Source organism: Myxocyprinus asiaticus, chromosome 36 (assembly GCF_019703515.2).
Source record: "Myxocyprinus asiaticus isolate MX2 ecotype Aquarium Trade chromosome 36, UBuf_Myxa_2, whole genome shotgun sequence".
NCBI classification, from domain to species: domain Eukaryota; kingdom Metazoa; phylum Chordata; class Actinopteri; order Cypriniformes; family Catostomidae; genus Myxocyprinus; species Myxocyprinus asiaticus.
Window position 1 is genome coordinate 15,505,544 of NC_059379.1, and position 71,836 is coordinate 15,577,379.

The following is a 71,836-nucleotide window of genomic DNA, read 5'->3' on the forward strand; positions in this document are numbered from 1 at the left end:
TATCACCAAGGGTCACTCTCTGCACCAACGTGGCTCTGGATTTAGCAAAATAAAAAAATGTATACAGAAAACTAGACTCACCAGGAAGGGGCAGTAAACTCTAAAAATCCACTGACTAAGATTATGTGACAGGGCTTGCAAACTTTCACTAATTCTGTATTACATGGATATTTTTGTACAGGACAGAAAAACCTGACAGACACATGTCAAAATGTTGAAGAAAAAAAAAACTTTTCAGACAATAGTACTTAACTGGTAAGTGAACAAGATGACAACAATGGCCCATAAACTATAAGGTGAAAAAGGTCCAATGGACAAATTATAGCTTTTCGATTCAGGTGGTCAATTCAAATAAAATCAAAGGATTTTCCTAAACAATTTTGTCCTGTCTCAAAAATCTGTATTTTAGATTTTATGAAAATTATTATTATTAAGTCAGTCTTGTGTATTGTATTTATTAAGTATTTATTTTGTCCAAATAATGTGAAAATTGGTGCATCAGAATTTCCCATGCATGGAAATCATAGTTACTGTACATGGCTTGCTGTCTCTTTAACAACATGCTACTTTCATGCATGCTTATAACAGTATTAATAATAAACATTATTTTTCAAACATTTGCAATATTCATCCAATGTACTGTATACCAGTACAAACTTCTTGTTGGTAAATTAATAATGCCTCTGTAATTTAGAACCTCACTGCAATAACAGGACAAAACAATATTTATACAGCTAATTCTGAGCACAAATTACAGTATATTTACCTGTAAGATGTGTGACATTCACAGTTAAAGGAAACAATTAACCACAGAAGTCAGGTGAATAATATGTTCCTGATAAAAAACTGGCAATTCGCTATGCAATATTAACAACAGAATATACACAACATATATACATGTGTTGACAGTGGTAAATTAATATAGCAGGCTATAACAACAGCAATTCAGACATCAACATAAAAATAAGCCATAAGGTCTTTAAAAAATGTCAATGTTTAATGTGTCATTGCAAGGATAAAATCAATGTTCTTAATGAACTGGCATTGGCAAAAACAGTCTGCTATCAAACATACTGTGGAGTTCTTAATGGCTCCTACTTTAACAAGGTCAAACAAAAACAGTTTTATAAACAACAAAAAATAAATACAACAATGTACAGCAGAATAAATAAAATATCATGCAAATAATACAGAATCATTCATAATCCCTGGGAGGATAATCCTGTACACCTCAAACAGATAAGTCACCAGGTGCAAAACATCTCCATTCCTGTTTGCCAGCTGACATTAAACTGCTAAATTTGCAAACATACAACGGGGTCCAAAAGTTGGGGACCACATTGGAAATTTGGCATTTTTATTTGTGCCTGGAAATAAACCGAAAGATGAAAAAAAAAAAAAAAAAAAAGAATCATGTAGAAAAATTAAGAAGGAAAATTTAAGATTCTGCACTATTTCTAAACCACATATTGCAAATATGTGGCTTTAAACTTTTTATTCCTTCGTACAAAAGGTCAGATTTCTTGATTCCACTGCAGCACACAAAAGCCTCTTTTGAACATTCTCAAAATATGCAGAGATAACATGGATCATTAGGTTTAGCAAGAACTTATGAAGAGAACTCCAGCTCGAGTGCATGCTGTCATTAAAGCATATTAAATTCTAAGAAATTCTGAAATTCTTGTAAATTTGTACAGTATATGCCCAAGAAACAGTGCAATCAGTTTACCATGTGCTCATTTAAATTCAAATACTATGATATGGACATTAGATACATATAAAATCTTTGGTACAGCCACTTATTATTACTGTACCAAGGAGCTTTTAAACATGCTCAAACTATTACAACTATTACATGTTCAACTTAAAAACAACTTTTTAATTTTAACTGTTTTATGAATTACTTACATGTGTGAATGGAGATGTATATATCCTTGAGACAATATAATCACACTAACATTCAGGCCAATTTCCATAAACTGTACTGCTCAGTCCAACTATTTAAATTTGAATTTGGATATGGATATCAAAAATTCACATCATATATTATATCATATTACAAATCATATCAATGATCAATTTAGAGCTAGACAGATTTTGTTATAATTTTGAGTGAATCTAAAGCTCCATCAAAAAACAAAGGCCACATATTTCTGGCACAGAGATGGAGATGCATCTTCAAGAACATAATATACACAATGTACAAATCTGCATAAATCTATACAGTCCAAACTCACTTAAATCCTGTGTACCATGAGGAACAAGTCTGACACATACATGGATGAAATTAATTGAACCGAAAAGCATGCTGACATGTATGGGTATATACCCTCAGGTAAAATGTAACACAAAAATGAACACACATATGTCGCTATAAACCTCTTTCTCTCTCTCTCTGTCTCCCTGTCTCTCTCTCTCTCTCTCTCTCTCTCACACACACACACACACACACACAAACACACACCTTAAGGAGTTATTTCTACTTGATCCCAGATGTGTATGACTTTTTTCTTCTGTGGAACACAAACAGAGATTTTTAGAATTTCAGCTTTGTAGGTCCATACAATACAATTGAATGGTGGCCAGAAATCTGAAGTGCCAAAAAGCACATAAAGGCAGCATAAAAGTAATCCACATGACTCCAGTGGTTCAATCCATGTCTTCAGAAGCAATTTGATAGAAACAGATCAATATTTATTTTATTTTTTTTCTTTTTACTATAAATCTACTTTCAAACAGCCCTCCTATGAACTTTGACCACCTATGAACTGTATCACCACCTAATGGGCTGTTGTACAAATATTATTTATTTAATCTTTTCCTTTACTTTATCCCTCCCTTTTTTCTTTCTCCTCCCTGCCCAGTAGTTTGCGATATGCATGAAGAATGCGAATCTCTAAAAGACAGAAGAAGAACTCGGACCTCTCTTGAACGCTCATAAAAGGGCTGGTGAAAGTGTAGATTTATAGTAAAAAAGGATATAATTCTTGATCTGTTTCTCACCCACACCTATCATATATTTTCTGAAGACATAGATTTAACCACTGGAGTCATATGAGTTACTTTTATGCTACCTTCATGTGCTTTTTTGGAGCTTCAAAGTTTTGGTCACCATTCATTTGCATTGTATGGACCCACAGAGCTGAGATATTCTTCTAAATATCTTAATTTGTGTTCTGCAGAAGAAAGAAAGTCATATAAACTCAGCAAAAAAAGAAACGTCCCTTTTTCAGGACACTTTTTAAAGATAATTTAGTAAAAATCCAAATAACTTTACAGATCTTTATTGTAAAGGGTTTAAACAATGTTTTCAATGCTTGTTCAATGAACCATAAACAATTAATGAACATGCACCTGTGGAACAGTCGTTAAGACACTAACAACTAACAGACGGTAGGCAATTAAGGTCACAGTTATAAAAACTTAGGACACTAAAGAGACCTTTCTACTGACTCTGAAAAACACCAAAAGAAAGATGCCCTGGGTCCCTGCTCATGTGCATGAAAGTGCCTTAGGCATGCTAAGATGTGGCCAGGGCAATAAATTGCAATGTCCTTACTGAGACGCCTAAGACAGCACTACAGGGAGACAGGAAGGACAGCTGATCGTCCTCGCATTGGCAGACCACGTGTAACAACACCTGCACAGGATCAGTACATCCGAATATCACATCTGCATCACAGGAACAGGAAGGCAACAACAACTGCCCGAGTTACACCAGGAACACACAATCCCTCCATAAGTGCTCAGACTGTCTGCAATAGGCTGAGAGGCTGGACTGAGGGCTTGTTGGCCTATTGTAAGGCAGGTCCTTACCAGACATCACCGGCAACAACGTCACCTATGGGCACAAACCTATCTTCGCTGGACCAGACAGGACTGGCTAAAAGTGCTCTTCAATGATGAGTCGCAGTTTTGTCTCACCAGGGGTGATGGTCGAACTCACGTTTATCGTCGAAGGAATGAGTGTTACACCGAGGACTGTACTCTGGAGGTGGAGGGTCTATCATGGTCTGGGGTGGTGTGTCACAGCATCATCGGGCTGAGCTTGTTGTCATTACAGGCAATCTTTTTTTGCTGAGTTTACATCTGGGATGGCATGAGGGTGATAAATGGTGAGAGAATTTTCATTTTTGAGTGAACTATTTATTTAAGTCAGGTTGATTCAGTCAGAATAAATAATATTTTTAACTTGAATAAAACCAGTTAATTTAGATGTTACCAAAAGAAGCAAAACAAGTCAATGACATTTGTAACCACAGCTCTTGAATTATAATTTATTCATGTTTATTGCCAATTATAACCTAATGTTGAACAGGGACACTTAAGGGAATCATGCAGGGCAGAATAAAAAAATTGCATTAAAATTCATTGCCTGACATACAGTACACTTGGTAAGCAGATTGAAAATCTGGCCAGGGCCATGACCACCACAGCCCAGTAGTGGCCCTCCTGACACATACACAGACAGCAGGAGCTCTAGAAGTACAGGTAGTAGGTCCAGTAGAGGAGGTTAATGAAGATGAAGGAGAGAGGAAAGGTCAGTCGTGAGTAGTTGTCGATGTAGTGTGGGTTCTCCACTTTACAGCAGTTCAGACAGCGCACAACTCGCCGTGCCACCACCATGGACTTGCCACAGTGGCTCTGCGGTTGTGACGAGCTGATCTCCTCATTACTGTCACCAGTGGTGGGGCTGTTGGTGCTGCCCATATGGGACAGCATCTCCTCCCGTTTACGGGCCCGCAAAGCGTGCGTGCCAATGGAGGTAACAATGCCATTCATTTCGTCCTCACGCTCCTGCATTTCCTGGCCATACTGATAATGACAATGAGACATAAATGTGTTTTATGTATAATTATGACCATGGCAAAGGTGAACATGATGACACAATAATGAAGGGGAATAAAAACAATATTCATAGCCATGATGTTGGTCATTATGGCATTGGAACTAGGCCACAGCCAAGTATAGTGACAATTGAACCTGATCCCATTATTATTCCTAGTTGGCTGTCACATACATACATTTTTACACATTTAGACAGACACTGAAATATACAATATCAATCTACTAGCATCTAAACTGTAAACTCATTACGAATCGTTGAGTTTTATAGGATCTATGTTGATTTTATTGTATTTATAATAAATGAGATTAAATATGTTTAATATAATTTACTGTAACATTTATTTAACACAGTTAACACATTTATCTAATTTGATTCAGTTCTGTGTGATTTCTAAAGACAGGTCGGAACCATTATGCCGTAACATGCATAAACACATATCAGTAAATGAGTAAAACACATTTAGTGTCCTCACCATATATGCATTAGCAGCGTTTGGCTGGTGTAATGTGCAGAAATGGGCGACTGCGTATTCAATCAGTGCGCCAAAGATGAAGCTGAAGCAGATGCCCAGATACACATCAATGGCTTTGATAAAGCAGTTGGCATTTGGTAGAGAGGTGCGGGCCCCCATCATCAGGGTGGTCATAGTCAAAACTGTGGTCACTCCTGTTAGCACAGACAGAATGTTTTCAGTCATCCAAAATTAGAACCCAAAATCCAATAAATTCCACTTACAGTGGCTATATTTTTCACATTTGTAGCATTTTTCACCTTAAGTCCACTTGTAATGTTACTCAAGGTTTATCATACCACATACAGTTTTAAATGACTATTTTCCACCCTTTCAGACACCCATTCAGCTCGTTGTTGGTCATAAAGTTGCTAAATACTGAAAAAGCATTAATATTTAAATGTGTGAGTGGATATGTCAATGTGCTAATGACTGACATCATAACCACAACCATTTCTGAATTACCCATTTTTACAGCTTAGTTTCCATGTTTTAAGTGGACTTGAAAGAGAGCATTCTGTAGTCAGTTATATGAGTTTTAAAAAATTGATATCCATCACTATAATATATACAGATGTGATAGTTCAGGCTGATAGTAATCAATACACGCATTATGATCATACCTATGCAGATGCGAGCTGGGACTGAAGACTGACTGATCCAGAATGAGACCCAGGACAGGACCACCAGAGCACTGGAAGGAACGTACGTCTCCAATATAAAATATAAGATGCTCCGCTTGAGTTTAAAGTGGAAGATCAATTTAGGGTAGTTACCTGTGGGATTATTAATGCATTAAAGAGACAGTAAAACTTCAATAAAATACAATACAGGCTCCTCTCTCTCTCTCTCTGTGTGTGTGTGTGTGTGTGTGTGTGTGTGTGTGTGTGTGTGTGTACATACCAGTCTCATAAACGGCCTCAGATTCTGAAGTGTAGTGATCCTCAAGGGTGTACTGAGCAAGTTGTAAATGATCAAGACCACTAACTGATTGGTTCCCCCGAGTCCAATGGAACACAACATCTTTCACGTTATATCCCCCTGTGGAGAACATAATATCAGTCTAAGAGCCAAATATCACTACAAAATAAGTCATTTCAGTTCTGAGAGCTGCTATATTTCTACCAAATTACACTTGTACAAAAGTATGAAAGCATTTAATTACCACTGTTTTTAAATGTAACGCAACTAGGGCACAGCTTTATGTTATTAACATAGCCATTTCCATGATACTCGCAATTCTCAATTTATGCAGCATGTTGTAGACGTCTGTAATATGAAATCTAAACCTCAAGATGGCACTGTGTCATAAAACTTAGAAATCCTAGGTAGAAAAGATGCACAGATTTAACATTTGTCTTTCATCTAGATAATATTAAATATAATATCAATATTTATTATGAAATATGTTGTCCCTGATTGTCCCCAGTGCAAAGCTTATTTTATGAAAAAGCATGCACTGATCTGTTCAGAATAAAAGAACTAGCTTTCACATTGTTTTTTTTTTTTGTTTGTTTGTTTTTTTAAAGATTGTGTTTTTGATTTGACTTTTTCTATATATGCAACCCTGCTGAAAAGACCCGTTTAGATTACTATAAATCCATGCTGGTCTAAGATGGTTCTGCCAGGGATTGAAACAGATGAACACAAACGCAGATGGTTATAAACACAAAATGGGTTTTATTATATAAAAATGAAAAAAAAAAAAAAAAAAAAAAAAAATATATATATATATATATATATATATATATCACACACATACACACATACACACATACACACACACACATACAACGGTCCAGGCAAAACAGGACACAGAACAAAACAACCCATGAAAGGGAACAAACTAAAATGCAAAAAACAGGCATAAAACAAAATACAAGGACCAAGAACAAACTAGACTGACAAGAAACCACGATCAGACTGAAACCACAAGGAATGATCCAACACAGGACAAAGAACATGAGGGAGAAATCAAGAGGTAAACGAGGAGGGCAGGTGAAGCAAGTTAACAAAAATATCAGGGAACGAGGGGTTGGGCCAGATAACAAGACAGAGAACAGAAACAGCCAGGGCAGAGAAACACATGAGAGACAAAACACAAAACAACCAGAGTGTCAGGATCCTGTCATAACAGTGAAAAACCAAGACTAGACAATGACAGGATCCTGACATTACCCCATCTTTAAGGGGGGACAGATGGCATAATCCAGGGCGGAACCGGCGGGACAGACCTGGGTGGAGCCGGTGGGACGGATGGCATAATCCAGGGTGGAACCGGCGGGACAGACCAGGGCGGAACCGGTGGGACAGATAACAGACCAGAGGGGCACAGGCAGTACCAGCCAAAGGGGGGAGGGTGGGGGAAACCATGGAGGTGCCTCCAAGTTAGGGGCGGGGACAGGCGGCCAAGGAGGAGGGTCCAGGAAGGGAGTGGGGTCCTGCAGCCTGGGAGAAGGCTTCAGCAACGAGGTGGGATTCCGCAGCCGGGAAGGAGGCTTCAGGAAGGGGGTGGGATCCGGCAGCGGGACAATGTCGGGCAGCCTATGAGACGGGATGAGGTCTGGCAGCTCCAAGACAGGGGAGAGGACATGGATGGTGGCGGCCACTGGGAAGGGGTCAAGCCGGGCGGTGGCTGCTAGCGAAGGGTCAGGCTGGGTGGCGGCCGCTGGGCAGGGGTCAGGTTGGACGGCGTCCTGGCGGTCAGCAGCAGGCTCGGACACCTCCAGGCGGTCAGCAGCCTCCTTGCGGTCAGCAGCAGGCTTGGCTGCCTCCTGGCAGTAAACGATGGGCTCGGCGGATGCCTCCAGGCAGTCAACGACGGGCTCGGCGGACACCTCCAGGGTTCCGGCAGCGGACAGGGCAGGTACCTCCAGGGGTCTGGCTGCAGCAAGGGCGGGCACCTCCAGGGGTCCAGCAATGGAGGAGGTCCGTTTCCTCTTTCTAGTCCTCCTATTTCCTCCAGATGGATGACTCTGTAGGGCAGGCATGTCCGAGGAAACAGCGATGGGGTTTTGTGTTGACTGGAAGGGAGACCGGGGCCGGGAGGTGGGATCGTTTCAAACATTTTCAACCACCTCCCAGTAAGTTCAGGAGTCCAAGTCCCCATACACCTCCCAGTCAAATGGCTCATACAATCCGGAAAGGAAAAGATGTATAAGACCGGTCTCGCCAATACCCAACCCCTGAACTGCATTGATGAGCGCCTCGGCATAAATCCCAAAAGGCCGATTGCCCTGGCGACAGTTACTCAACCTGCAGTCCAGGGGTAAGTTCTGGGAGAACGGTTCCTGCCAGAGTGGAGCGGGGGTCAGAAACAGCCCCATGAAAAGAAAAGAAAAAAACAAACAAAAAACATGTCTGCTGGGTTCAAAAGTTTGGTTGGATCATTCTGTCAGGGATTGAAACAGAAGAACCCAAACGCAGACAGTAATAAACACAAAAGGAGTTTTATTACATAAAAATGAAAAAATACAATGGTCCAGGCAAAACAGGACATGAAACAAAACATTCCATGATAGGGAAAACAAACAAAAATACAGGCATAAAACAAAATACAAGAACCAGGAACAAACCAGACTGACAAGAAACCACGGAATGATCCAACACAGGACAAACAACACAAGGGAAATATAAAGAGGGAGAAATCAAGAAGTAAACGAGGAGGGAAGGTGAAGCAAATTAACAAAAAGATCAGGGAATGAGGGGGCGGGGCAAGGTAACAAGACAGAGAACAGAAACAGCCGGGGCAGAGAAACACAAGAGAGACGAAATACAAAACAACCGGAGTGTCAGGATCCTGTCATAATAGTGAAAAACCAAGACTAGACAATGACAGGATCCTGACAGGTTTATGCTGGTTAGTTAGTTGGTGCTGGTCTAGCTGGTGGACCAGCATGATCTTTCTGGAAAAGTTAAAGAAAAAAAGAAAATAAACTATTGCGTAAGTTGGTTGAAAAAGGAAGTCTTGCTAGTTTAGTTAGTTAAAAAAAACCTTATGTTATATGTTATGTTATATATTATGTTATTTATTATATGTAAAAATTCTGCATCCAGATGAATTTTTTAGAACATGTGGGACATTTATGGAGCATATACCTGGAGCATATTTCATTAGTGAAATAAATATTTCACAGCTTTTTCACAAACTTAGAAAAAGACATGCATGTTTCTGAAAAAGGCTTAAATCCTCTTATGCCTGCCACACACCAGGTTGTCAACTCTTGTGCACCATACTGTATGTGTACTGAATCACACTTTGTTGGGAACACCACACTCTGTTCTGCTGATTCAGGAAAAGGGGATACACATGTTCAGACTAGAAGCACCTTTTGAGGTCAATTCAAAACACTACTAATTCAGTCACTGTTTTGTTAAAATCTGGATTGTACATTTTCTACAATCTGAGTATGTTTCATGAGAAATATTGTATTTTGTAAGCCTACAGCTTTCAAGTTGAAGGGTGCACGTCTGCCTGTCCATGGGGTATTTGGTCAGGTCCATACTGCAGGCCACTGTGGTGGTAATTCTAGACAAACAGAGAGTGAAAAAAGATGACAAATATGAGATAATGTTAATGCTTATATAACACTAAATCAGCTCACTGTCTGTGAATGCTACTTTACAGCTAAATTCTTGACATCAGCTGCCCATCTATACTCAATTTCTGTCTTCTTTTCTATTCTTTCTGTACTTTCTTAGTTACCATTGTGAACCAAGACTGAAGCAGGTGTACATTGAAGCATCCTTAGACAAGATTAATATATCTCTGACAGATTGACAAATTCAATTGCAAAGTGGATTGCTGTGGACTGTAGGCTAATGATAGGCTTATGTATAGTAATATGGAAATAAACAATATATTGGATTCTAAAGCCAATTTTTTATTGTCTTATCAATGCTTTACTTGTCTGCCACAATAATGTAATGCATTTTAATTATCTGAATTTAAATATAACTATTTACAAATATTGAATCATTCTATTTTGAATTATTGTTATTTAAGGTGTTTCACGGCAAATATTTATATATGAGATTAATCCAGCATACCATGTAATTAATTCACATAAAAAAATGTAATCGAATGACAGCCCTAAAATTACTTTTTAATCTATTATGGGTAATAGACAAACAACAGTACAAAAAGTTTACAAAACTAGTTGCTCATTTGAATCTATTACCACCCTGCCTATAAAGAAATCTCTTCGCCTGCTATATAACAAAGGGATGGAAGTTATGCTAGCACCATTCCAATCACAAAATAAAATGTGTGACAGCTCATGGAAAGTGTAAGCGGTGATTCTGTCAGAAAGACTCGGAATGGCTTACGTCATTTATTCAATTCAGGTATCTGATCCAATTATATTCCAACCACTGCTTTATATGCTCTGCATCTGTTGCTCATCACTCGTTACGCTGCCGTTTGTTTTCACCCCCCACCACCCCTTCACCACCAGTTTAGGTCCCGTCCTGCTGAGGGGTAAGCTCCTCTCTCCTGCCGTCATCGCCTTCCGGCAAGATCTGACGGGTCGATAAAGTATACGAGAGCTGAACTGTAGGACGGGGCTAACACCAAAGGAAACTATTTTATCTACACGTCAATTATTATTCACTGCAAGTTTTTCTGGCAGAATTAACATTTATCCACTTACATACAGCTGCAATTTAGTCTGTAAAAAATTGCATTCTCTGACATTTGAATTTGTGGCCTTTGTTACTCCATAGCAAATACAATAGCTGTGTACCACAGAGCTGTGATTTTCTATTAATAGTTTAATCTAATTGTATCATTTCTCTGTACATTTTAAGTTGCTAATTTATTTGATTCTCTTACCTTGACAGGAGCATTAATGGAATGTTCAATACATTCTTTAATTAATCTCAATCTACAGCATTTGTGGCATATCAGCGTAATCAAAAAAAAAAAAAAAAAAAGCCACTTGTCTCTCAATTATATATATATAAAAAAAAAAAAGAGGCACAAATTGCTGTTAGAGTTAAACACTTACAATGGAACTGAATAGGGCCAGTCCATAAACATAAATTTACTCACTGTTTCAAAAGTATAGCCACAAGAAGGAAACATCATACATGTTAACAGGACTATACTGTGATAAAATCACTTACCAGGATGACAGGGTTTACCGCCGTTATATAAGCATGACAACAAAGTTGTAATATTGGATGTAACTTTACACTGATAAGGTTAGTAAGCGATTTTATCACACTAAAATCATGTTAGCAAATATAATGTTTACATATTGTGGCTATACTTTCACTTCCATTGTAAGTGCTTTACTGCAGCCATGTTTTTTCTTATTTATTTATAAATTGTTTTTTTTACAAACAAGTGATCAGTGAAAATCATTTTTGGTGGTAATCAAAATTACACCACAAATGATGTCGATTGAGCTTAACTTGTATTGAACCTGGAACATTCCTTTAATAGCTGAATTAAAAATCTTATTCTCTGATTTGAATTATTTACACTTGTAGGTGTCTTTGCATTATGATATGGCACTAACTATCTATTTCTGGTTGACCTCCCTTGCCCTATTCCCTCCATCAAGCCTCCAGAAAGTCCTTCAAATAGATTCTTTAACAGTAAGCCATTTCCTCAGTTATTACCCTTCTTTCTATGCTTTCACAAGCCCCCAGTAGTTACGGATCCTGTGAATGACACTTCATTACCTCAGGGCATACAGCACAGTTCCGTTGGGGAATATCCGGATCAGTCTGTTTTCGACAGTGATGTCGTGCAGGAAGGATTTCTTGGAATCCACAATAAACGTGTCAGGGACCCATAGGAGTTCCACCAGTCTCCCATCCAGACTCAAGCTCTTATTGCCATCAAAACACAACCGTTCATCGGTCCAGCGCTGACGAAGAAAGATGGTGGCTGTGTAATCCTGGGAATGTGCAACAGAAATGCTTACTCTAGCTACCAATACCAAATGCTGAGATTACATTTATACACAATTATTTCCAAAGACGCCCTTTGAAAATTGCCTTTTCATTACATGGCTCAGTGGAATACTTGATTCTGGTTGGTCAATCGGAGTGTTCTGCAGTCAAATATTTTTGTATAATGAACAACAGTTTAATTGGCCGTTGTCCCTGGCAACCAGTCTCCTACACTGTGCAAGTTTTATAGCAATCCGTGGTCTCTTTCTTCTCACATAATAAAAAAATTAAAATCAAATCAATATTTAATGTCCATTTATTACATTTTTTGGCAAGTAGCCATGCAATAAGTGGGATAATGTAAAGTCAAATGGTCATTATTGCAAAATAAATCTCTTCAGGATGATACAAGAACTGCCCTGATCACCCTGTCAGAGGGTTTAATATTTTATTGACCAGCTTACTGTATATTATCCATTGCACATCAGTTGCATCTGCTGGTTGTCACAGAAAAAAAAAATCTTAAATATTTTGTTCTTTCAAAATAATTTAGAAATTATACTTTGATGCTTGTAAGCGTATCTTACCATGTTGATTTCTGATATAGTGTCTATGCTGGCGATATCCAAACTCATGCCAACAGTAACAGGTCCATCTGAAGAATAAAAACACACATCACATTCAGTAGAGAGCAAGCACAATGCTAACAGAGCAAAAACAGCAGAAAGGATCTTAATTTACATGCATTACGAGAGTGGACTTCATCAGTTCAAGCCTGCAGCGTTTCTGCTGAGTTTAATTGCAGTAGTTAATGATGATAGGACTAAGGGAAGATAAACTTAAAAAAATCCACTTATTCAAGATAATTGTGTAAACGTAAAAGCTCTGTTCTCCATACTGTCAAAGAACGGCCTCAGGTACTTGTTGTATCCCTTCATCAGTTTCTGAATTGTGGGAGGCAAGATCTCCTCCGTGCTGGCGACAGAGAATTCCATGATCCTACATAAGCAGCAAAACACAAAACATACACTCAAAACATAGTTCTTTGGCTGAATTTAATTAAGTTTGGAACAGTTGTCCTACACATTGGAAATGGGTTTCCTTAACATAAAATTTTTGAACTTGGATGAACTCTATTAAAATATCTTGTGTAACAGAAATCTTGAGTAAAATTAGACGTATGGGGATCTTTGTTGGCCTGTTGGCTATTCAGTGTTTATGTGTGTGCACCTTTAAGTTGTGACAAAATGTTCAAGAATTGCGTTGCATTAGTTTTTTTAGCAACGTTTTTTAAAATGTAAAATACTTATCTCCTATCCCAGCTTCAAGTAAGCCATTTGTTGGTTGATTTCCTTGAAAACAGTATCCACTGTGTCTCTGTGCCACTATAAAAATGTTGCCCTGTTCATCTGAGCGTTAGGAGTGGGTAAAAATATAGTCTTTCCGATGCATTGCGATCTTGATTTGAACGATCTCGATATCAATTCTTAAATCCCAAGATTGATCTTTCACTCAATGTGCAGGCCTCAACTACAATGAGAGAAATCTGCAACCAAATTTTGCGCTACGTGACTAAAGTGACTATATTTGGCAACTGGCTGGTAAATGTTTACATTTCACTCACCAGTAATTGTGTAGTTTAGTCGTGAAGTGTTCAGCAGCAAGATCCTTTCACAGCGTGTTGAGAGTAAAAGTTGTTCCGTGTAATGTGTGTCCAAGATGAGATCCATGCAACCCTTTTGTCATTGAATGCTGTCTCTTTTAATACCCTTTCTAATCTTTATATTCAGTTGTTGATAAAATAAATAAATAAAAAAAACATTTAATTCTAATCATGCATCGCACAGATGAGGTAAAGCCATTCGAGTCCTCTCTAGTTAACATGTACACATTTAAAGGTGCTGTTTACAGAAATAACGTTTTTTTTTTAAAGAGACGTACCGGTTTTAGCACGTGTTCAACAAATCAATGTAAATTCTTGTAAATAGTGCAAATTATGCAATTTAACAATAAATATGTAACAAAATAATATATTAAATTTATTTGTGATAAATTTAATATGTGACCAATGTGACCAAAATGATGAAAAAGTAATAAAATATAATTAGTAAAATTAATATTTTCCTGATGAATCAAGTTCCCCTGTATAATTAACAGCATTAGCTGAGAGAGAATTTATTTTATAAGTAAGCAAAAGGGACATTATAAATGAAATAAACCCATATGAATCGATATTGAATCGAATCTAATCGAAATCGAATCGAATCGAGAGCTTGTCAATCGGAATTAAATTGAATCGGGAAATCTGTATCAATACCCAGCCCTTCTGAGCGTCCTGACTTCCCAGCATAGCAACAATGAATGACTCAACCAATGGGGTGAGTTTGGGGCGGGACTAAGTGAGATCAATCAACAGCAGCAGCATACTCCCCATAATAAGCTATTTGAAAGATGTTTATTTTTGCAATTCTATTTAATGGCACTATAGTGGCGCAGATTTACTTCAGCTTTAAGTAAATTGAGCAAGCAGAAACAAATCCTTTTTTGAGTGTTCACACACATTCAGCACATTGCTATTCTACAAGGCAATGCAGAAAATGAAAAGAACATGTGGACTACTACTTCTGCTACTAAACCAAGGTATGTTTTGATCATGTGGACTTGCATATAATTGCTAGTAAGTTATGACCTAGTTTTGATAACACTGTGTATTTTGGGGTTTCATCTTTTCCTCTCATTTAATCACTGCTGCCTACTGCGGCTTGCACGATTTGAGTGTCGTCAGTGATGGTAGAAGCGGCTGTGTTCTCTCCCGCAGAGTAGAGTCTCCGTTTCTGCAGTGAAAAGGGCCCATGAGCTTCAGATACGATTCAGCTTCAGGGTAACAATTCCACAGAGCACAGCAGCACATGTAGGAAATACTTCAAGAGACGTTTGAAGAAGAAAACCTTCCTGGTTGACACTACATAATACCCTCATAAATATTCTAGAACAGATAGAAACAACAACTGTGGCCAAAATCAGCCGGGGGACTGAATGCTCTTCTACTATTAATACATAAAGTGTCTTAAATATACAGTTCACTATAAACCAGTGCTCTTCAACCATTTTCAGATCAAAGGCCACTTGGTCAACATGATCAACTGTGAATTCAGCATGATGTTTCCGATAGTTTCGGTACCCTAGGATCGGCGACTGTATGCCGACACACTGACATGCATGATGACGGGCATGATTCAGAGGTTTCACTTTTCCCTCTAACATTGCTTTTTTACTCCACTAATGGTTAAGGTAAGGTTTGGGTTTGGGCTGGGGGATAGAATCTATAAATATATGCTTTTCTCTTCATGTATAACATCCTGTAAAGCTGAAAACAACTTGCTTCACTACTAGCTTTTGGCGACCTTTCCTGGACATAAATGGAGCTCACACGTGCCCATATGCCCTACAACACTTACCACTTTGGCCACTGGGGGCAGTGTTTGAAATTTCAGTGAATGTATACCAATTTTGACGAAAGAAAAGTTGATCAACTCTTTCCGATTTCACTGTGAGATCAGGCTGGCTTGGTGGATAGAGAGAATAAAAAGGGACCTCCTGTTATGTTTTACATTTAACTGAGTGTTGTCTTTTAAGGTTGGCCTATAATAACATGCATATGGTACCATATTTAAAAATATATTGTTTGTTATGATGGTTACATTGCAAAGCCGTTAAAATAATAAATGAACATATTTACGTGCACAATCTTATACTGATTACGCTTAATAAGATGACAATGTGTAAGGTCATGTAGACACGCCTTAAAAAGTTTTCTTTTACAGAGTGACATTTTGCACTAGGTGTAAATAGCACCTGCCACACAGCGTGACTATTTGCACTCAAACAGTCTTGTAGAAACAAACTGCACCCCCAAGTGTCACTGCAAGTGTTTCAGGAGGACGACCTGTGTTCGACTGCCCTTTTTGTCCCACTTTTCCCTATCCTGTTTTTTGTCTCGAGTCTTAATATTTCCTTTATTAATACTTATAATAATAAATAAACATTAATATAAAGGTTTAATGCCTCGCAATGATTTGGTCACAGTGATGGTCGGGGAGGTGAGGGAAAGGTTTTATCCGAGTAAAATTATCCATGGTTTTAATATAGTAATATTGTTGTTACCATTTTTGGAGGAAGTCAAAGTTTTAATGCAATTAACCATGGTGTTACTACAGTGATATGGTGTTAATATACAGTAGTAACCATGTTAAATTTTGTGGTTATGTTGATTCTACTACAAAATACAATGGTCACACTATGGTTAGAGTAGTAAAACCATGTTTAATTTTTGTAAGGGAAGGTTAGGGATAGGTTTAGGGGAAGGGGTTGGTGTAGGGTGCCTATGGAACTCTAAATAAACACAATAAACACACTGCAGTAATGCCCCTGTACTGTATGTTAGTATTTAATTTGGGGTGCAAATAGTTTCTGCCACTATTTGCGACCAGGTAACTATTTGCAACCTGGTAAAGGGGTATCCATGTTGAGCTGAACTGAATTTAAAGTTATAAAAATTACAAGTTATATTGCTGTGCATGTAAACGCACTCATTTACAGTTTTTACAAAGTTAACTTTAGCTTTGGTTGATATTCACTTGTATGTTTGTTTAATGCAAATATTGTTTTGTTTTTTGTATTTTCCACAAAAATCGGTTCAAGATCAAACAATAATTGGTGAACCCCCTACAGTACTGCCACGGATGCCATAGGGGTCACAGAAACCCTGTTGAAGACCTCTGCTATAAACAGTGTCTCATTTCAAAATGAAGTCAGCTTCAAAAAGCAACACTGCTCTGAAACTCCTGTGTCCAGGTTTGAGCCACTTTTCCACTTTGATTTTCACCCATGTGAGGTGCAGAAATGTGCATGCTAAACTGTTCACACAAACTTGTTTGTGTGTATGCATGTATGAAAGAAAGAGAGAGAGAGACAGAGGGGGAGAGAGAGGAAGACAGGCCGAAAGCTTCAGGTCATTAACATAATGTCTCCATTATTACTCTGAATAAACTGTTACTTCAATCTACAAAAAGAAAAAAAAAAAAAAAAAAAAAGCAGGAATTGAACCATGCGGGCCACTCTCACTATATTACCCCCTATTAACATGGTAGCCCATTCAAAAATATCTTCACAACATAACGCTCCTAATGCAACTGATCACATGCTGCTTAACTGAACACTTGGTTGAAAAATGTCTACATGTTATGAAGCTAATCATATATACCCAGCATCACAGAACTTTAATTAAGTACATTTTCCCCATAATAATAGCTTTACCATCCCAGTGTGGTATCTTTATCCTTGGGGGCTCAATAATCATACCCAAAGAACAATTTAACACTCTATCATGCGAGGCAAACAAGTAATGCTACAGGTAATGCTACAACAACCACAAGTAAGCCATTTTCTCAATTTTCGCTTTTCCCAAATTAGCAGAGTGTATCAATGAAATCAAAGATTAGATGGCCAGAAATTTCCTTCTACTCAATTCCGACAAAACAGAGGTACTAATTATTGGACCAAAAACATCGAAAAATAAGATGCTAAAATATAATTTGACTCTTGATGGATGTACTGTTATGTCGTCTTCTACAGCGAAGAATTTAAGTGTTATATTTGATACCAATCTGTCCTTTGAAAATCACATTTCCAATGTTTGTAGAACAGCAATTTTCCACAGAAATATTGCTAATTTTCAACACATGCTCTCTGTTGCTGATGCCGAAAAACTAATTCATGCGTTCATGACCTCAAGACTAGATTATTGTAATGCATTACTGGGAGGATGTCCAGCAAGATCAATAAATAAATTTTGTTCAAAATGCAGCAGCCAGAGTGCTGACTACAACCAAGAAATATGATCATATTAGCCCCATTTCATCGTCGTTACATTGGCTACCTGTTAAATGTATTATTAATTTTAAAATTCTGTTAACTACATATAAAGCTTTGAATGGTCTAGCTCCACAGTACTTAAGTGGCCTTCTGACACACTATATTTCATCAAGTTCAATACGATCACAAAATTTTGGTTTGTTAATAATTCCAAGAATATCAAAATCCACAAAAGGAGATAGATATTTTTAATATTTGGCTCCTAAACTATGGAATAGTTCTGGATGCAGACACACTCACTCAGTTTAAGTCTAGACTAAAGACTCATCTATTTAGCCAGACATACACCTAATTTATCCATCAACTGCTTTAGTTAGGTCTGCCGGAACCAGAAACATCCATCATGATCTATAACTCTGCATAAAATGTAATGGCATCTACGCTAATATTATTCTATGTGTTTCCATGTCTCATCCTCGGGATTCATATCCTGAGGTTACCAGAGCTGGCCAGATCCAAGCGTTCCTGCTTGGTGTCGGACTCCACTGCTATGTGTCGCTGAGTGATGATGACAAACTACAGCCGGTGCCAGCCAAATATCACTTCAGTCTTTTGACTTCAGAGGATAAACTGATGCCAACTCCAACTGAAAGACATCGGATACTTCATATGCCACTGCCTGAACCTTGGACTTAGGATGGACCTCACCGAACCTCACCGAAATGACCTGCAGGTTGAACTGCAATGCACCTCATTGATCTCTGCCTGCATCACCTTTGTCTATTGATGGACTACACTCTTGAAATGGAATACATAGACTATCATTTAATTGCCAACAAAAGCCTTCATCAGCCAACTAACAAAGGACAATGCATCTATGTGAACTTCTGCAGTTAATCCAGGAAGGATTTCAAAGACATTAGTCATTAATCTTAAAGTTCATTAAAAAAAATTTTTTTTTTTTTTAAACATTGGACCTTAACGCTTACTTAATTTGCAAATTTTAAACCATGACTTGCACTGCACATAAATTACTAATATTGGCATTATATTCATGTTGTTTAGCCAGAGGGGAACTGGCCCCCACAGTGACCCTGGTTTCTCCCAAGGTTATTTTTCTCCATTAACCAACATTTTATGGAGTTTTGTGTTCCTTGCCACAGTCGCCTTCAGCTTGCTCACATGGGTTCTAAATACAATTATTATTTAATTATTTAATTATTTAATTGTTATACACAATTTACAATCATATTTAATCAAACTACACAATGATTACTCTAAGGCGTGTTGTTAATTTTTTGTTAATGCATGATTTCCTGTAAAGCTGCTTTGAAACTATGTGTGTTATGAAAAGCACTATACAAATAAAAATGATTTAACTTGACTTGACTTAAATAAGAAACAGACATTTTATCAAAATCTGAGTTTTTGTTTAGCCCTCAAATGCCATTTTTTTTTTTTTTTTTTTTTTTTTTTGCTTTCTCACTTTCAGAAGTAGCTCAACACATACAAAAATCTAGTGTGTATTTCAAATAGAAAATAAACAAATATATACAAAAATCTAAGTTTCTAAATTTAAAGAGTGAACATATGCCAGCCTTTTCAGAATGGACATATTCCTGAAAGTGTGCTTTGACCCTCTATAGCATTAAATGTGAGCCCTCTGCTTGCTGCCTCCTTCAGGCTAAAGTGTCCAGTCATGTGTAAGGTCTGTGAATGGTAAGTAGAAGCAGATTTCCCCTGCTAACTGTGGCAGTTGACAAGCATCCATCTTACTCTTGCATGCATCGTGCATCACAGATTGACACATTCTAACAAACACACACACACACACACACACACACACACACACACACACACACACACCCTTTTGACTCTTCTTTGTCATGCTGCTGTCAGGACTAATAGAAAATACTGTGCATTGGGGAATATGACAGACGTTTACAGTATCTACATTTTTCTTTAATGTCATTACACTGAATGTAACATTTCCTTAGCAGAAATCCCTGAATGATTTGGAGTGCTGAGATGAAGTACTACAGCATCCACAGGGGACTCTGTTAACCTAATGAGAGACTCATTCTTTACTTTTTTAAGTCAACCTTTACATTAACATTAATTAATTTAGCAGATAGTTTAATCCAAAGTGATTTACAAATGCACGTTGTCATGAACGGCAAAGGGCAAATGAGAAATGAAACATGAATATGAAATGACATTCGTAACCCACTTTACTTCCATAATGTGATGTATTCCTGGATGCAACAAGATATTGGTAAGATATTTGTGACAAACAGTGCAGGTTATTGTGTCACTCATTTTCAAGATCAGCCAGTCTCCATTTCTTGGTGAAACTACATGTGTCACAAAAACAATGATTTTGTTCCTCATTGCTGGCTTAATGCAGGGAGTATTCCACATAGCATTCTCATCACTTATCTTGGTCAATTTTCCCAGGTAAAAGTTGTGAGAAGACATGCCAGTCACGACGTGTTTCATTAGTAGATGGTTAGTGTGTCTTTGAATTTAATTATGCATGTCACTTACATTAGCAAAATAAGACTCTGTCGTTCTTACAGTTCATTTAAACTATATATTAGGTTGCATTACTACATAATAAATTTGCTTGGTGAACAAATTTGTACTTGCATTTGGTGCTTGTCATGTGTTACATTTTGACCCTGCATGTGGAACTTTTCTTTTAAATGTCCCCTGGTACCATATCGACAACAGCAGATGTGTAATTTAACAGACTGAGAATTAGTTATACCAAGTTTATTCATTCATTCTATATTTCCTTCTATAGTTCTGAACAAGCACTGAGACTAAATCCAGCCCACGTCTCTGGTGTTGCTGCTGACTGATGTGCTGTGCTGTGTGTAGAAGAACAGCAATCCTAGCAGGACTGTCTTCCCTGTTTCAGCTCTAGCCTACAGGGACTGTTCCTCAAACTTGTATCAACTCCATCTCCCTCTCTACACACACCAGTGGTCATATGAGATATGAGGACCCCAACACTGCAACTCTTTCACTGAGAGACCTTGTCCAGCATAGAAATACATGGAAACGGGCTCAATATCATGCAGCCACAGAACGTTTTTGCAGAAAATGTTTGTCAAATAAATTTAAAAAAACAAAAAAACAGATTGATTATGTTGATGAGTAATAAACCAATAAATAAATAAACAAATAAGCAAGCAAACAGGCACTGTGCCTGGCAATTGGTTTATCACAGTTGGTAAGTTCAGAGTGATGACCTAATTATTTTCAGAAATTTGTGTGTACATGATACCATCAGTATGATCTTCTCCTACCATTTGGATCAACTGTGATTTTCCCAAGAGTATGTGTCATAAGAAGGGTTGGGAGGGTTACTTTTGAAATGTATTCCACTACAGATTACAGAATATCAAAATTGCCCTAATATCAAAGGTCTTATTCGAAAAAAAAAGAAATTATGATCTAACGTGAATTTTCTTGATAAAAAAATATGATCGTGCCTGGTAACGTGCATGGAAAATGGCTAGAAATAGCATTTTAGCTTAGCGTAAAGCTAACAATTTACACAAGGTTTATTTCTATTTCTTCTGCTCCAAACTTCAAACTTACTTCTCTGTCTGCTCGTATGAATGTAATACATCATAAGAATGTAAGTAATTAATCTCTTCAGTAATCTAAATACTTTTTGAATGTAACTGTATTCTAAATACCAATGATTTAAACTGTAACTGTAGTGGAATACAGTTACTTATATTTTGTATTTTAAATACGAATGTGGCATGGGGGGCGTGGTCATTTGTGTCGGTCTGCGGGAGAAAGAGAGTGGTAAGACTCGTCACCTGGTTCATAATTATCTCTAACACCTGTCTCTCATTATAGTGATGGCGGAGGGAGACTTAAAAGGCACGCCAGAGCATCAGAGAGGAGAGAGTATGACCAGAAAGCACAACAGTCAGAGTGCCTGAGAGTGTGCTACATTTTTATTACCTTTATGTTTATAATGACGGTTACCGATGGTTTATTACGTTCGTGTGTGTGAAAAACTGAAAATTAAAGAGCTAACCTTGAACCTGCTTCGTTGTCTCCTGACTCCTCCATTGCCCCGAACTAAGGACATTTCCACAACGTATTCCCATTACTTGTATTTCGTTACACCCCAACCCTGGTCATAAATGAATTCTTACTGTACTGTGGTTCATGCAGTAAGCATGGCTTTCAAAATAGAGCATTCAGAAATGGATCTCATGTACAAAACAGTTCACCAGAGTATTTAATTTAGTTTTCTACATATGTATGCCATCTGACCTATAAACAATAACTTTGTAGAAGTGCTCATCAAGAAGACTTTTAAAAGGGTCATATCATACCCCTTTAATACCCCATATCATGCATTTTCCCACTAAAATTCTACTTGAAATGTTAGTATTTTTAGGTTTTCATATTATAGTTTTTCATGACCATGTTCTGCATGTCTCTGTGCCTAGCTGCATAAATCACCTTAAGTTTTTCCCTTAAAGGGTAATTCACCCAAAAATGAAAATTCTATCATCATTTACTCACCCTCATGCAATCCCAGATGTGTATGACAATTTGGTGAACTATTCCTTTAAGTATAACACTTAAAGCATGATTTCCCCTAACCTGAAGGAATGACTTGAGGATGTTGCATATAATCCTCTAATATAAGACATTTCTCATAGGTGAGGGAAACCGTTACGGGATTTACTACAGTGAGCCAGGTTTTAACATAATAAAATTCTACTGTTACCACAAACTTTCAGAAGATCGGAAACACGCAATTATAAAATTTTAACCAGCAACTGTGTTTTCAAATGAGCCCAATTTTGCATGAAACCCTTGCAATGCTGGTTAAAATTTTAGAATCGTTGGATACTTTATAAATGTTATTCATGTACAATGATTGCCAGATTGAATATCCGGCAACCGCATGGCACACCATTGTCTTAAAGGGATAGTTCACCCAAAGATGAAAATTCTCTCATCATTTTCTCACCCTCATGCCATCCCGGATGTGTATGAATTTATTTTCCAGAACACAAATTATGATTTTTAGAAGAACATTTCAGCTCTGTATGTCCATACAATGCAAGTGAATGGGTGCCAAAATGATGATGCTCCAAAAAGCACATAAAGGCATCATAAAAGTCATCCATATGATTCCAATGTTTTAATCCATATTTTCTGAAGTGATATGATAGGTGAAACAGATCAATATTTAAGTAATTTTTTGCTTGACATTCTTCTCCCTGCCCAGTAGGGGGCGATATGCAGGAAGAATGTGAATCACCAAAAACACAGGAAGAAAACTGTAAAAGTGATCTGTTTCTTACCCACAGTTATCATATTGCTTTTGAAGATATTGATTTAACCACTGGTGTCTTATGGATTACTTTTATGCTGATTTTTATGTGATTTGTGGAGCTTAAAAATGTTGGCACCCATTCACTTGCATTGTATGGACCAAACGAGCTTAGAAATTCTTCTAAAAATCTTAATTTGAGTTCAGCAGATGAAAGAAAGTCATACACATCTGGGATGGCATGTGTAAATTAGTAAATAATGAGAGAATTTACATTTTTGGGTGAACTATTCCTTTAACAATCAGCACGCTGTCAGCAGTGCACTAGCATCAATATAGCCAGCAACGTTTTATTCCACAAATATAACATTTGCCCGCATTATACATTATTTCCTGTGATTATTGCTGTTGTAAATACATTTAAAGATGGGGTAAAGACGGACGGCTCTCGCCAAGCATTTGGTGAGTCGCGTCCATATCAGAAACTTGCAGAATTAAGAACTGTTGAGAAATAGAAGTTATGAATGACAATAATATGAATAGGTAAAATATGATAAAGAATGAAATAGGGAAAAGGACTTGAAGTGGACCAGAGTCCAAACAAAGACAGAAAAATGACTCATGTTATAACTACTGTAAATGTTGTGTCTTATAGACACAACATTTACAGTATGGGAGACTAGTTCAGTGTGACATATATTGTAACATGATATAGACATATTAATATTTATCTCACTTTACAACAATAAAAGAGGGATGTCAGTGAATGGAAAATATGAGTAAGTGTATGGATGTGAACAAGAACGATTCATTTATTTAAAAGGTTATTGTTAGGTATTTTAGAGCTCCTTGGTTTCAGTCAATTTTGGATTGTAGAGAAAGTTTTGATTTCTGAAAGTTACAGTATGATTTCATAGTGTTTCAAGATCTTTCATCTCAAAAGATCAAAGACAATTTGATTCCCCATAATATGAACACCATTGGCTCTGTATAAACCTCAAACCAGGATATCCAAACCCTCCTCAGTAGTATTAGATTCAACAAACAAAGACATTGCAAGGCCCTTTGCAAGATTAATCCTTATCTTCATGCGCTATGCATATTGCTCTTTTTAGTGTGGTTTACTCAGTCATGTGACGGAAGCTGAATTACTGGCCATACTGTATGTACACCCACTAAAGTCTCCCAGCTTGCCAGCAAGAGAGACTGGTAATTGGAGGGGAAATAAGAACAGGAAGGGGTGGGGTAAAGCAGATGGTGAGGTGGATTGGTGCTGGCACACCTCCTTAGCATTCCCCTTTGATCTGTTCCAGAGTATACTAGCCATTCACTGAACACACAAAAATATACTGCACAGCCACCTCTGCTAAACCAACACAACTAATTTAGTCTTGACCAAGTCCTATATCTTCAAATCAAAGCCTCAAAGGTCATGATGGAACTGATGAGACATCTCATTACAGTGAATGGAATCTGCCTGAACTCTCGCTGAAGAGTGTTGAGCCATGGCAGTTCCAGTAACTCACTGTGTCATTTCTCCACACTGTCACCAGTAATCACGTTAGCACTGCATCTACTATACCGCTGCATGGATAGACAAGCCCAAACAGAGAAAAGGAGACACGATATGAGGGCTGTTATTTTCATCTGTGCCCGTACATCGACTGTGATGGTCTCATTCACTCTCATCCAAAAACTCTACTCGGATTAGTTATAATTCCATCCTTCCTTTCGCTACACCTTTCACCAAACCCACACAATTTTGTGTGAATGGATACTTAAGGCACATAGTCTTTAATTTGCTGCCAAAAGAGTAAACCTAAATGATATCCGGCTTGTCATTCTGGCAAAGACATCATTCAGAAGGCTTATCACCCAGGAGAACTTGTTGACATAAATGGGTTTTCCACCTCGTCTTTCCTGCTAGCATTGAGAAACATTGTGCTTATCAACTTTAAAAAGCTATTTCTAAAGTGAATGCACATCATACACTCTACATTAATTGTTTTAACATTAGGGGAAACAACATAAAATATCTAGACAGTGTAGGATGCAACAATCATGGTCAACTAGTCATGTGACAGTGATGAGCGCATGAATCTGAAGCCACCAGAAGTTTCTTACCTGCTGATGAAAAGGAGGAGCAAAGAGCCCACAAAGCTACACAAATTCATGGCTGCTGGAGTGTCAGGCCTCTGACTGTGACACAAGAGAAAATGAGCAAAGAGAGATTATGGAGAGATTTGTATGCAGAGATTAAGCATTGCTGGCAAATTTTACAGTTAGCACAAGCACTGAACATTTTAGTGTGATGAGCCCGTTGTTCTCTGAAAAATTAGGGCAGGTTTTTTCAATCCTCCTTAAGTGTGTCTTTACACAGGGACAGCTTAGTAACAAACATATTATCTTAATTAATGTTATGAATGAAGCTTTAGGGTATTTAGGTGATTTACTGAATGTAGTTTTAAATTCAGAATTCAAATAAAAAGGCTTAAAATGTCAAGTGATATTTAATTTTTTTTTATTTTTTTTTATTTATTTTGTTTTTTAATTTTTTTTTTTTTTTGAGAAAAAGAAAAATCCTTATAGGAATATTCTGGGTTCAGTACAAGTTAAGCTTAATCAGCAGAATTATGCATAATGTTGATTACCACGAAAAATAACTTTGATTCGCGTCTGCTTTTTTTTAACCCTTGCATGGTCTTAACAATCATGTTCCTACTTTGAACCTGCCGGGTCAAATTGAACAGTTTTTTATCTTTAATTTCAAAAGCTTGCAATAATGACTCTGTTTGCTCTTTCTCTCTACTTTTGTCTTAAATCGTTCCTCTGAGTGGCAGCAAACAATAGAAAACTGCACTATTTTTTTTCTCTATCATCTTCTAGCACAATTTACAGATCTGAAAGGCAGGGGGCGCCCCAGCGTTTTTTATTTTATTTATTTTTTTTTATAGACATTTTTGGGAAGCCCCACCCTTCCCCCATGTTTAGTGGAATATCTTGGCCTCTGAATGGACAAACATGACATACAAACTTGATCTTGGTGTAATTTGAAAGCTAAGAATTTCATTATCTATAGTCAGGAACGCATTCAAACAATGTTTTAATTGCTGAATTACATTTTTGCTGAACTGCATTTTTTGTCTGGACATTTGAGACTTAACAGTGGATTATTATACAGGCAAGCTAAGAGACAAGTAAAAATATAAAAAATTTTGTAGAAAACAATTTAAGATAAGAGCTGATATTGAGTTTTTGGCTATTTAGGGCATATAGAAGCAGTGATCGGAGCAGATATGAGACTTCTGTGATGTTTTTTATTCACTTTTTTAAATTCACAATTTCTCTTTGAAATTCTTTGAAATGTGTCTGTTGTGATTATTATTATTTGTATTTTTTTAAAACACGCATTATTTGAGCTGTAAAAAAAATTTAAATCACAGATTTTGCGGTATTACAGGGTTTACGGCGTTATGTCGTCATGTCAACGAAGTTGTAAAATTGGATATAACTTTACACAGAAAAGGTTACAAAGCAATTTTATCATACTAAAATCATGTTAACATGAATATTGTGTATGTCTTGTGGCTATACTTTTGAAATACTGAGTTTTTTACATTTACAGATTGGTCCCTTTCACTTCCATTGTAAGTGCCTTACTGTAACCCAGATTTTAGCTTCTTTTTTTTTTTTAAAGAAAAAGAGGGATAAATCGAAATTATTTTTTTGTGTTAATCAAAATTATTCTACAAATGCTGTCAGTTGAGCTTCACTTGTATTGATCCCAGAATATTGCTTTAATTGTGACCATACCTTTCAATTCAATTGTATATTGTAGCAGTTTTTACAATACATATTCCAGTTTTACAGAGAAAAAAAAAAAAGGTAAAAACTTTTAAAATGCTACGAATGCTAACCAAGCATAACTTGGCACTTCCCTGTTTTTTAAACCATTTTTATTTCCTTAAAGCAATTCATTGGCTTCTTCATCGCATTCTAAAGTAAATGGCTCTGGAAGTGACAACTACAGTATTTGTGAGGTAGTGGTTAACAGTCTGTGTTCATTATGAAGAGTTGTACATTTAAACCCACAAGTGATGGGATAGGATAGACCATGAGCTATAGGCAATTGACCTCAACATACTGTCTCTGTAATAAGTGTACTCTGTCAATACTTTGAATTACAGTGCCTGCTAAAAGACTAATGATATGCACTTTCTTGTAGATTACCTTTCTAAGAAAGTAAAGGTTAATGTGTTTTATTTAAGTAGCTCTTCTCTTAGACTCAAGGGCACTTTAAGAGAAAAGAATAAGCATACAAAACAAAACTATACATCAAAAATATAAGAAACGGATACATAAACATATCAAGCAACTCAAACTTAACATAAGGGTACAGTACAACACAAGTCTACAAAGCAAGTGTAGCTGATACTAGATTAAGTAGGAAAATGGTAGGTGAGCACAAAATGAGACCAATAATCCATGTCGGACTACATATATGGAAAAGAAATAGAGAACAGTAAAGATATTAAGTATAAATTGTAAACAATTTCAAATATTTAATATCAATTTCCAGTGGTTCTTTTAGTAATCTCTGAGTCTGTAAGATTTCTGAATCTGCTTGATACATGTTTTCCATTGAAATGATTAACCTCAGTCATATATAACTTTAAATCTTGAAGAGATTTTCTTCTGAGGCATAATCCCAGAGCACAGAGTGCAATAATCCGTCAAAAATAATGTTTTATGTTTGAATGCAGTTCATTCTCTGAACAGATTTATTCACAATGACATAAAACTTGACAGATACTGTATATATTCCCAGGGAGTAATGTAAAACCACTTTAGCTATGTGAAGTACACAAAGATGACAAAATAGAACAGTATAATTTAGGTTTTATACTCAATGCCCTCATTCTTGAATAATATCAATTTGGCTTTGAGCTTTCAGCATTGTAAATAACAGCTTTTATCTGGCCCTATATTTTAAAGCTCATGTTTATCTTCTTGATTTATAATTTGAGCCTTTGTGGAAAAAGAGTGAATGATTCTTTGCTCAGTCTTCCAGCACCATTGCAATGTGTGCAGCTGTTCAGATGAGTTTGAGACAACAGACCTGTGCCCTGCAGCACACACATATACAGGAACAGACAATTTATATATGGCTTGCATGGTTAGTGTTAAAAAGCATGTAAGCAGTCATGGCGCTGGCCAATTGCATCTTTACATGCAGGGTTGGGGAGTAACGGAATACATGAAACGGGATTACGTATTTAAAATACAAAATATAAGTAACTGTATTCCACTACAGTTACAATTTAAATCATTGGTAATTAGAATACAGTTACATTCAAAAAGTATTTTGATTACTGAAGAGATTACTTTGCATTTTATTGTCATTTGTTTCATTTAATATTTAGTCCTTTCAGATGGAAAACATTTATACACATAAATGATGCGATCCAAAGTGCATTTGAACAGCGGTGAAACACTTTCTTATGATGTGTTACATTCATACAAGCAGACAGAGAAGTAAGTTTGAAGTTTGGATCAGAAGAAGTAGAAATAAACCTTGTGTAAATTGTCAGCTTTACACTAAGCTAAAATGCTATTTCTACCCATTTTACATGCACATGTTACCAGACACAATCATATTTTATTTATCAAGAAAATTCATGTTGGATCATAATTTCTTTTTTCTAGTAAGACCTTTGATATTAGGGCAAAAATCGTATTCTTGATAATAATTTTGTTATTGTTTTCCTGTAAAAATATCTACAAAAATCCTTAAAACAAGATCAATTTGATTTATCTTGTTTTAGAAACAACACTGCATAAGATATTTAGGTTTTTCAGAGAATGTATTTTTAACATGTGCATTTTGTCTTAGTATACGTTACAGACCTTGACTAATCTAACGGAATATGTTACAAATTACATTTTACAGCATGTATTCTGTAATCTGTAGTGGAATACATTTCAAAAGTAACCCTCACAACCCTGTCACATGTTAACTTGGTTTTCAATGTCTCAGATCTGGAGTTGAGGACAACAAGACATGTACAGATCCATAGATTACTCAGGTTGGAATAACAATGGCAAGCCAAAAAAACAAAGCACTGTGAAATTGTTCACTTCGTATGGAAAAATCTGCTCCTGACCCAGATTAATATGTTAGGTTTTACACACAAACACACACAAATATAGAGGTTCCATGTAGAACTCTTCCATTCTGCCTGACAGTTCTGTCAAAACCAGAGAGCTCTACATGCATACAGCAACTGCCTCATCTCCAAGATCAGAACATTTCTTTAGCTTAATTCATTATGTATTATTATTACGCTCCCGGCTCTTTTCTCTTTATCAACTCTGTTCTTGATTTTGATGGAGACAGATAGCACATTATATAAGTACTGCTGTTAAAGGTGATGTGTGTGATTATTTTAATGTTAAAATACTTTCTCCTCTCCCATCTTAGAATGTAGTGACAACTACAAGTCATAAATTGATTTCCCCAAAAAATGTAAACACTGTGGCTCTGTGATGCTCAAAACATTGCCCAGTTTGTTTGAGCATACTGATTCCATTTGATGACACTAAAGCATATCATTATTCTTCCATTTTTAAAAATCAGCATTTACAGTAAGTTCATCCTAAATGAGTATGGGATAACTTTGATATAGCCATTCAGATCATATCAGGAAGTGTTCAAGTTTATTTGTGCCTGTATATATTGCTCAAACATGGAACGTGCAATCTTCCCACACCCATGTATTCCCTCTCCTCCCCCTTCCTGTTGTTTTCCTTTCCTTTTCCCTTTTGCTTTCGTGACTCATTGGCTGTTGGGAATATCCTCATCTTTAAAAATGTGATTTCATTCATTTAGAGTGACAGATGACATCTTCAATGTGGGTACAGGACCTTGACAGAGAGCACCTGGCCCCAGGGGAATGATATACTGGACTTGTTCAGCAACCTTACCAGGAAACCCAAAGGGCCTGAACTGGGCATGCTGTGGTCGTGGGTGTTGGAACTTTGGCTCCAGTGCTACAGATACACTGCTCTGCCCTCTTGGCTTTCTCCAGCCTTCAGATATTATTAGGATACCTGACAGCTGAGCTTCCATTTTTTAAGCCTAATCCATCCATAAACCAATGAGCTCAAGCTCTTTTCCTTTATTGCACACACACCTTCTTGCTATATTGACTTCAAACACCAGATTTCTCTTTGAGAATCTAGGTCAGCAAATGAGTGAAATCTGTACAATCTCACAACGGCTGGGTCTAATTACTGTTCTTTAACAAATACATCACCATACGAACACTATAAATTAATAATGAAAGCAAAAACAGAGCATTATTAGAACTGTTATATTCTATAAAACCTTTCCTAGCTTTATAAAATACAGAACAGACCTGATTAATTTTTGCTGAAATACATGATGTAGTAGTGAAAAAAGAAAATCTCATATTTCCTCTTAGAATTTTGTAAATAATAAAATATGGATGAGAAAGAGAGAGCTTGTTTATAGGGTGCAATAATGATCTTCTTGCCTTTGATAGAGATTATCTGTGTATCTGATGGCATCCAAGATAAGTGCAGCTTTTGACACTACTTCCATCTGAAAACCAATGGAAAGCTTAGCTTTAAGCCCTCAACCAGTTACAAGATGGAAATCTGCACATTTTCTCATAGTTTTCCAGGCCTGTAGTAGTGGCTATTGCAACAGATACTCTGTGAAAAGTGGTAACCTGTAGTTAACTAAAAGGAATATTCCAGGTTTAATACAAGTTAAGCTTAATCGACAGGATTTGTGGCATAATGTTGATTACCACAAAAATACATTTCTACTTAAAAAAGAAAAGAGCAAAAATTAAGATTACAGTGAGGCACTTACAATGGAAGAGAATGGGGCCAATATTTGGAGGGTTTAAAGGCAAAATTGTGAAGCTTGTACTTTTATAAAAGCACTTACATTAACTCTTCTGTATTATTTGAGCTGTAGCATTGTTTAAATCGTCGTTTTAGTGGGATTGCAGGGTTTACTGCGTTACGTGCAACAAAGTGGTAAATTTGGATGTAACTTTACATACAAAAGGATAGTAAGCGATGCTGTTTGTCACACTAAAACCATGATTAGCCTAGCCTATTGTTTACATCTTGTGGCTATACTTTTGAAACAGTGAGTGTTTAAACGTTTAAGGATTGGCCCCATTAACTTCCATTGTAAGTACCCTACTGTAACCCAGATTTTCGCTTTTTTTATTAAAAAAAAGAAAAAGAAAAGGAGAGACGAGTTTAAATTTATTTTTGTCGCAATTAAATAATCAGTTGTCACAATTCCTGTCAATTGAGCTTAACTTGTATTAAAACCGGACTTATTTCTACCTATAATCTAACACCTTTAAATGAGTTTTATGTGTGCAGATTTCAGTAGTCAATGCTGTCAAAAGCATTAAATTCACTTGAGAACTTCAAAACACTTTCAGCTCAAGCGGCCATAACAGAACTTAAAAGACTTCCTCTTTGCCTTTAAATATGACGATTACTGACAGTGAAAATATTCACATTGTAAATAGGCTACAAACGAAATCCAACCGACATGTACACATTCTAAATTATAAAACGCAATTTATAGCCTTCTGTAAGTTTAAAGGTTCTCCTAATGTGCTATAAAGTGTATTTTAAACAAACGTTAACATAATTCCAATAAAACAACAATTTTCAACATCAAGGAATTTACGCAGCAAACTATCATTTGAGTTGTCGTTTTGCAGAGTTGCTAATAACTGGCAAAAAACGATAAATATGGGATCAGTTTTGCATTCATGATATCTCATGTTCAAAAAGGTGCATCATATAGGCTACAGATTATCATGTATGAATGCATGTATGAATAATCGTTATACTTACATTTAAATCCGGGTAATCGTTTGCATTTCCAAACAGAACCCAAACGCGAAAAAGAACGAATCACTCATCTACATATGTTGAATCGGTTGTAACTCCGAGCCATTTAGTTGTGTGGAAAGAAAAATCGGACTTTCCCTGGTTTCCTAAGCGTTGGAATCCGTCAGCCTGTCAGTGATGCGCAACTACTTAACAGCACTCTAACTACTGTTGCATCTCTGACATGTTCTGCACTGTGTGTGCTGTGTATGGGATAAGAACCTATCAGTGATATCTGACTGATGATTCGAAGGTGATTGGGTGTAAAGGGTCTTGGAAAGTGGCATCTCAGATATTTGGAAAATTTACATTGAATCACAGTGGCTTGTAATTATCACCACACATACAACTTCTAATCTCCATGGGCTATTCATGCCACATGTGAGCAAAGCCATTGGCATTATCTGTCTGTCTTCTCTTACTTTATATATAATGTCACTTTGACCATGAGGTTATTTCAATTGGTACAAAATTGTTTTTTAACATGCTCGCCCCCTTACATCCAAGCAAATAAGAAATGTTTGACATTGCATAGTGCAATAGACTGGAATACTCTAGGGAATAGTGCTGTATCGAATGCAGAAATGCATCCTTTTTTGCTGGCGAGTTGTATAATTTCGGGGAAGCTTCAGCTCCAAGGCACCCACAGAACTGGCAGGTCTTTGTAATAAGCCCACTTACAGATGGGGCTCTCCAGCATTTACCTGTCAAGAGGCAAATAGATCTGATTGTCAGCGTATTTCTTTTGAAACCGATGGATGACTTCAAAACACAAATCACAGCGTATGTCAGAGCTGAAACTTTGTGCAGATCATTGTATGGTTGGCTGTAGGCTATCAAAGTTTAGAGAAGGTAACCTGCTAAAAAAAAATCCAGAACAAATTCATGAAGATCAAAAAATGATGCAAACATCACACAGAAAAATTTGCATACTAAAGTGTGTGTACACAAGCACTCGGATGTGCTGCATCTATCTTCATCACACGCCTGCAAGTCTGTTTTAGCAAAATGGACATCAGCATCAGCTGCCTGTCAGAGCAAATGTTACACAAGGTACATTCAAATATGATCATCCCACATTGCTGCAGAATAAAAATTGTTTCAGGGTTGCATGCCAAACGCTATGCTTTTTTCTGTCCAAAAGTTCTCGTCTTGCTCATACAAATAGATTCTCTGAATTCTTTCCGCAACTCTCCCACTCAAGGCATTTAAATATGTCCTTAAGCGTATCACTTCAAACTCTATGAGAGTGAAGCAGAGACTTCTGAACCACTCAGGGATTTAATTCATTATTCCATATAAAGCTTGACTTGAGAGACAAATATTAGACTATAGTAAAATAGACAAGACAGTAATTATGTAAATTTATTGGGTGGCAAATTCTAGGAGCAAGCCAATGAATTAACTCTTGTAAACATTGCTATTTTCACAATTAAAGACAATCATTTATGTTCTCATGACCATGACACAATACAGAATTCACAATATTAACTATAACAGATTTTATGCAAAGATGCAAAACAATTAGGTCACACACTGAATATAAAAAAAAAAATTTCCTCTTGTGATCCCATTAAAAACAGTGTAATAAGCTGTAGTGGAATGGATTAAAAAGGTCCGTAATATTAACAGAAAAAGAATGTAAAAATGCTACAGTAAAAAATCTTCAATTGGTTAACAGGTAGTTACCGTAACATATACGGTGAAAGAGTAGTATATTTTCTTCGATGAAAAAGCATGATTTTACTGTATAAATCCGTAACCATAAAAAGGTACATTGTTTTACAAGTGAATACATTTACTTTTACAGTAAACTATTGTTAAAATGACAGAAAACAATAGAAGTCCCTGTGTGATTCATCACATTTCATTATATTTTGTGGAATTAGCTGTTTCTTCTTCTTTTGTTATCAACTATGTACATTGGAGTGTTCAGTGGTATTATTATTATTATTATTATTATTATTATTTTAAGTTGCTGCTTATTGCATTACTTTAGTGTCACATGTGTTATCCTGATGGTGTTTTGTGTTTGTATGGGTAACACTGTGTCTCTAAATGTGTATTGGTCATTGCTCCTGGAAGGACCACTTTATGATGAACTTTAAAGGGATAGTTCACCCAAAAATGAAAATTCTCTCATCATTTACTTGCCCTCATGCCATCCCATATGTGTATGACTTTCTGTCTTCTTTTGAACACAAACTGAGATTTTTAGAAGAATATTAAATATCTGTAGGACCTCACAGTGCAAGTGAATGGGTACCAAAATTTAGAAGCTTCAAAATGCACATAAAGTCAGCATAAAAGTAATCCATAAGACTCCAGATTTTAAATCTATATCTTCAGAAGCGATATATTAGGTGTGTGTGAGAAACAGATAAATATTTAAGTCCTTTTTACTATAAATACCCAGTAGGTGGCGACTTGCAAGAAGAATGAAAATCGGCAAAATTAAAAGAAGAAGAACATGAAAGTAAAAGTAGAGATTTATAGTAAAAAAAAATTTTAATATTGACCTGTTTCTCACCCACACCTGTCAAATCACCTCTGAAGATATGGATTTAACCACAGGAGTCATATGGATTACTTTTATGCTGCCTTTAAGTGCTTTTGGAGCTTTACAATTTTGGTAAAAATTATCTTGCATTGTGAGGATCTACAGAGCTGAGATATTCTTTTAAAATATTAATTTGTGTTCAGCAGAAGAAAGAAAGCTATACACATCTGGTATGGCATGAGGGTGAGTAAATTATGAGAGAATTTTCATTTTTGGGTGAACTGTCCCTTTAAGTCAGCTTTCTGTTATCACTATGATGTTTAACAATATATTTTAAAATGAAAAGCAGATATTAGTGGTTCCAGAAGGTTCGTATATTAAATGTATATTATTTAATCATATAAACAGTTATAAACTGTAAAATATACAGGCACCGAAACTATATCCCGTAATGCCTGAAACATAGTCACTGTATTTTTATGGTGAATTTCTGGCAACCACAGCTGCCCATATATCACCATCATTTTTTATTACAGAAATCTGGCAAAGTGTTTGAAATGCCTATGTATGGAAAATTGAGACTGGACAGCAAATACCATACAAGGAAGGCATGTTTGTTCAATTCAATGACAACAGTCCAACAACCCCCCAAATATATACATATATAAAGAAAACAAAATAAAAATATAACTTTGTACTGTACTCTCCGGGAGTTGACAGACTGTCAAGGGGAGGCTTTTTGCGAGCTCCAAACTTATACATTTAAACTAAGAAGACATGTACAGTAAATGTTTTATTCAAATGCCTCTTCCCATTGCTTCCTGATGTCAGACTATGCACTTCTTTCTAAGTTGCCTGGAAGTAGTCCACTGGGACAGTTCCTCATTTTGTAAAATAAAACTTTAATTCTGTGAAGCCATGCCTTCTGTTAATTTGAACCTGGGCCTAATTATAGCTAATTATAGCAAGCATGAATAATTTAGTTGAAAATAAAGTAAGAGGGCCTGAAGTGCCTGTTTTAAATAGCCTAGAAATATAGTGAGTAATTAGTATAGCTACTGCAAGAGATTATGTTAAAACAATTGTTTATCTTTTCTTGTGAAGACTATAATTTCCAGTAGACTCTATCAACAGTACAAAAATATGAGGACCAATATAGGCATCTCATTTATGTGAAAAGAATGAGCCATATTAAAACAAGTGGTGAAACATATAATAACCCTAACCTAACCTAACTTAACCCTAATAAATAAATAAATAAATACTATTGTAACTAGAAAAAAGAAACTGAGGCAACAACAGTATGCATTTGAGACCTGTCAGTTAGAGAGTAAAAAAGAGGAGGTAGAGAAATAACATTTAAAACTTAGCCCAGGTAGGCAAACATGGCTCGATCAACACCTACAGCACTCTCCTACATTGCATCATATTGACAAGGCAAGAGAGCTTACTCACACTGTAAGCACACAGAAAGATAGAAAGTAATCTGTCAGGCACTTTGCAATGTAGAGCTGCCCACTCGCCCTGCCAGCTGCTTGGAAGGCCCAGAGTTCGTGCCATGCAGTCGATGTTGTACCGTTCTCTTGACAAAATGTCAACACCATCCTTGTTGCTGTCTGTCTGCTCACACCACACAGGCCAGTTTCCTTCATTGTGGGGGACAGGAGTTCCTATGCAGGCTGAAGTATTGGAGTTCGAAACCGAGTGGATAGATCATGGAGAAAGAGAGAAAGCACCATATGGTAAACCTAAAACCCTCTTCTTACATGTATAGAGCAAAAAAAAAACAAAAAAACGGGAAAAAAAAATAAAAATACTTATATACTTATATAAGGATGTGACAGAGCGACAGACCCTCTCTTGGTCCTCTGAGTAATGAGAATCAATAAAGGGCACATGGTTCAGGATAGTCTGGTGTAGGCATCGCTAAGGACTGGCAGAAGTACCCTGAGTTCTATACTCTGAAAGTTTAGCTGAGTGCCACCCATCACCACTGCAGAGCCTGATGTTGACAACATGCATGAGCCCTGCCTCATTCTGTGTAACACGGTCAGCTCCCGACAGGGAAGAGCTTAAGAAGTGATTTATACAACACTACACCAGTTCCAAAAACACAACGTCAAACTCACGGCAAAGGAAAACTGACACGATATCTTGTCAGGATAGATGCTAAGAAAGGTTTCTCCTCATTCTGTCATTAAATTAGGAGGGAAAATGTCTCAAACACAAGTGGGAAAGTGTATAGCCCTGCACCAAAGCTGCCCACAGTAAAACACGCAGAACAGTGTGACAGCAGTTACTACCAAAAAGATACACAATGGGATCCTCCCCCACACTCGTTTAGAAACAAGGTGGTTTTAGGTTGATAAATATCCTAATTTCTAATCAGCTGCTAATGATTTTTTCTGCTTCAGTAAACATAAAGAGAGGTGAAACATTATTTAACTATTTCTTTAATTATCTATCTCTCTCACCCATCACTATGCTGGAGCCAGAGACTATTTAGCAGAGACTGCCCACTTAATTAATGGGATAAATTGGAATGCCTAGCAGTCAGCGGATACAGAAAAGAAATTCCCGGCTTAAAGGTAAAAGAGCCAATCACATTTTAGATACAGATATTGCCTGCCAATCAACTCAAGAACATGCATGTGCATTAGCTAGACAAGCCAGGAAAGTAGTGTTTTTAGCGTAATCTGAGGTAAAGAAACACAATTAATGATAACACTGTTGTCAGATTTTACTGCTGATTTGAAAAATGTTCTTTGATCGTAATCTTGACCAACCTTTTTGGAGATTTTGGTCTTTCCCCATACAAGTAGATAAGAGCTGCACTTGTATGCCACTTGTTTACATAGAAAAATAGATGCCCAGCCTGCCTGAGAGCATTCCAAAGATGGCCGCCGAGAGGACTGACTTCTTAAAAAGACTTTGCTGCAGCCCAGTCCTCGCAGAGCTGAAGACAGGTGATCTATTGTGGGGGGAAAAGAAGCTAAATCTTTTTGGTAAAATGTAAGTTTTTTTAACATTTATATATATATAGGTGCTGTAAGCAGTGGTGAAACTTGTGTTTTCTATATGTGGGTGCATGTGAAATCAAATGGCTATATATATATACACTATATTGCCAAAAGTATTTGCTCATCTGCCTTTAGACGCATATGAACTTAAGTGACATCCCATTCTTAATCCATAGGGTTTAATATGACATCGGCCCACCCTTTGCAGCTATAACAGCTTCAACTCTTCTGGGAAGGCTTTCCACAAGGTTTAGGAGTGTGTTTATGGGAATTTTTGACCATTCTTCCAGAAGCGCATTTGTGAGGTCAGACACTGATGTTGGACAAGAAGGCCTGGCTCGCAGTCTTCGCTCTAATTCATCCCAAAGGTGCTCTATCGGGTTGAGGTCAGGACTCTGTACAGGCCAGTCAAGTTCTTCCACACCAAACTCGCTCATCCATGTCTTTATGGACCTTGCTTTGTGCACTGGTGCGCAGTCATGTTGGAACAGGAAGGGGCCATCCCCAAACTGTTCCCACAAAGTTGGGAGCATGGAATTGTCCAAAATCTCTTGGTATGCTGAAGCATTCAGAGTTCCTTTCACTGGAACTAAGGGGCCAAGCCCAGCTCCTGAAAAACAACCCCACACCATAATCCCCCCTCCACCAAACTTCACAGTTGGCACAATGCAGTCAGACAAGTACTGTTCTCCTGGCAACCGCCAAACCCAGACTCGTCCATCAGATTGCCAGATGGAGAAGCGTGATTCGTCACTCCAGAGAACGCGTCTCCACTGCTCTAGAGTCCAGTGGTGGCGTGCTTTACACCACTGCATCCGACGCTTGGATGCAGCTGCTCGGCCATGGAAATGCACTATGCGCCTTAGCATCCGCTGACCCCGCTCTGTCATTTTACGTGGCCTACCACTTCGTGGCTGAGTTGCTGTCATTCCCAATCGCTTCCACTTTGTTATAATACCACTGACAGTTGACTGTGGAATATTTAGTAGCGAGGAAATTTCACGACTGGACTTGTTGCACAGGTGGCATCCTATCACAGTACCACGCTGGAATTCACTGAGCTCCTGAGAGCGGCCCATTCTTTCACAAATGTTTGTAGAAGCAGTCTGCATGCCTAGGTGCTTCATTTTATACACCTGTGGCCATGGAAGTGATTGGAACACCTGAATTCAATTATTTGGATGGGTGAGCGAATATTTTTGGCAATAAAGTGTGTATATATATATATATATATATATATATATATATATATATATATATATATATATATATATATATACATCAGTGGTGATTTCTCAGGGCCAGCAAAGCCTTCTCTGCTGGCCTAACATGTAACAAATAAATAAATTTTTCATCCTTTCATTCTCAATCACCTTTTTGCCAATGTATTTTTAATCGCTTTTCACTTTTAATTAATCTACAAACAAATAGAGAAAAACAAAAAGTTTATCCAGTCAGAATTTATTCCTTGATTCTTACATGCAAAGTGTAACAACTGTTTCACAAATCACATGCCCGAAGATGAGCTCTAAGCAGCGCGTGAGTTTGAGCTCCACCCCCTCAGGCCTTCAAAATTTCCACAGAATCCCTCAACAGTGCAAATGAATGGGCAACTAAAGTAAGATTGTCAGATTCATCAGCCAATCAGATTGATTTATTTGTCCTTGGTGGGTGTGATCTTTAGGATATGTCCCAGTTGAGGCCTTCTAGCTGGCCTTGAGTGACACAATCATGTTTTATGTGATGTACGTAATTCAAGAGCGAAAAGCACGAGATCTGTCTGACAGTCGGCTGTCACTGCCACATCACCACTGAGAAAGAGATCCTTATGGATTTAAAAACACGAGATGTTCTGCATGACCGTGTGATTGCTTAATTTATTAAACAGGAAAGGAGGGCTGATTTTCACTTCAAGTAAATTGGTAAGTGCTTTTTGAATTTTTATAGCAACATCAGTTTTCGAGGTGTAAATTAGATTGCTTGAGCATTCAGTGTCGGATCAAGTTTTGAAAAGTAGTGCTGCGTTCCATTCAACTCGGAAAGTCGGATTTTACAACTTCCTACTTGGAAAAGTGCACTGGAATGCATCTTGATGTCAGAATTACAACTTGTAAGCTCGTGCAGAAATTCTCAACTCCGATTTCGCCAAGATGCAGGGGCATGATGTCACACAAAAAAGTCGACACTCAGGGAGATATCAGATACAAAGTAAGTGATAAACATTCACTTTATTAAGTAATATCGATAAATGAGTTAGTTTCCACATTACATGATATTAAAGCTTGTTTAACAAACTCCTGCAGATACAGGTGTATAAAACATTATAATCTCTTTTGATAATCGTACACCTGAAGCAAAAATGCTAGCACTGCAGCATTGTTTATCAGTTGGGTTGCTAGGAGACAACTCTAATGAGAGTCAAACCCCTGTTAAGCTAACGGGAGCGTTGCAGTTTTGTTTTCTTAAACTTCATCTTCTGAATATCGGGGAATGGAATGCATTTATGGTCAAAGATATCAAGTAGGAATATCCCTCATCCAACTTGAATGGAACGCAGCATAACCGTATACCCTGATGAAACAAAATTTATTGCAAGCAACATTTCAATCGCAAATATTATTAGATAGATTTTTCCAGGTATTATAGACCTCCTTGGTAGATTCATATGAAAAATTATGATTTTTGAATGTCTGTTCAGGAGACGTTCATTTCACAAAGCAGTCATGCTGCAGTTAAAATTAGGCTTGCTTGAGCATTAAGTGTCATTTCAAGTTCTGGCTTTCGTGCGTGGATGTGTTTTTAAAATGTCAATTGGTATTAATAGTTAGCTGTGACATAATGTATGATGCCCAAAGGCATAGGGTGTCTTATTCATTGTGCAACTATGTTTTCTTAATGGCATGAATCACACTGAAGGCCTAGCCTTTAAATGCATGGCCTGCCACTGATAAATATATATAATATATATATACAGATAGATAGATATAGATATACACAGTATAATCATTCCCTTTAGCATAAAAATCAGGTTATCGCTGAGGAAGTGTGCAAGAACGAATGCTGACTCAACAGGTTAGTCAGCCAGTTAAGTTAAGAGAAAACTGCTGAACCAAATGTGATAAATTTAGCTTACTAATTTAAAGCCCAGGCACAGGCAAAACTCAATCCAGGACTTAATCATCATATTAAGGGGGCAGGCTTAAGATAAATCTAATGGCCTCATCTTCATTTTCTTGAGTTGTGCATCTATTAAAGGTGCTGTAAGCAATCTTAGCCGGTTTGTGAACTTCTGCCATTTAAATAGACCACCCTTATCCCTTCAACCACATGCCCTCTCTCCAAAACCCCAACCTCCACAGATATGTCAGCTAACCCAATGGTAGTAAACCTGACATGCAGAATGCTTGACAGGCAGTGAGCATCTCTGATTGGCTATAAAGTGTGGGCCACTCCCTTGACTCTTTTTTTTTTTTTTTTTGCCTAAGGTTGTCATGTTTGAGCTCCTTGGGGCTGTCACAGGTGTGATTTTTTTTCATTTTTTTTTTTTTCAGGACACTTCTTTTAATTATATTTGTCAGACAGTAGGGACATTTAATGTTTGGGACTCCAAAAAATCACTCACAGGCTTCAGTATAGTAGAGCTTTAAAGGGTGCAATTAGTGCTGTGTAAACCCACAGACAACTAGGCAAACAAGGCTTTGGAATATATTTAGTTACTAAATATATATAGCTTAATCTGTCTTTATCTGAATAATATCACTAAGTATTATTAACTAAATATATTCCAAAGCCTTGTTTGCCTAGTTGTCTGTGGGTTTACACAGCACCCATTGCACCCTTTAAAGCTCTAATATACTGAAGACTGTGAGTGATTTTTTTGGAATCCCAAATGTTAAATGTCCCGAAAAATCACACCTGTGACAGCCCCAAGGAGCTCAAACATGACAGCCTTAGGCAAAAAATGAGTCAAGGGAGTGACCCACACTTTATAGCCAATCAGAGATGCTCACTGCCTGTCAAGCATTCTGCATGTCAGGTTTACTACCACTGGGTTAGCTGATATATCTGTGGAGGTTGGGGTTTTGGAGAGAGGGAATGTGGTTGAAGGGATAAGCGTGGTCTATTTAAATGGTGGAAGTTCACAAACCGGCTAAGATTGCTTACAGCACCTTTAATAGATGCACAACTCAAGAAAATGAAGATGAGGCCATTAGATTTATCTTAAGCCTGCCCCTTTAACATGATGATTAAGTCCTGGATTGAGTTTTGCCTGTGCCTGGGCTTTAAATTAGCAAGCTAAAAGTTATCACATTTGGTTCAGCAGTTTTCTCTGAACTTAACTGGCTGACTAACCTGTCGAGTCAGCATTACTCCTACACACTTCCTCAGCGATAACCTGAGTTTTATGCTAAAGGGCATGATTTCTTTCGCAGCCCATTATGGTGTAGTGATGTATTTCCTTACGATTATTTCACAGCACAGTGCATATTGCCAAGGGCATAGATTTTAATTCAACATTGGGGGTTGGGGGTTGCAGTGTGAAGCATTTACATGTTTCCATTGATTGGTATAAATATTGGGGGGGGGGGGGTTGTACTTGCTTGTTTTTATTATCGGGGGGGGTTACCTCCTCCCCCATCCCCCCGGAATCTACACCCCTGCATATTGCTCAGACAGAAATGAAATTTACATGAGACACAGGGTGAAATTTATACTGTCACATCTACTGTATCATCACTTTTAACACCTCAAATTGGTGCAGACGTCCCGATAGCCCTGAGAGAAGAGGTCTTCTAAAAAAACAGCCTTCTTAACAATTATGTCTAATAAGAACATCAGTGCAATACCTTGTACTGGCACACATCCAAGCCTCTTTATTTAATTTCAAACAGATTTTTGCATCTGCTCTGATACAACTGATATAACATCTCTGTTATATCAGCTTGGCAAATCATAAATTCAGGCCTTCACTAATGCTATAAGCAGTACTTATGAGTGAATTACAGTAATGTTATAGTATTAGTGTTGGGAATTATTTCAACAATCAGATATTTGTGTCTGTTATACTAATTGTTTGTGGAGACAACTTAGATTGGATAGACAAAAATCTATCATTTTTATGGATGCCTAATATTAGTAAATGAAATGAAGGGTACTATACATGGCCACGTTTCACTCAGGTATTAAACTACTGTTGACCTATAAATTTGTAATGCTTTACAGAGGCACATGGACATGCTACCATGCCACCCTTAAAAGTATTTTGTGCTAATAAATAAATAAATAAAATACATTATTTAGACACTTTTGGACAATCAAATCACATAATTTTGAGATGTTTCACAATGCAAAGACATCCATACATTTAATACATTCCTTCAAAAACGACAAAATACTTCTTTGTGGCCACTATATTATTAGCCAAGTGTCACAGATGTAATTACAGTGTCTCAATACCAGAGGTAACTGTACTCTTGAGATTTCAGTTACTAACTTGGGACCTTTATTTCCCTCACATTAGAAAACTTTAAACCTTTTTTGCTTAAAGCTAATGGATTTATACTGAAAAAAGTGATTCCTCATGTTGTCTGTTTCCAACATCTATCCAGAATATTCTTTGAAAACATTGAAGAGGATGACTCATGAGCCTGGATAATCCTTATGCAATGTGACTAGAATTGTCCTAAGTGCCAGTGCTGTTTGTTTTTTTTTTTTTTTTGCTACATCTCTACACCAGAGAAATGAGAGCAGGGCAAGGCAGTATACTGTCAAGTAAGCTCATTATGTGCTACAAATGTCATAAATAAATATAAGTCATTATTCACAGAATTCGTAGCTCTCAAATATGCACATATTCAAATTTGGCATGTTGCCATTGGTTATAAAACACGTGAGAAGCAATGACAATCATTTTATGGAAAAGAGTATGACATGAAGGTGAATAAATGAGAGAATTTTCATTTTTGCGTGAACTATTCTTTACAGCACGTTGATTCTAGATATAGAATTCCAATGCACAAAATAAAGTCATTTAAAAATAAAACAATTTCAAGGAAAACATTTTGAATTGACACATGAGATATCTGTATTGCCATTAACTATGGTAAACTGATCATGCCTCGTAACATTATTATGAATTTTGAACACTTTTTTAAAATTAAGAATTTCTACAGTACGTTTTAAACCATTTCTACGCCCACCAGATAAGAGACAAATATTGGGATGCATTGGAATTAAGCATTCCATTTTAGTGCTGTTTGTAATCATTTTGAACAACAGAGCATGGAATTGTCCAAAACTGACAGGTTATGTTACTCTACCTGTCTTCTGTTGTGCATAATGAGCAATCAACCTTATTCATGCTAGCACCATCTTTGATTTTAATGGGAATGACAACGAGGCTGTGAGGGATAGACTTACAGTCTCTTCAATGGGATGTCCTGCAGTTTAAAGTGTTTTTGGATCACGGCCAAAACATTGATAAAATATCTGTCCAAGAACATTCAGTATACTAAGAACTCCTGACAACATGAGTTGTGGAAAATTAGATGTGATCCAGGAGCTTTATACAGCTTTATACCATTCGTGCCATTGAAGACAGCCTCGTTGTCATTCCCATTAAAAATCAAAGATGGCTTTAGCGTGAACATGGTCTGTGGCATATTGAAACACTTTGCTGCTACTGCTGTCCTTGATATAGACAATATCTTCAAAATACCACTAACAAGGTTAGTATCCTTCTTGTCAGTCCCTTTACAAGTGTTTATTTAAATCAATTATGTCAGCAATTTCATGGTATCATAGGATTATTAAAAAAATCTCCTGGTTTGCTATCAGATGACATTTTTTTCCTCTTCTGCAGGTAGACAGGATTGTAGGTAATGTAATGCCCCTAGGCAAGTGTGTTGGCTGAGCAACTGTATTTTGTGTTGACATGCTATGATTTGAATCAATTGTAACATTGCCAAAAGCTTAATAAATGTGACATGATAATGTATTTTACTTAACATGCATGAAGATATGGCTAAATGTTACACATGAAAATGCACTCCGTCATACTACAGAGAACGACAGTTAACATGGGGCATGTGGGAAGAGTTTGGTCATGTGCACCATGTGACCCTGCAGCACATTGGCTGAACGAGCGAGGAGCAGCACGAGAGAGGCCGTTACATCCCTGAGGGCTCAGTGCTTTGACTCCAAGCCATGAATCGTTCTCTGCCACCCCTGCCCCCCTCCCCTGCTCTCTGTTTTCACCTTCATACAAACACATAAAAAAATAAATAGACACACTGATCCATCCAACAGGACTGCACTGTCCCCCACCATTAATGCTGATTAACTTCCATTCTTGTTCACTGGGGCGTCTATGTTGTCACTATCTTTGGTTCTTCAGTCCTCAAATTTCTGAATGTTTAATCACAATGATGTTAGATTATTTTTAGATGGAAAATGCTGTTGGATTTTCTCTTTTCCATTATATCTGGCTACGCACAAAATATTCTCATTACGTTTTCAGCAAAAAAGAAATGTAAATGGTAACTGGAGCTGAATCTCGAAATAAGGAGTGGGTAGATATTGAGCAAGCTTTCCTCTGCAGGCAGAGAAATGCTTTGATTTCATGATTCAGTGAGTCATGATACATTCATTATGCAGCAGGAGTCAGAGTGTTTGGTTATTGCAATTGAAAATGTGATGCTTTGTGTACAAACATGTAATGGATTATTGTAGCATACAATAAATGTCTCAGGCGAAAGGGAGCAAGAGATTTGGATTGTTTTTTTTTTTTTTTTTTTTTTTCCCTCAGTGTTGTGAGAGCTGCTGTGTGTGGAATGAACTTGAGTGATGTAGCAATGCCCTCTGGTGGATGGAAAAGGAAAGAAGAAAGAGGCCACACTTACAGGTGCATCTCAATAAATTAGAATGTCGTGGAAAAGTTAATTTATTTCAGTAATTCAACTCAAATTGTGAAACTTGTGTATTAAATAAATTCAATGCACACAGACAGAAGTAGTTTAAGTCTTTGGTTCTTTTAATTGTGATGATTTTGACTCACATTTAACAAAAACCCACCAATTCACTATCTCAAAAAATTAGAATACATCATAAGACCAATAAAAAAAACATTTTTAGTGAATTGTTGGCATTCTGGAAAGTATGTTCATTTACTGTATATGTACTCAATACTTGGTAGGGGCTCCTTTTGCTTTAATTACTGCCTCAATTCGGCGTGGCATGGAGGTGATCAGTTTGTGGCACTGCTGAGGTGGTATGGAAGCCCAGGTTTCTTTGACAGTGGCCTTCAGCTCATCTGCATTTTTTGGTCTCTTGTTTCTCATTTTCCTCTTGACAATACCCCATAGATTCTCTATGGGGTTCAGGTCTGGTGAGTTTGCTGGCCAGTCAAGCACACCAACACCATGGTCATTTAACCAACTTTTGGTGCTTTTGGCAGTGTGGGCAGGTGCCAAATCCTGCTGGAAAATGAAATCAGCATCTTTAAAAAGCTGGTCAGCAGAAGGAAGCATGAAGTGCTCCAAAATTTATTGGTAAACAGGTGCAGTGACTTTGGTTTTCAAAAAACACAATGGACCAACACCAGCAGATGACATTGCACCCCAAATCATCACAGACTGTGGAAACTTAACACTGGACTTCAAGCAACTTGGGCTATGAGCTTCTCCACCCTTCCTCCAGACTCTAGGACCTTGGTTTCCAAATGAAATACAAAACTTGCTCTCATTTGAAAAGAGGACTTTCGAACACTGGGCAACAGTCCAGTTCTTCTTCTCCTTAGCCCAGGTAAGACGCCTCTGATGTTGTCTGTGGCTCAGGAGTGGCTTAACAAGAGGAATACGACAACTGTAGCCAAATTCCTTGACATGTCTGTGTGTGGTGGCTCTTGATGCCTTGACCCCAGCCTCAGTCCATTCTTTGTGAAGTTCACCCAAATTCTTGAATCGATTTTGCTTGACAATCATAAGGCTGCGGTTCTCTCGATTGGTTGTGCATCTTTTTCTTCCACACTTTTTCCTTCCACTCAACTTTCTGTTAACATGCTTGGATACAGCACTCTGTGAACAGCCAGCTTCTTTGGCAATGAATGTTTGTGGCTTACCCTCCATGTGAAGGGTGTCGGTGATTGTCTTCTGGACAACTGTCAGATCAGCAGTCTTCCCCATGATTGTGTAGCCTAGTGAACCAAACTGAGAGACCATTTTGAAGGCTCAGGAAACCTTTGCAGGTGTTTTGAGTTGATTAGCTGATTGGCATGTCAAAATATTCTAATTTTTTGAGATAGTGAATTGGTGGGTTTTTGTTAAATGTGAGCCAAAATCATCACAATTAAAAGAACCAAAGACTTAAACTACTTCAGTCTGTGTGCATTGAATTTATTTAATACACGAGTTTCACAATTTGAGTTGAATTACTGAAATAAATGAACTTTTCCACGACATTCTAATTTATTGAGATGCACCTGTATATACAACCTGATTATAGGGTTAGTTCACCCAATATTGAAAATTATTTCATGCCATCCGAGATGTGAATGACTTTCTGTCTTCTGTTGAACACAAATGAAGAATTTTAGAAGAAAATCTCAGCTCTGTAGGTCCATGCAATGCAAGTGAATGGTGGTCATAAATTTGAAGCTCCAAAAATCACATAAAGGTAGCATAAAAGTAATCCATAAGGCTCCAGTGTTTAAATCCATGTCTACATTAGCAATTTGATAGGTGTGAGTGAGAAACAGGTTAATATTTAAGTCCTTTTTTAGTATAAATCTCCACCATTGACCTGTAACTGGTGATATGCACAAAGAATGTGAATCGCCAAAGAAACAATAGAAGAATGTGGAAATGAAAGTGGATATTTTTAGTAAAAAAGGACTTATATATTGTTCTCTGCTTTTTCATGCTCTTAATACCTGTTCTCCTGATTTTTATGCTATTTTATTCTTTTTATTTTTATATAAATTTTTCTTAATGTGTGTATTACTTTTTATTCTTATTTCATGTTCTTAATAGTTTTTTTTTTATTTATTTATTTTTTTTTTTGTTGTTGTTGTTTTTTTATGTATCTTGTATTTTCTTTACAATTTATATGTAAAGCACTTTGAATTGCCATTGTGTATGAAATGTGCTATATAAATAAACTTGCCTTGCCTATATTGAACTGTTTCTCACCGACACCTATTTTAGCGCTTCTGAAGATATGGAAATAACCACTGTAGTCGTATGGATTACTTTTATGCTGCCTTTATAATCTTTTTGGAGCTTAAAATTTCTGGTGACCATTCACTTGCAGTTTGTGGACCTACAGAGCTGAAATACTCTTCTAAAAATATTTGTTTTGTGTTCTGCACAAGAAAGTAAGTCATACACATCTGGGTCGGGATGGTCTTAGGGTGAGTAAATTATGAGAGAATTCCCATTTTTCCATTGCTGCTGCTGTTGTTGTTGTTGTAATAGTGGATAAAAAGGATTTAGTTCCAGATGAATGGTGTTGCACATTTTGTTATTTTTAGATCCGTTCCAGAAAGTGCTACTTCTGGTAAAGTTCATACCACTCACCCAGTTAATACCACTAATCAAACATGAGATGACAGTCATAACATTTTATTCTTAAAGTCCAGGACAAAAATAATATGATTAAAAATGTATAGTAATTAATCATTATTAATCCATAAAAATATGACATAGCAGGCCACATTAAAGGCTCATGAAAACATGAAACTTTGACCTTTGCCTCTATTTATTTAGTTTTACACCAAGCTTAATAAATGTGTAGCTAAATCTGTTACATGCGACATTGTTATTATATGGTTGTACTGTTTACTGTTATAGTGAAATATCTAAACATCTTTTGCCTGTTGTTGTCTTGTGGTATGCATTTGACGGCAGGTTTATGAAGCTGATTTGATAAAAAATGGATTTCGGTGGATGTGTTGTTATTACTCATGATAGTAAAACGATTTTGTCACTAAATACTTTGGTCAATAAAAACACACAGTCAGGAGTGTTTGGTGAACCAAAATTACTGCAAAAGTATGAAATACTACACCAAACAACAGAGATATTCTGAAGGACTCTCAAACTTTCCTCTGAAGCAAGTCTATATTAAAGGAGACCTGCATCATTATGATCGGATGGTCAAATTTCCAGTTTTGTAATAAAGGATTGAGCACAGAGAGTAATGAATAGGCCTAATATGAAGTTATCTTTCCATCCCAGACTAATTTACATGGCCAACTCACTTTGATGGATTAGCTTTGATGCCACCTGTGTTTGTTGTTCTCTCCCCCTTTGGTCTGCCATTTCAAATACTACAAACAAGTTGCCAAATCACCAATGTCAGGTCAGGAAACATACTAAAATGTCAACCTTGCCTTTAGATGTGCGCACCTTAAACTCTTTTAATTTTAAACTGTTTTGAAGCAAAAATCATCTTTTGACCTCTTCAGTGATGATGGTGTTGATATATGCACCATCACCACCATTGGCTCATGTCGAGATTCTTTCACAGATTTCTACATGCCGATGTTGATTCACATCCCAGCTAACCTAATTACAATGCCTGCTTGTATCTCCACAGGATTCTCATCCCATTTCTTGTTAAATTCCACAATTTGGAACTAATTGTCCCACAGTGGATTGGCCAGACTGAATGTAGCAGTAGCACTAACAATGTCCTCTGTGACTTCTTCAGTAAAGTTGAATAATTATTTTTTTTTTCATTTTTTTTTTAAAGGAAAAAAAATAAAAAATAAAAAATAATAAAAAAAATAAAGACATTTACATGAGCTACTCCCCATCAATCTGCCTTCTAATATCATCCAAATAATTTTGAATGGACATAGCAGAATGTGACCACAAATAAAACAGATTCTTAATTAATCACTGATTGCTTTTTATCCAGTGAGACTGCATTTTCAATTTGTAAACAAATTAAAGTCAGGAGTGAAAATGTAATAAAAGAACTGGGGTTGCATGTTTAGTTAGATTTGATCCCAAATTCCATGGATTTTATCATACATTAAAATTGAGGGACAAACCTAGATTTATAAAGGTAGAAACTGTTGTGAAAATGTTCTTATTTGTACATCAACTGAAAAGCATGTGTGCAAAACTTTTATAAATCGTTTGGAAGAACATTTAGGTAATTATTGTACATTCATAATTAGGATCACTCTATTAACATCTTTATAAAATATGATCTTGGGCCCATTTGCAACAAACCCCTTAGGTAAAAAAATAAAAAATAAAATAAAAATACATATATATAAATGTATGGGTATTGTCACTTGGGGTTTTTTACCTTTCTTGCTGTCTTGCATCCAGCTACTAGTTTCAGGGGTCATTGTTTAAAGGATGCACAGGCTGTATGATGATCTTTGAACTTTGAACCAGAGTTCATTGAAATGGGGGATGGGGTCAAGAAGCTTGTTGCTTCATAATGTAAATGGAAAGCATAATCCTGTCTGCTTCCATCAAACATCCTGCTTGTTGCTGGTGTTTCAGCTGGACTAGATTTATGAAACAGGTGCTTACTGAAATATTAACTTGCAGGGACATATGCAGGTTCTCCCTGATGCTCATGTAAGCCCTTACGGGAAATGAACAAGCAACCAATCCATCCTCTCTTTCATGTCATCTGGAGTTCTAGTAATTCATCTACTCAGAATGAGTTTTTTTTAGCAACTGTAAACTTAACATATGCAAAAGAACAAAAGACATACACCTAATATACATCTTGACTTAGATATCAAATTCTCTTGCTCTTTTACCATTTAATTCTGTTTAATTATCTTTTTTTTTTTTTTGTCTTTTTTTTTTTTTTCAATTCAAAACACTTTTGATTGTCATATTATTATATACAGTGCATCCGGAAAGTATTCACAGCGCTTCACTTTTTCCACATTTTGTTATGTTACAGCCTTATTCCAAAATGGATTAAATTCATTATTTTCCTCAAAATTCTACAAACAATACCCCATAATGACAACGTGAAAGAAGTTTGTTTGAAATCTTTGCAAATTTATTAAAAATAAAAAACAAAAATAAATCACATGTATATAAGTGTTCACAGCCTTTGCCATGACACTCAAAATTGAGCTCAGGTGCATCCTGTTTCCACTAATCATCCTTGAGATGTTTCTACAACTTGATTGGAGTCCACCTGTGGTAAATTCAGTTGATTGGACATGATTTGGAAAGGCACACACCTGTCTATATAAGGTCCCACAGTTAACAGTGCATGTCAGAGCACAAACCAAGCCATGAAGTCCAAAGAATTGTCTGTAGACCTCCGAGACAGGATTGTATTGAGGCACAGATCTGGGGAAGGGTACAGAAAAATTTCTGCAGCATTGAAGGTCCCAATGAGCACAGTGGCCTCCATCATCCGTAAATGGAAGAAGTTTGGAACCACCAGGACTCTTCCTAGAGCTGGCAGCCTGGCCAAACTGAGTGATCGGGGGAGAAGGGCCTTAGTCAGGGAGGTGACCAAGAACCCGATGGTCACTCTGACAGAGCTCCAGCGTTTCTCTGTGGAGAGAGGAGAACCTTCCAGAAGAACAACCATCTCTGCAGCACTCCACCAATCAGGCCTGTATGGCAGAGTGGCCAGACGGAAGCCACTCCTCAGTAAAAGGCACATGACAGCCTGCCTGGAGTTTGCCAAAAGGCACCTGAAGGACTCTCAGACCATGAGAAACAAAGATTGAACTCTTTGGCCTGAATGGCAAGCGTCTTGTCTGGAGGAAACCAAGCACCGCTCATCACCTGGCCAATACCATCCCTACAGTGAAGTATGGTGGTGGCAGCATCATGCTGTGGGGATGTTTTTCAGCAGCAGGAACTGGGAGACTAGTCAGGATCGAGGGAAAGATGAATGTAGCAATGTACAGAGACATCCTTGATGAAAACCTGCTCCAGAGCGCTCTGACTCCAGACTGGGGCGAAGGTTCATCTTTCAACAGGACAACGATCCTAAGCACACAGCCAAGATAACAAAGGAGTGGCTATGGGACAACTCTGTGAATGTTCTTCAGTGGCCCAGCCAGAGCCCAGACTTGAACATCTCTGGAGAGATCTGAAAATGGCTGTGTACCGACACTCCCCATCCAACCTGATGGAGCTTGAGAGGTCCTGCAAAGAAGAATGGGAGAAACTGCCCAAAAATAGGAGTGCCAAGCTTGTAGCATTATACTCAAAAAGACTTCAGGCTGTAATTGGTGCCAAAGGTGCTTCAACAAAGTATTGAGCAAAGGCTGTGAATACTTATGTACATGTGATTTTTTTTTATTTATTTTTTTTTATACATTTGCAAAGATTTCAAACAAACTTCTTTCACATTGTCATTATGGGGTATTGTTTGTAGAATTGAGGAAAATAATGAATTTAATCCATTTTGGAATAAGGCTGTAACATAACAAAATGTGGAAAAAGTGAAGCGCTGTGAATACTTTCCAGATGCACTGTAATAACATGAATATTATAGTTAGCTATATAATAGACTATCTCCTATTTTTTGTTGAGTTGAAATACCATTGTATGAGGTTATGCACATTTTAAATTACTTATATGGCATTCTTGCACAGATTTAAAAGTGTGTTTTTCTGAGACAGATGCTGATAATATCTGCAGTGCTTTTCCCCATATGGGACCCCAAGGGATATTTCTGTGCAGACAAGATGTTCCTGGGCTATCATAAAGAGAAAAAAAATAAGCCAATGTCTAAGACGTTTTAAGAATTTAGAAAAGATTTTGAAATAATTCTCATATACTAAGAAATTCTGAAATACAAGCAATATTACCAGATTTTTTTAATCAATATCCCCTTATTTTATTTTTTTTTAAAACAACTATATTCCTCTTAATCATGGGATCATTTACTAACCCTAATTTATTTTAATTTTTAAATAATTTTGATTTATTTATATACAGATTACGTACAGTCTTACTATGTAAGCCTTGCCTTTTGTTGGAGAATCTAAAACATTTAATAGTGCGTTACCATACCAATATTCAGTTTAGTTTAATAAGACATACAGCATCAAATGTACAGTATATCTGACAGCCACAACCCTTCAGGTATCTGTTAATATTGTATGCAAGGTGGATGGCAGAAATAATCAGTATTTTCTCTCTAGATCTTTGATTAAAAAAAAAGAAAATATTTTTCATAAACCTTTGTGTTTATAAACAGAATCTCCATAAAGGCACCGTCACAGAGGCACAACGTGACTAAGGACTTTTATTTTGAAAACAAACACTGGCCTATGAACATTTACATACATACATACTTACATCTGTTGCGCCTTTTACATCAGAGATCTCAGATGAGTTTGTATTATTTTGTTGAATGTATTGTCTAAGATTGTTCTGGTCTTCATGGTGTTAGGTGTTTGTTTATTAACTTATGTATTTGTTATAATAATTTATATATGGGTTAAGAAACAACAGGAGACAGGTAATTAAGTCAGATGTTTATTTCTCTGGTTTATACATCCAAATACACATTACAACAGTCATACTTATGTCTTGGATCATCTGCTCAACCCAAACAGTCAAACCATTTACAGTGTAATGCCTTCATCATTTATCCTCCATTGTCCCGCCAAAACAGTGGCCTAGTCCATTGTCTGTTGTGTCAGGGGGGAGATTGATGTGTGTCTGTTCAGTGTGATTGTAAATGTGATGTTTAAGTAAATGCTTTGTTAATTCTTTTGTTTTTCATGTTTGTATGTCCTTTATTGTTACAACAGTTACTTCTGGTGATTATAGGTTGTATATATTTGGTCATTTGTATTTATGTCTCACCTGTGGTGTGTAATATGGTTTCACCCAGAAAGGAGGGGCTTCATCTTTTTAAGGGAACTCCTCAGTTTCATTGGGAGCTTTTAGTTAGATCAAACTTGTAGAGCGAGTTGGTTGTTGTCTTGATTGCTGGAGTTTTGACATAGCAAAATACTTGCCTATAACTTTCTTTTTGTACATAGTGTTTACTTTTTGAAGCTTTTTGTTTTTGCTTATCTGCACTGTAAATATCTCTACACTGCACTGGAATTTATACTTGCACCTTGGGACAAATAAAACTTCAAACTTTACACCATCTCCACGCCCCTCATTTTTATGCCTCCATCCGCTGGTACATCTTAGAGTCAACAGTGTAACCCAACAACACCTGGGCACGGCTATTCAGTTGCTGCACTGCTGATGCTACAACAGGCACTCAAGTTTTTTTTTTTTTTTTTAAAGCTGTTTTTCTTTTGCTATTACTGAGTGAGGATGACCAATTTAACCAAATACATTCTGTGAAAGCAAAATGAATATAGTAAACTTAAAGAGATATTTCCAAACATGTAAGACTTTCTTCTGTGGAACACAAAAGCAGCCTCAGTCACCATTCACTAACATCTGCCTAACATCTCATTTTGTTTTCTGCAGAAGAAAGTCATACGGGTTTGGAACAACAAGAGGGTGAGCAAAAGACTACTATATTGTATTTTTGGGGGGACCCTTTAACATGGGGAATGTACAAAAGTACGACTTTGCACAAGCATCTTCTGAAAAATAATGTTCTTTTTTTACTGCAGAAAGTCAATTGTGTTGAGCGAGCCCTATGGTCACCTCATTGCTGTGTGTGTAAACAGGCATTTTGGTCTTGTGACCAAGCTAAGCCTGCTCTTATCACATAACTGTGGAGATTTCTTATTAGCAGTGCCCCATTTAAAAGGTCAGCATGCCTGTTGAAATCTAACTGCAGAGTACCTGCAGGCAGTACAGTTTTCTGGAGCAGAATATCCTGAAAATGCATGCCAATCTAAGGCTTAAAAAGGAAAATACAGGCTCTGAAACTATACTGTTGAAATGAGAAAAGGCAAGGGACAAAAATCAACATACCAAGTAAAAAACAATATTGAAAAAAGCAAGGAGATACAAAGAATGAAAGGGCATCCAAAAGGCAAAGACATTTTCCAATAGCACGTGCATCCTCATAGCAAGACATGTAATTCCAAGCATTGCATATCAAATCATACAATTCAGTCTCCAATTTCAGCCTAAATAAATAATATTAATGTGGTTTTCATGATAAAACACTGCATTGTGACACAAGGAACAGCATCACTGGGTCATCAGCCAACTGTGACCAAGCAAAGATTTTGTTATTATAAGCAATTAAGGAATAATTTCATGCTTCTAAAGCTGTAGTGAGAATCTAACCATATATACTGTGCATCTGTACACTGATCAGATCAGCCACAACATTAAAACCACTGACAAGTGAAGTGAATAACATTGATTATATCGTTACAATGGCACCTGTCAAGGGGTGGGATATATTAGGCAGCAAGTGAACAGTCAGTTCTTGAATTTCATGTGTTAGAATCAGGAAAAATGGGCAAGCGTAAGGATCTGAGTGACTTTGACATGAGCCAAATTGTGATGGATAGATGACTGGGTCAGAGCATCTCCAAAACATCAGGTCTTGTGGGGTGTTCCCTGTATGCAGTAGTTAGTACCTTATAATAATAATTAATTAATTATAATTTTCTTTATTCATCACACATTATACATTTGCACATATACAGTGAAATTCTTCTTTTTCACATATCCCAGCTAGGCTGGGGTCAGAGTGCAGGGTCAGCCATGATATGGTGCCCCTGGAGCAGATAGGGTCAAGGGCCTTGCTCAAGGGCCCAACAGTGGCATCTTGGTGGTGCTGGGGCTTGAACCCCCAACCTTCTGATCAGTAACCCAGAGCCTTAACTGCTGAGCCACCACTGCCCCCTACCAAAAGTGGTCCAATGAAGGACAACCAGTGAACCGGCGACAGGGTCATAAGTGCCCAAGGAGTGAAGGCTAGCCCGTCTGGTCCAATCCCACAGAAGAACTACTGTACCACAAATTGCTGAAAAACTTAATGCTGGCCATGATAGAAAGGTGTCAGGACACACAGTGCATCGCAGTTTGCTGCGTATGGGCTGTGTAGCCGCAGACCGGTCAGAGTGCCCATGCTGACCCCTGTCCACCGCCGAAGTGCCTACAATGGGCACATGAGTGTCAGAACTGGACCATGGAGCAATGGAAGAAGGTGGCCTGGTCTGATGAATCACGTTTTCTTTTAGATCATGTGAACGGCCGGGTGCGTTGTTTACCTGGGGAAGAGATGGCAGCAGGATGCACTATGGGAAGAAGGCAGGCCGGCGAAGGCAGTGTGATGCTCTGGGCAATGTTCTGCTGGGAAACCTTGGGTCCTGGCATTCATGTGGATGTTACTTTGACATGTACCACCTACCTAAAGATTGTTACAGTCCCCATTTCTGGAGAGGAAATTCGTGACAGCCATCTGAGCCCCCGGCCTGTGGACCACCTAGAACTTAAAAGGCTATAACGCCAGATACCAACGGGTGATCCACGTGTTAGTACCCTTCATGCAGTGGAGCCACTGGAGCGGGGCGTGATTTGAAAAGAGGGTGAAGGCCCGCCCCAGCAGGTAGTAAAGGAGAGTGAGGATGGCCCACTTAATGGCCAAGCACTCCTTCTCCATGGTGCTGTACTTAGTCTCTCTCAAAGTGAGCTTCTGACTAATGAACAGCACTGGCCATTCCTCCCCCTCCACCACCTGCGAGAGCAACGCCCCCAACCCCCTGTCTAAGCGTCCATCTGTAAAATGAAAGGGAGAGAGAAGTCAGGTGTATGTAAAAGTGGCCCACCACAAAGTACAGCTTTCACCTGTATAAATGCCTGTTGACACTGCTCCGTCCACTGGACTGGATCTGGTCTGCCTTTTTAGTAAGATCAGTCAGCGAGCTGGTGACAGCCAAATAGTTAGGTACAAACCTACAATAACAGCCAGCCCCAGGAACTGTCTTACCTCCTTTTTGGTCTTAGGTCGCAGGCAGACTGCAATCGCTGTGGTTTTATCAATTTGGGGCAGCACCTGCCTGTGGCCCAAGTGGAAGCCCAGTTACCATACCTCCACCTGCCCAATTGCGCACCTCTTTTTGGGTTTGCCGTGAGCACCGCTCATCTCGATCTCAGTCCAGCCTGCAGATGTTGCTTATGTCTCTGTTAATCATTACTGTAAATAATGATATTGTCTAAATAGGCAGCAGCATAAGCAACGTGCGGTCTGAGTAATCGGTCCATGAGCCATTGGAACGTAGCCGGAGCCCCAAACAAACCGAATGGAAGCGTCACAAATCGGTGTAAGCCGAACGGTGTGGAAAAGGCTGTTTTCTCACGGGATATTGGGGTGAAGGGGATTTGCCAATAGCCCTTTATCAAATCCAGTGTCGAATAAAAACGAGCTGTGCCTAACCGCTCAAGCAGTTCATCAATACGAGGTATTGGATATGCATCAAATTTAGACACCGCATTTACCTTCCGATAATCCACACAGAACCGGACCGACCTGTCGCTGTTAGGAACCAGCACTACCAGGCTGGACCAGTCACTGTAGGATTCTTCTATTACTCCCATCTCAAGCATTGCGTCCAATTCTTCTCGTGGAGCTCGATGTGGGTAGTAATACAAGCACTTTATCTCCCAGTGCAAATTCCCATAGCTGAGTGCCCCTACCATACAGTTGGTTTTGACGTACTTGAGCTTGGAGCAAATTCTCCTGTTAGTCAACCCAAGGTGTGGAGCTTTGCTCTAAGATCAAGAACGTACTGAATTTTATTTTTACTATTTGAAGGTCCCTCCTCCCAAGCTTCCCACATGACTTCGAGCACACCGCGTGGTCGACGCCCATACAGTAGCTCGAATGGAGAAAACCCTGTGGAGGCTTGGGAGACCTCTCGAATTGCAAATAATAGGGGTTCGAACCACTTATTCCAATTCCTAGCATCCTCGTGCAGAAACTTACGAATAATATTTTTCAGGGTTTTATTAAATCATTCCACAAACCCATCTGTTTATCATTGGTAAACATGGACGCAAATCGATTTAATACCCAACAATTCATATAGCTCGCGTAGTGTACTAGACATGAAAGTAGTGCCTTGATCAGTGTGGATTTCTTTCAGAATCTTCACTCGGGAGATAATTCTGAAGAGTGCCTCCACAACACTGCGTGCTGAGATGTTGCGCAAAGGCACTGCTTCCGGATATCGTGTTGCATAATCCACCAGAACCAACACAAAGCGATGTCCGCATGCTGTCCATTCTAATGGCCCAATGAGGTCCATGCCAATTCTTTCGAAGGGCACCTCAATTAACAACAGATGGCATTGGTCCTGGAAGTGTCCCGGCTCACCCAGGGATGAATCCTTACCACTTCCCCTCCCCCTGGACGGACACTCAACCACATCCTCGCCACACAGGACTTAAAGGATCTGCTGCTAACGTCTTGGTGTCAGATAACACAGGACACCTTCAGAAATCTTGTGGAGTCCATGCCTTGACAGGTCAGAGCTGTTTTGGCAACATGAGGGGGAATATACTAAAGCTTTAGTACATTTAATATTAAAACCTACATATGTTGCATTGCGGTAAGCCCTGAAGTAAAATTACCTTATGTAATTAATGGTGAAGATTAATTTATGGTTAACAAGACATGTAATTTATTGTAAATTATTGTTAAAATTACAGTGAAAAACAATAATGTTCCCAGAAGTCCCTGCGTACCCCATCACATTTGATTATATATTTGATTTAATTTGATATAAGTTATGTGCATTATTGTTTGTACTTGTACATTATAAAATATGTGCATATTCAAATTAAATTTGTACATGTGTGCATATTAACATGAAATCATTTAAGGATATACAGTATGTGGTTGTGAATTGTATATACTGGCACCAAAAATGACATCATGTAATGCCTGAAACGTTGTCACTTTATTTTTAATGGTGAATTTCTGCAACCACAGCTGGCAGATTTTTACCATAACAGATCAACAGATTTAACAGATTTTTCATAGTTTATTTAATATTGAGGCCTTTTTTTATTATTAAAATTTGTATTTATTCATACATCGAACACAGAAAAGCAAAACAAATATACACAACATTTCACAACGAGTCAACATTTAACTCCCACTACCACCCCTCCCCACCCCGACCCTTAACAAACACCCCTGTGGTCACACATGAGCACATACACACACAAAAATAATAATAATAATAATAATAATATATATATATATATATATATATATATATATATATATATATATATATATATATATATATATATATATATATAACAGTAATAACCACTCCCAGAGTATCTGCCGCTTTAGGGGGTGTGTATGCTACTCCCAAAGATAGTACAGAGCAGGTGGTGCAGTTGTAAATACCTAAAGAACTGAGATCTGGGAATCCCAAAATGTTGAACCAAATTTTCAAAGGATCTCAACACTCCACTTTCATATAGGTCACTGAGTGTATTAACCTTCCTCGCAATCCACTCTGACCAGCAGAAAGGGGTCTTATTAATACATACTTTTGGGTTCAGCCATATGCTCGAGGCAACATTTAAATAAATGTCAGAATTAAACACTTTTGTCCATACTGAGTGCAAATGCGAGATAACGGGGTGTAAGTTAACTTAATTAGTTTGATAGAAAGGCTTTGCAATGGCGAAATAGGGACAAGGTCTTCCTGTTCAATACAAAACCAGGGAGGGGCTCTCTCAGGTGGAAGCAACCAATGCGCCAAATGTCTGAGACTGAACGCACAGTAATAAAAACAAAATCTTGGGTAGGCCTAGCCCATCTTTGTCAGTCGGCCTATGCAACTTACTGAAATGTAATCTGGAACATTTACCATTCCAAATGAAGGACTTCGCTATGCTGTCAAATTGCTTGAAATAAGAGAGGGGGACATCTATAGGGAGAGATTGTAGCAGGTAGTTGAATTTTGGAATACAATTCATTTTAATAACATTAAGCTTCCCAATCATAAATAAATGTAATGAAGCCCACCTGCCCACATCGCTCGAAAACCTTTTTATTAAAGGGTCAAAATTAACTCTAACTAAATCACATAAATTTGGCTGAAAAGCCGTTACTGGGCAGTACGCTGTCAGAGCCAAAGCTTAAGATATAGACCAATTAAAACTGTATCCCGAAAACTTAGAAAAGGAATTAATAATTCTGTGAAGGCAAGGCATAGATCTAGTAGGGTCAGAGACGAATAATAAAATATCATCTGTGTAAAGCAAAAGCTTATGCGCCACACCTCCCGCCACCAGCCCTGGAAAATCATCCTCCTTTCTTATCGTGGCTGCTAATGGTTCCAGGGCAAGACAGAACAATAATGGGGAAAGAGGGCAACCCTGCCGGGTGCCTCTATCCAGAGTAAAATAATCTGAAATTAATCCATTTGTTTGTACCGCTGCTACCGGGTGTCTATAAAGTAACTTAATCCAACCAATAAAGGTATTCCCGAACCCGTACATTTCCAAAAACTTAAAAAGATAATCCCATTCTACCATATCAAATGCCTTTTCGGTGTCAAGTGAGATGGCAGTGACCGGAGTCTGATCATTCGCCACTGACCACATGATATTGATGAAACGCCTAACGTTATCAGAAGAGCTGTGGCCCCGAATAAACCCCACCTGATCTATATGTATAAGAGATGTCATAACTTTACTTAATCGGTTAGCCAAAATGTTTTATTCTATTTTTACGTCTAGCTGGATCAGGGAGATTGGATGGTAACTCTTACACTTGCTTGGATCTTTGTCCTTTTTAAGAATCAGACTGATCCAGGCTTGTGTCATGGTTGGTGGAAGCTTTCCATTCTTTAATGATTCCATATAAACTTCTAACAAAAGTGGAACAAGTTCTGTAGAATAAGATCTAAAAAATTCAGCGGCAAAGCCGTCTGGCCCCGGAGACTTGCCTGTAGTCAAGGCCTTAATTACCTCACCAAGCGCCTCCAAGGTTATCTCAGAATCAAGAGAATGCTCAATCGTCAGTTTAGGGAGTTCTAATGGTTCCACAAAGTTTCTAATATCTTCATCAGTAGACAAAGATGTGGAACTATAGAGATCAAGATAGAATTCTTTAAAAGTGTTACTAATATCATTGGCTGAGGTAAATATTTCACCACCAGCAGATTTCACTGAGGGAATGGTAGAAAAAGACTCTCTCTCCTTTATATATCTAGCCAAAAGCTTCCCTGCTTTGTCCCCCGACTCAAAGTATGATTATCTTTTTAGCCAAAGCTCCACCTTCCGTGACAAAATAGTATTATATCTGTATTTCAATCGGGTCAATTCTCTGAGGCCATCAGACGACATTCAGTGCTTCACCTCTGCCTCGGCACTTTTAATATTCCCTTCCAATTCCACAAGTTCTTGTGCTTTGGATTTTTTGGTGAATGAGGCATACTGTATGATCTGACCCTTAAGAACCACCTTGAGTGCCTCCCAAGCCACGCCCTCAAATGATGCTGAGGACCAGTTGGTCTCCATATAAACACTGATTTCAGCCTTTAACATTTGTTGAAATTCAGGATTTTGCAAAAGGGATAGATTAAATGGCCAACTATGATTTCTTTTTCTCTGTATGTGGCAACACCTCTAAACTCATCAGAACATGATCTGAGACTAAGATGTTTCCAACTGAGCAGTCTACAACAGATGAAATGAGGGACTTAAAAAAAATCTATTCTAGAATAAATCTTATGGACTGATGAAAAAAATGAATAGTCCCTACCAGATGGGTTCAAAAGTCTCCAAATATCTGTAAGACCAAGATTTTTACACATCCTTTGAAGCATCATTGTTGCTCTAGGGGGCTTACACACTTTTGCTTCACTATGATCAAGGACTGAGTCTGTCAAAAGATTAAAGTCTCCTCCCAATATTATATCATGAGGGGTGCCAGCGGCTTGCAACATACCCTCAAGATCTATAAAAAAAAGCCCTGGTCATCAGCGCTAGGTGCGTAAATATTAGCCAAAATCAACCTTTGCCCCTGAATTTCTGCTAAAACAATAATGACTCTTTCTAATTTATCTTTAATCTGTTTGAGACATTCGAATTGTAGATGCTTACTTATCATTGTAATGACTCCCTTGCTCTTACTTGAGCCAGCACTAAAGAAAACATGTCCACCCCATATCTTCCCAAATTTTTCAGCTTCCTGTGGGGAAAGATGCGTTTCTTGAAGAAACACTATATCATATTTCTTACGCTTAAGAAGAGAAATAACATTCCTTCTTTTTACGGGGTGCCCCAACCCATTCATTTTCCACGTGGAGAGACATTTTGACATATTGTGCAACAATCAAACCCCGAACATCTCCCAGAACAAAACAAACTGAAAAAAGCAAAACGTGCGCATTAATATTGAGTTTAAATATGAGACTTTTAAATTTTAATTGATTACACATAATAATGTGGCACACTAGAAATTTCGCAAGTCAAATGGAATGTCTCGAGTTCTACAACCGTAAAGGAATCAGGGGGAAGGAAAGGTAACAGACATCTGTTCAATGGGTTTATTTCTTTATTATGCCCATAACTGAAGCCCTGAAGTGCCACTTTCATCTGCTACAGTATATCAAATAAAATTTTGCATCAAACTGAATTTAAGAGTTTATACATCAAATTGGGTTGCAACTGGTTCTGATTTAAAGAAAGACTTCTTTAAAGACAACACTGCTTCCTTCAGTATGGGCTTTGACATGGCCATGTGTACTAGAAGAATATTCATGATGCAAAAAGTCTAGAACAAATTGTCATAAGTTCCAGGCCAAAACTGTTTACCTCCTCTAACTTTTCACTGTATGAGCGAGAAATCAGGCATGATGAGTCTTCTTTTGTGCTCTGATACCAGGTGCCTCTTGCTACCTAGTGTGATAACAAACCATGGCCAAGAGAAATTGAATTCAGTTGCTTTGTTGAAGCTAAAAGAGTGCTTCTGAGCTTTAAAAAAATGCAGTGATCAGCTCTCATCTGAAAGGTTTTTTTGTTATTACACATTTCTCTGTGTGATGTAGTAACGATTTGCTACAGCAAAATTAAAATTCTGAACACAATGCAACGTTTTCATGTTGGAACTAGTGTGACCACTCTGATAAGTTATTGCAAGTTGTTTTATTATTATTGTTCATGTAACTACAAAGTTGACATGTTTTAAAAACAACAATTTTTCCAAAAGAATATTCTGCTAATTTAAATAACACACCAAATCTAAATGATTTCTATAATCCAACAAGATTTAGATAAATAAATACAGAAGTGAAACATTCACTGGCATGCCACAGATCAACATCAATATCAGTATTTACCATGGACACAAGAAATCTGAAGAAACATCAAACATTTTGACCTAATTTGACATTCTGACAGTAAACTGAAACACATAAACACTCATATCTCAATGTATACAAATACAGTATGCTAAATTAATACAATTAAACTGTTCAAAACAATAAATACTATGAAATCAACAACAGACAAAAACAAATGTATCATAGATTTTGATCTTACATTAATTTCATGGCTTAATACTGAGCTGCAAAGCAGATACGCTGCCAGTCATGTCTGACCTGTTAGTTCACCATAAATGAATTATGGCATCAAATACAGTAATGTGTTATATTCTGTGGAGTATAGACATTGAGGAAGCTCTATTCAAAAATTTGAGAATCTATCCAAAGGATATTTTGATTGCTTCAGAAAAAAATTAATTTCTCACACATGCATTTCTAAAACCTGAAGCATGTAGATTGTTCAGCCACTCACTTTCTCTTTTGGTCTTTGAACCAACTCACTTGAGTCTACTATAACAAACATGTTTTGTTTCCACAAGAGAACTCTGAAAGAGACTAATGTTATTGCAATACTGCTGGACTATTATGACCAGTTACACTTTACATGGTCAAATTTAGCAATTTTTTTTTTTTTTTTTTTACTTTGCAAGTCTCTCTATCTGGACTGATATAACAGTGTGCAATTAACAAAACAATGAGATAACACTTGCTCACTCTCAGCACAGAAATGTTTTGTCTGCCTCCTTCATTTTGCAGATTCACAGGATTTACGTAAAGTAAGGCAGTACAATGCAATACTGACAAGTACACAGATACGCCAAGACTGATTGCACATCGGCACAACATAAAGGAATACAAACATCAACAGAGAATCGCCTATATGTAAACACAAACCATACATTCTGACATACAGTATATGCACTCCTCTACAAAGGACACATCCTATTCTCAAATAAAGGGAGCTGCTTTGGACCTTAATTTCCACTCTGCTCTGTTTCCTCCTCTTCTTCCTCACTCTTCTCCATATTGCACGTGGACATGGACATGGGCACGCGAGCAGCAATAACGGACATGTCTCCGAGGTGACTATCTACTGTTGTAGTGATGCCCCCTTTGTCTGATGTCTGATTCAAATGGGTGGAGTCCAGACTGGTGCCATTTCCTTTAAACATCTGGATCAGACACTTCCTGAACTGAGAGAAAAGAGTGTTCGATTTAGATAAGAATTAGAATGTAGTCTGGATCAGGGTCAGAAATTAAAGGGGGCTTGGGGCAAAAATGCAGATGAAAATGATTTTTTTAAATGCCCCAGAAATTCAAAATGTGGGGGCAAAACAAATGCCACTATAATGACATATTATTGCATAAAACAAAATATATAATTACTCAAATAGAGAATTTCTGTTAAAGGTAAATATAAGGTAAAGATAAGGGTTACAATATGCAAATATTGCCCCTTAATGGAAAAGTTCATTTCTGACACTGGTCTGAATATGATGCTGTCAATCAGCCCCCTAGTTCAGTAGTCAGTGCACTTGCCAGGGAGTCAACCATTTCAAGGGCTGTCCTATTTTGTAAAATCATTTCAGTGCACAGTGAGACTGAAATTCCCAGAGAGCCCCGTAAAAAAACTTAACAATGCAATGTAAAAAACAAAAAAACATCTGATAACTATACTGTATTTATTTACTGGATATGTCATCTCTCAAACTGTAAGAGTACAAGCGCAAGTATACTTGTAAGAAGGCAATGCCTTATTTTCTGTCTTGAAAAAAGATTCTGTTTGTAATTATCTTTTATCCCTAATGCGCATGAGAGGGAAACAATCCTGCACACTTTTAAGTTTTTACACAGGACTTAGTGCAAGACAATTAAAAAGATCTTTACTTTTATAACAACTACAATAGAGGTGCATATATCATGATATACAGCAATGTTGCTGATAAATACCAGCTTTGTTTTAATGTGCATAATCGTATTATGTCATATTCGTAATTGAGTCATCAGTGTCCCAATGTTTAGTGAATCATGCGCATGATATAGTAATTCACGACATAGGAAACTAAACTGTAGGTAGCAGAATGAGACACAATAGTGGTCATCAGGAAAGCTGCATTAAGCTTCCTGTAGTGCTAAGAAAGGAAGTCCCCCCACACAATTACAGTCAAATCAAATCTGATTTTAATTATGCTATTAACTATGCTGATTATGAACTCAATAAAAAGCTAAATAAAAGCTTTGATTAATATATCGTGTCTCTATGGCTGCATGTAGGGGTATTCGTTCAGTACAGTTATTTCATGTGGCAGCACTTTACATGGCCTTTGCATTAAAAATCCACTTGGAAAAGGTCATTAGGCAAGATGTATTCCATGTAAAAACAAGGAAATATTGACCTTAATTAAAGAGGATAAGGTCATGGGCAGTAAGCGCCTGTTCTGCGATGACTGAATATTCTTTTCCTCGAGCTTATGGTTGGACTGGATGAGAATGAGTTACCCTGGGTAATTAAACTATTTTCCAGTCATATTTTCAATGCAGAGTGATACCATGAGGGCATGCTTTTACAGAAAATACAGACAGAATATATAAAGAAAAACTGCATTGAACTCACATTGAAAGTCATGGAAAACTTGCTAATGTGTAGTTGATAGTAATACTTTTGGAAAGTTGACCTGTCCTGCAGTGTGACATGCTACACTCCATCTTAAACTATTATGAAAAACCTATTGATAATTATTTCATAATTATTATGCATGCAGCTTTTTTGACCACATATTAATTGAGATTCTACATCATAAAAAGTGGTACTTGCAACTGTTACCTCTTACCTATTTCTACCTGATCTAACCCTTAAAATGAGTTTTGTTGGTGTAACCTAATGTATTCAGGTTGATTCAGGGATGTTAATCATATTTTTTAGTTAATTTAAATGTTACCACATGAAGCACATTTTTAGGTGAACATGCTCTCCAGATCATACAATAACTACAAATTACATGTTTATTATTGTTTTTTGGTTTCTGTGTATACTCCAGGGCTCTTGTGATTATGTCCAAATGCAATGCTATCATGTGGTTCCAGAGACTACAGTGACTATATAACAACTATTCACTATTTCCGAGCGTGAATTGTCTCAATATCACTCTTAAGTGTTTGTTCTTGTCTCACCAATAATATAGTCTGTCTATCTCTCACGTCTTGAGAAACTTGTGACCCTGTGACCTGAATTTATTCTGAGAACAGCTAGGAAGGAAATGGGATAGTTCTGGAAGATGTGCACAGCTCAAGGGGTCCAGCAGCCTCAGCTCCAACACAGTTCCCAACCACCTGGGACCCAAATCCTCGGGGTGGCCATTGGAGCCACATAATCACAAAAGATCTCCAGTTCTCCTTCTACATCAAACGTGACACAACAGGGGCATTGGGGAGAAATGTCTCCTTAGGAGCTGAATGTTTTTGGAGCGCACAAAAAAAATAAAATAAAAAACAATTAAATATCATAGAACAACATGTAACTCCCCTGAGATATCTGTGAAATGAAAAGTCTGAGATTTAGTCCCAACACGACAAGCAACTGAAGCTTCTACTTGTGTAGAATCTATGACTTCCCCTTTGGAAAGCTAAAGGCACCCAAACTTCTCTTAAAGTGGACGTAACTAGCGGTATGATACATTTGTCTTTGGGTATGCATGGACCAATCTGCTTCTGTGAACTAGGCCTTTAAATATCAATATGTTTAATCAAATATTGTACTAAGAGTAAGCTGAATCTCCTCAACCAAAAGTTTGTCAGATGCCTGTCATTTGAAGGATCATATTTTATCCCTCATGCTGATTTTTTATAATAGCATCTATAGCTAAAACAACCATACTTGGATAAAATGTGTGGAAATTAAATAGCCAAAAACCCATGAAATAGTGGAAAATAATTTAGTTATGTGTCTTTTCCTATACAATATATATATATTTTCAAGTATTTTCTTCTAACTCATTCTAATGCATTTATGCAATTTCCAAACACTGCATTTCAGACTTTTCCAGTCATTTCATGATTATTCTAAGGTTTTTAAAGAGAGTGCATTCTCAATATTTTATTTCTAGCTAAAATATTTTATATCTGACAATAACTAAAAAAAATATATGTATTAACTATAGAAATTCCACCAAAAACATTCCACTACAGACGTTTTTTAGATTTTTTCAAATTGATCATTTTTCTGGGCCTGGAAATCACAATTTGAAATTCCTTTACCAGAATATTTCCAGGTTTTCTGTGACACCTGTGCTTTTAGGTGAAAGATTCATGTTTTTTTGTTAAATGTTGTTTATGTCATAAATCCATTGTCTTTTTTATCACTTGCTTTTTTGTCCTTTACATTGCCACATCTCTTCTTGATTGAAGGACAAACACACAGCAAATAAATTTGTAACATATAAACTATAAGATTAGTTCCTCAGCATGGTAACCACATCTCAAAGGTTTTTCTCCTTTTTTTTTTTATTTCAAAAGATTTTAAATGAAAATGCCAGATTAGGATGACAAATGGCAAAGATGTACTTGTTTGTTCATGAAGACATAGATGATGGGGTTGTATACAGCTGCAGTCTTTGAGAAGAAGGCTGGTATCGAGCCAAGTCGAGGATCAATATGGATTGTGGGACAGGCTGTGACAGTAATTGAGAATGCTGCATAAGGTGACCATCCGACCATGAATGCTACTATCATCACAATGACCATCCTTGCCACCTCTCTGTCAGGCTTACGTGCATTACCCAGCCTTCCATGAGTGTTCGATACCTATAAAACATGTTAGGGATCTAAAGTTAGTTGCAGTCATACAGTAAGTAAACACCACACACTGAACTTGATATGTATTCAAGTTCAGGAAGCTACATTTCGGAAAGACAACACAACCACATACTGTAAAACCTTGCACGCGTCTACCTTTTACTGAATTAACTATTAAAGGGATAGTTCAGGCAAAAATGAAAATTCTCTCATCATTTACTCACCCTTATGCCATCCCAGATGTGTATGACTTTCTTTCATCTGCTGAACTCAAATGAAGATTTTAAGAATTTCTCAGCTGTTTTGGTCCATACAACAATACAACAAATATAGAAAAAGGTGGCAGAGACCAAAGTGCAAAGTTTGGTAGTTTACATGAACACTTTAAACCAGGGGGTCACCAGTCCTGCTCCTTGAGGACCACAGTCCTGCAAGTGAATGGGTGCCAAAAAAAAAAAAATCACAAAAGTCAGCATAAAAGTAATCCATATGCCTCCAGTGGTTAAATCAATGTCTTCAGAAGTGATATGATAGGTGTGGGTGAAAAACAGATCAATATTTAAGTCATTTTGACTATAAATTGTCCTCCTTGCTCAGTCAACCTCCACTTTAACTTCTTGTGTTTCTGGTGATTCACATTCTTCATGCATATCACCCCCTACTGGACAGGGAGAAGAATATCAAGCAATAAAAGGACTTAAATATTAATCTGTTTCTCACCAACACCTATCATATCACTTCTGAAGATATGGATTAATACACTGGAGTCATATGGATTACTTTTGATGCCTTTGTGCCTACTGGAGCATCACAATTTTGGCACCCATTCACTTGCATTGTATGGACCTTTAAAAAAAAAAAAAAAAAAAAAGGTTCCAATTAGTTTCTTCAGAGTGATGCCATAGGAGAACCCTTTATTGTCAAGTTCTTTAGAGAATCATCTATATACTGGTGCTTTAAAGAACCCAGAAATGGTTCTTCACAGTGGTGCCACAAGGAACTGCTTTTCAGTTCCACAAAGAACCATGATATTGCAAGTTCTCTAAAGAACCCTTAGTACTATGGTGCTTTAAGGAACCAAAGTAAGGTTCTTTAGAGTGATGCCATAGGAGAACCTTTTCCAGTTCCACAAAGAACCTAATATACATTAGATCTCTGGAGGACCAAGGGCTTTATACAGCACTGTTAAGATACTTAAAAGAAAAGGATGTGGTCAGTTACAATAAAAAAATCCAAAGCCTTTGAAAATAACAAATGTTTTATTAAAATTAACCATCCATAGCTTTTATAGATTTAATTGGCCTTTTTTTTTTTTTTTTGTGCAAGAAAATGGTCTGCACTTATATAGCGCCTTTAACCTTAGCGGTTCCAAAGCGCTTTACACTGCGACTCATTCATCCACACATACGACGGCAGTTAAGTATTTACTTACAATTTAACGTTAAGTTTATACAAATGACTTTGGCTTTATAGTCCCTGGGTAACATAAGTTAGCATTTCATCCTTTAAATTAACATTAAGACTGAATTTTAAAAAGACATGGAATTTAAAGACAAGTTTTCCTTAAACATTTAGCTTACAAAAGAACTGTAAACTCTCTGGACAGCAATTTAAAAAAATAAATAAATAAAAAACATTTTAATTTTGAAGACAATTACCTCAAACCAAAACCAGTTTTTCTTATACATTCAGCTTACAAAGAATTGTAAACTCTCTGGACAGCAACTGATACTCTAATTTTCATTTTGAAGACAAATGCCTCAAGGAACAACATAGTTTTCCGTACATTTTTGGGATACTCAATTTGGAACACGTGAAACAATGAAAATGCCAGACCCTTTGCAAGTGAAATGTCAACTCCATCGTCATAGTCCATGACATTTCCATCCATTTTGATTGTCACATTTGTGACATCAAGTGGACTCCCATCACAGCTACCTAACACCAGCATGGGTGTTGGAGTCACTAGATCCTGACAATGAAAAAAAGACCTGTCAGACCTAGCATCATAAACAACATCTCAAATCAAAGTAGGGTATGGTGATGGACTAGTAGATGATGATTTAGTATTATTTGAGATAACAATGATGAGGATAAGTTAATAAACTTATCTTATCAATAGTGAAAAGTTCATCTTGGTGCTCTTTAAAAAAAATCTGGGCAGGAGCAGGACAGCTGCATTGACCATTTGGCCTGTACACAATGAATAAAAACTCTAGTGAAAAGGATATTCATTTCAAGAACTATCCTTTTAGTTTATAAACTCTTTAAAACGCAACAATTAACACATCAAGTTTAAAATATTTAAAAATATTTTCTACAGAAGTTGGACTAAAAGTGGTATTGAGCAGGTTTCTTATGTGCAAGTGAAGTAGTGCATTTTTATGTCACAGAGAACAAAAGAGAACCATAAAGCATGCATCTGTTTAGACTGCTTATATCTCATCCATTTGGATTAGTTTGTTGTTACTGATTGCGCATTGCATTCATGTGCTTAGCAGACATCTGTAATTGATTACAATGCTCAACCCTTCAATAACAGAAAACTAAGAATACTTTAATGCACTTACATATCCAGTTCCATACTTTTCATGCAGGAATGGGTACTGGATGAGGAGCATCTTCAGAAGGTCCACATGTCTGTGACTTAGATACCTGCCATGGATATTAGTGGAACTAATTTTAACGACATTTCATTTATAAGCAATATCAGATCCTCAAATATTTTAACCTATTCCATTCTATATTCATATTAGCACACAATCCATCACCTCTGAAATTTGGAGGATGTGAAGTGTTAATTTGTTTTAGGGAAGATTTGAGAAAGAAAAATTTGATTTATCTCTACAAAAGAAAACATACATAGTTTGCAAACTAAGACAAACATAGAGAGCCTGCACCAATGGATTTTTCATCTTATTCCTTTGATGAGACTTCAGCGGATGGTCTTGATTCTTCAGTGCAGTCATGCACTGGTGGAAAGTGAAGTTGGACACTGGCTGGACCACTTCCCACACTCGCTTTTAAAGTATCATTTGCTCCCTCATCAGTGAAGCGTTCTCTCTTCTATTTATAAAATAAACAAACTAACATCATCAACTTTACAAGCCCAGAATTTCTTTCTAGACATGACCAACATCATGGGCATTGCAAATTTGTACTGTTTGAGAAATCAGTTGATATAAAAGTTGCAACTTACTCTTTTAGTGCATCTAGTTCAGTCATGAACTGCACCTGGTCCTTAATTTTAGGGAAGATCCGCTCACCCATTCGTTCTGTGAATTTCATAAGCATTGGGCCATCAACTTCATTTTCTAGAAATGAAAGGGAAAATAAACACCCAGCATGAGGTAAAAGTACATCTTATACAACAACAAAAAAAAGAGAGTAACTGAGAGCTGCTGTTGTTATACAAATATATTCATAAAAACAAATATAGAAAAAGGTGGCAGAGACCAAAGTGCAAAGTTTGGTAGTTTACATGAAAACTTTAAACCAGCGGTCACCAGTCCTGCTCCTGGAGGGCCACAGTCCTGCAGAGTTTAGCTTCAACCTAGTCCAAGTGTGCACCTCAATCAGTATATCATGTACATGAATTCGGGCACTGGCAAGGGTGTTGATCCACTGAAAAATGGGACACTTATGACTGAATCACCTTTGACACAATTAGGTCACATGATTAAACACAGCCAGTATTAATAATCAACATCGCTGTATAAATGAAACTTTTGTGCTTTTTTTATGGTAGATTTTAGAATCAAGCATTAAGTCCATTCTTCTGCAACCAGCTGCATACATCACCCACTGTCCACTGGTGTGTCATATCTAAGATGGAAAAGGACAACAATGATCATATCGTTGTTTGTA

At 37.3% G+C, this 71,836-nt stretch overlaps 2 protein-coding genes and 1 long non-coding RNA gene across 4 annotated transcripts in view; all 3 read right to left on the minus strand.

Annotated features, from left to right (window-relative positions):
* Positions 1-3,126: 3,126 nt before the first annotated feature.
* Positions 3,127-32,590, minus strand: LOC127427478 (gamma-aminobutyric acid receptor subunit pi-like). Of its 2 annotated transcripts, XM_051675115.1 has the most exons (10): positions 32,374-32,590; positions 25,582-25,656; positions 13,162-13,262; positions 12,851-12,918; positions 12,051-12,268; positions 9,806-9,888; positions 6,264-6,401; positions 5,984-6,136; positions 5,322-5,515; positions 3,127-4,815 (listed from the first exon to the last, which is right to left on the minus strand). In XM_051675115.1, exons 2-10 carry the CDS (start codon positions 25,629-25,631, stop codon positions 4,480-4,482), a joined length of 1,341 nt encoding a protein of 446 aa, XP_051531075.1. In that variant the 5' UTR covers positions 25,632-25,656; positions 32,374-32,590; the 3' UTR covers positions 3,127-4,479. The 2 variants fall into 2 exon arrangements, with proteins under 2 accessions (XP_051531075.1, XP_051531076.1); XM_051675116.1 differs by lacking the exon at positions 25,582-25,656.
* Positions 32,591-63,074: 30,484 nt separating this feature from the next.
* Positions 63,075-71,836, minus strand: part of LOC127427479 (vertebrate ancient opsin-like) — a 16,908-nt gene continuing 8,146 nt past the window's right edge. Inside the window, exons 4-5 of the mRNA XM_051675117.1 lie at positions 67,739-67,978; positions 63,075-64,371 (exon numbers count right to left, since the gene is read on the minus strand). Coding sequence (XP_051531077.1) covers positions 64,153-64,371; positions 67,739-67,978 — 459 coding nt within the window. The 3' untranslated portion in view covers positions 63,075-64,152. The remainder of the gene's footprint in view (positions 64,372-67,738; positions 67,979-71,836) is intronic.
* On the minus strand, positions 69,188-71,814 carry LOC127427483 (uncharacterized). The gene is made up of 4 exons (XR_007894947.1): positions 71,451-71,814; positions 71,169-71,283; positions 70,540-71,035; positions 69,188-70,162 (listed from the first exon to the last, which is right to left on the minus strand). It is a non-coding gene; the product is annotated as an uncharacterized LOC127427483 (long non-coding RNA).

Coding starts and splice junctions, on each gene's coding strand:
- LOC127427478 (XM_051675115.1), bottom strand. CDS start 25,631: ATGAATTTGTGTAGCTTTGTGGGCTCTTTGCTCCTCCTTTTCATCAGC. Junction 6,402..9,805: donor CACCCTTCAACTTGAAAGCT/GTAGGCTTACAA, acceptor TGTTCTCCACAG/GGGGATATAACGTGAAAGAT. Junction 4,816..5,321: donor ACGCTGCTAATGCATATATG/GTGAGGACACTA, acceptor TGTCATTATCAG/TATGGCCAGGAAATGCAGGA.